The following is a 72,089-nucleotide window of genomic DNA, read 5'->3' as shown; positions in this document are numbered from 1 at the left end:
ACTACATATATGAAGTGTGAACAATATAATATGGGGAATCCAACATTGAGTAAATCAATAAATATAATAGTTTGATTCTTATACCATATTAAGAAAATGAACCTTAATCAACCCAAAAGCTAATTCATAAAACATGGACCGAACAAAATCCCATAAGAAGATAATAACAAGCTATTCATGATCGCCGATCGATACTGATCAAATAATTAACAATAATCTAAACGTGTTAGAATATTAGGCGTGCATCTTCTGTTTAATTGGTTCCAATGGCCCCACCCTCAGCTTACGCTAGAAAAAATACCACTCTAGTCACATTTTCTTTTCAAACCGAAGCATACAGTCGTTTATTTCTTTTTAATTTTTGAATAGAATGTAGACTCAACTTATCCTATTCTATATATGTCAACCTTAGTGAAGGACTAAAGGGGAGGAGTGTAAAACTGTGATTAATGTCCAAATCACTTCCAACATATAAACTGATCAAATCCATATTTCAATTTTCATCATCCATTTCTGAGTCCCTTGTCAACGTCACCTTCATTATCTTCGCCCCAGCCTAAGCACAAAAAAACATACATAGGGAGTATATATATATATATATCAACTTTATAAGAGTCAAATTAATTTGCAGGAGCAATGACATTTTTGGCTAAACAAGAGGCCAACTGCTCTCAACATCAGAATTTCTACGATAGCTACAACTTAATTACCACTAAAAATAAGAAGTAAAAGCATTTCATAGACATGGTCCAAATGCATTTTAAGGCAATCTTTGATTTCCCGAAATGATACATATATCATTGAACCACAACATTACTAATAATAGGGGGGAAATCCCATCATTAATTTTAAGTTACATAAATAGGAAGAGACTAAGAAATTAAAGCACCCGGTCTCTAGATCCCTTAGTTTTTAAGTGGAAGAAACTCAAAAAACTGGTAATGAGAACCACTAAAGTTACTATTCGAGTTAGCATCGGCCCCTGATATCTCTACTTCATCCTTCTCTGAAAGATTATTATCGTCGTTGCTGCTGCGGAGAGGAAACAATTCAAGGGTCTGAGATTCTTCCTGGCCAACATCTCCAAGATTGTTTTCGATATTTTCGTGTTTGTTATTTTCTGTTCTGAAGGGTGCTATAAAAATGTTGAGATGATCTTTGGTTTTGAAGAGTTGCTTTGGCTCCATTGTCGTTCTTGGTGTTGATGGACTACTACTGCAAATTATTGGAGTAGTAATAGTATTACTGATTGATGCAGTAGATGAGTTGATGTTCATGAGATGATGATGGGGGGTGGTGGAGGTGGGAGGTGAACAAGACAAATGCATCATCTGCCACGTGGCATTCCTTTGATCAGCTAGTAATAGGCTCCTTCTTTGTTCTCCTTCATCGAGTGGTATCCATCTTTCTGCTGCTATTCTACATTCTGCCACTCCTGCTGCTTTTGTTGTTGCCACAGTTTTCTGTAAATTTATTGCAATGCAAAAAAGAAATCATCAATTTCCTTGTTACCACTATTTCATGCAACGTTTATTATCTTTCTCGAGTGAAAAGTAACAACCCTAGTTTGACCATTGTTCATAGGCACAGCAAAATGTTTAGTTTCTCTATATATGAATATCATTACTTCCTGATTTGATAGAGCATTTTACCTACGCTATATGGAAAGTCAAATATCACTGAAGAGGGTTTGGAAATGTCTTTTCGTGATAGGATGGATCATGGGTGCCCATATCACTTGTCTAATAAAATGTAAACGCACAAAATCCCAAAACCCTAGCTATTTAGCTATTCATTCAACTAGCTACGTACGTACAGAATTGGCAGCCCCAACAGAAAGGAAGAATCACAGCTTTTGGACCCTTTTATATTTCCCAAGAAATATTGCTTTTGTTAATTTACTGCCTAGCTACGGCGTGATCAATAAATAGATCTTCCTTTTACATCTTAGACTTTTTTTTTTTTTTTTGAAAAAACAAAACAATATCTATATTTTTTCTATGATCTTGTAATCATAACAGCATAATGGCCTGTTTAAGGAATTATAATTGCTTTTTTGGTTATGAAAATGAGAATGGAGAGTCTAAGGAGAGAGAAAAAAAAAGGCAAAGTGAAAAATATATAGGGAATTAAGGACCTCTGCAAGAGTACTGCAGTTTGTTGGGGATGGCCAGTTCTTGGTCTGTTCAATTTCAAATCCTGTCCTATTTGCCCCTGCAAGATCGACGACAAACACAAAAACAAAAGAGTAAAGAAACTTTTTATATCTCAAGCAACAATCCGAATGGAAGAAGAATCATATCTCTCAAAATCCAAACACGAATGCAACTTTACATCTTAAATAACAACAAAATGCGAGTGGGGATGGATTGGAAAAGAATAAAAGAATATTTAATGTATCATCACACGCTATCAAACAAATTTCTCTTTCATGTATCATTCTCATTGCATGTCTTTTTGTTAAGTTGCATGTTGTGCACCACCCCTTCAAGATTTATAACATAATACTTGTTCTAATTTTCAAGATTTTCACATGTATAAATATTTGGAGTTTAAATAAATATTTGTGAGTTGAATAAAATCATCATGCGGCGGAGCCATGTTCATTGAAGGGGTTCAACTAAATCTCCTTCGCTAGAAAATTGTACTGAAAATCCTTATATATATATATATATATATATATATATATATATATATATATATATATATATATATATATCATTATAAATCCTTTGATAAATTTCTGATTTTGACCTGGCTTAAACTATACACAAGCAAATGGATTAACGTATACCTGATTCTTTCCTTCCGGTGTTTTCTGCGTTACAAATACTACGAGACTGATCATCGCCACCAGCAGCAGCAGCAGCAGATTCAAGTTGACGGCGTCGTTTTTGGCGTTCCCTAGCCTTGTGATTTTGAAACCAGTAAAAAACATTCTTGCCTTCAATTTTCCCATAACGTCGAAGTTGAGCAGTAATATGCTGAATCTGTTCAGCAGAAGGAGTTCTCGTGCCACGTCGATACAACTCCTCGAGGGTTTGAAGTTGTTCTGGAGTTGGATTCCAACGTGAGCTCACAACTAATTGTTGTGTATTAAAATCTCTCTTATTTTGCTCACTCATAGCTGAGGTGAAAAGAAAAATTGTAACCATTAAATTATAAATATGGCTAGTCGTTAGATCTGTTGATATATGACTTTTTTGATATACGAAGTAAGACAAAGTATCAATGTCACGCATGCAAAAAAAGGAACGGAAAGGGAAAAAAGAGAAAAGTAGAAAGACAACTCTATATAGTATATATATAATCTCTAGCATTTAATTACTTACCAAGCTGATGGTGATTAAGTGCAATAAAATTTTCGCCATGAATACTTCTTAAACAAGTTGGATTAGTAGAAATATTAGCAGTGGGAAGATGAGGGACTCTTGGCATTAGTGGACGAAGCTTTCTTCCATTGAAGGAATCCTGCATGTTGAAATCTCCCCCGTCGTTGTAACCCATCATCCACATTTTTTTTTATCTCTAATTAAATAAAAGGTTGCAAAACAAGGGCTTCTTAATTATTAAGAGATGGGGCTTATATAATTAGTTCAAGTGGTGGATGTTTTGGAGTTACTGAAAAGGAAAAGAAGGGAACTTAGAGAAAGAGAATGGAGGTGATCTTTTTAAGTTACAAGAATTAACTATTAGTGGTCAATCGGGTTTCAAAGTAAGAAAAGGCTTATATTGTAATGGTAAAAGTAAAAGAGAGAGGAATAGGGAGAATAACTAAAATGGGTGACTTTTAAGGGGGGGAGCTGAAGACAAGGAATTTGGCAAGATTCAGGAGAAAGAGACGGAACAATAGAGACAGAAAGAGAGAGAGAAGGAGAGAGACAAAGAAAGAAGATAGAATGGTGTTGGTTTAAATTGAAACAAAGTGAGCAAAAGATGAGGTTGACTAGGCTTGAATTTTACAAATAAAATTATTTTGACATGTAGCTTAGTAGTAGTATGTAAGGACTAATATAGACTAATATCTCAATTCTCAAGGCGTGAGAGAGGAGACAAATTAGACAGAGAGAAAGAGAGAAAAGGAAAGACTGGCCTGGTGAGAGAGAAATACTGTATTGAAGAAAAGCAAAATGGAAGGAAGTAAAGGAAAAGGGGAATTAAGAAGAGAGAATGAAATGAAACAAAAAGAAAGAAAGAAAGAAGAAGGCGTGGAATTCTGGGAGAGGAGAGAGTTATCGATAAATGTGAAGGAAAAACGACGTGACGATCATGAGGGTTATCATAAGCCTCATCACCACCCTTAGCTCATTTATTGCTCTTCTATTGTCCTCTCCCTTTCACACTTATTCTCAATTCGAACTGCCCCCTCTTTCTCCATAGTTCCCTCTTTTTATTTCTATTATTATGGTAAAAAAAAGAAAATCATTCGCTATGTACTTTTAATTATACTAGTTTTAGTGTACGTATATAAAAAAAAATATGAAATGTAGAATAAAAATAAATTATATGTAATAGCAGTTCAACATTTCTTTAAATTCTAATAATATAGATAGATAAACATATAAATGTCTTAAGATATTTTTAAAACTTCAATTTAAAATCTTTATGCACGTACATTACATCGTATTTTGTGCTATTACAAGATTCAAAAGTAAAATATTGAAAGATATATATGCCACATTTTAAAAGAGAATTTTTTTAATACTTTTTAATAAATAAAATTATCATGTAATCTAAAGTTTAAGTAAGATAGAAGCATATAAAAGACAATAAATTATATTTGAAATTTTTTTAGGAGTGAACTCACGACAATTTTTACGAAGGAGTAATGACGGTTCGTTTCTTTGATATACTTAGAAGTCGTATACAATATTTTCTTAAAAACATTTCTTAATATGTATTTTTGAAAATAGGCAATTATGTTGTACATAGAAGATAAGTAAGACTGAATTATGTAAAAAAAGAATTAATTAATTTTAATATTTAGAGGCAAATTCACGGCATAAAAATCTATAAGGAAATAAAGAAGATGTGTTTGGACGCTAGCACCCATGTGTTTATTTTGGATAATTTTTAGAGGTGAAAAATGTTCAAGGATTTTATTTTTTGTTTTATCTAGAATTAGACTCTGATTTAGACTATATTTATATTTTGTATAGAGTTAATCGCTTGAAATACCATATAATTCCAGAAACTCAAGAAATTTTTTTTTGATTGACTTACAAATTTAATAAATTCTATTATTAGTTAACTTCAAATTTCTAAGTATTAGTAAAGTTATACAAACTACTATCGCTTTATTCAACTTGTACATTTTTTTAGAAAATTAATTTATCATTTTAACGTAAAGTATAAACACAATCGCACAAGATATTGTGAAATGAGGTACTTCCCACAAAATTTTGGCTTTTGTTTTTTCTATCTTGAAGCATTTACAATATTGATAAAGAACCGTTTTTTTAATCTTTTAAACCTTTTTTGTTTTCAAATTGAGAAGTAAAAGTAGCACGGCTCCGCTCGTTGGAATAAACTTAAAAAATTCAAAATAAGAAAAAATATTATGTTAAATACGAAAATAATTTATATAGTTTCTTACATAATTCAAATAATAAATAATTTGTATAAGTAAAATTTTATTAATTTTGAATTCTTAAATATTAGAAGTTTTTATGTAGTTCAAATAAGAAAATATTTAATAATTAAAAGTTTTAGTTAATTTCTAAGTTTTTAATATTAGAAAAATAATAATATTATGATTTTGTCCAATGAAAATCTGTTTTTAAAGGATAATATGTATTATGACCGCATTCATTTATAAGGAAAAATACTCTTTTTATTATTTAAAAAATTCAAATAGCTATGAAAAACTTGAAAGAAGCAATTTCTCATAAGCAACCACATGCACGCATCGTACAATGAAATAAAAATTTTATTTATTAATTGAAAAAGGTCATAGAATTTAAGAAACCTCATAAAATTTAGGAGAGTAAAAGTGAAACATTCATAGTTCAATTCAAAAATCAACATATTAGCTCATTCTAAACTGAAAAAAATAATTGTAAGAGATTGATGGCAATTATCATTATATCCAACATGGAATGTAACTTTATGCTAATATATTTATTATTTAAAATCAAATTTAGTCTAAAAATGATTAATTAACTCTAGTGGCGAAAAACAAATACTAAAAGTTTGAAGAACCAAATTCTCTCACTGCATATCCCTATCATATTTAGTAAAGTAGAGTCTTCTTTTAATTAATTTTAAGGTTAAATATCTATAAAAAACTTTAAAAGAAGCAATATTATCACTACATTCCTAGAGCATACCTTAAAGTTTCCATAAATTGATATAATAATGGGATTTTCCTTTGTCACAAATTAATGTGATTTTCTTTGTTATTTTTGTTACAAATTTATTATATTGCATAGCTCAAATAAGGAAGATTTAATATAAAAAAATTAGTTGATTCTGAAATCCGAAATATTAGGAAAATAATAAATATCTATATTCCTAAATATTAGAAAAATAATTAAAAGACTATTTTGTCTAGAGTGAAATCAATTTATCAAGGGTAAAAAAGACGAGCGATATTTCGCTAATTGTCTTCGTGCTTTTAATATAATATAGATAAATTAACATATTTAAATCATAGATTAAGGTATGAGTGTGCACTATTTGACTACGGTTTAGTAATATATGATCAAGACATTAGTTGTCTACTTTTGACTTTATACTCCCTTTAAGAAAAATAAGTGAAGTATGTATTTTATAATTTTACCCATAAGAATGATAGCATTTCCAAAAGTCTTGGGAAATGATTTGAGGAATGAATAGTTAATGATAAGGGTAACACATGAAAAAAGAATTGTCTTTCTCTTGATTTAATATAGTAGACAAGTAAAAGTAAAAATATATTTTTGGTATAGTGGATAAGTAAAAATGAACTGTATGAGTAATATTTATTCATTGGATTAATATAAATAATAAGTGCGTGTAAATTTTTAATGCGTGCATCTATATATTACTCCCACTCTTGAGTACTCCTCTACTTTTTATATAACACCTTCCTCATAACCCAAAAATCAAAATTAAACACCTCTTGTAATATCCATATCTTTCCTTTTCCTTTCATAACCTTTTCTCTTAGTTTACCGCGTATCACTTTTTTTTTAATTCGTAGAATTCACTCGAGTATTATACATTGATTTCTTTTAAAATTATATCCCTTAGCTTCCTTGAGAGTTGAACCGTATATAACCAGAGCTTTATATTAGAAAGTTATAAGGAATTCTGTGGAATGAGGACGGTGTATATAAATATATAAGTTTCAATCCTGTCAAATTGCTACTACTGTACAATATTCCTCATCTTAAGTGTGAGGACGTTGGTCTATCATATTACCAGTAAAATAATAATGTGCATCAGTACGAAGAGCTCGTAAAGCATCCAATCTCTTCATATTTATCCGAACATGCATATATATGAAATTTGATTGAGAATACTTGGTTTTGGGGGGGTGGGGGGTGGGGGAAAGACGATTCGCAAATATTTATTTTTAAGGCAGTGAACTAGGAAAGAAACTTTGGTACTCGTGATTTTTTTTTATTCCCCCTAGTTTCATTTTCTTTAATGGAAATATTGCTCATTTGGTGACTCGAAGGAGATTGCTAACCATCGGAGCAACCCCTTTTTTGATACTCGTGATTGCACACATAATTAAGTCACCAAAATCATAATATTTAAATCATGAATTTTCATCTTCTCCGGAGGAGGAAATGGTGATTTTGCATGAGATCTTAGGACCCATTTGTTCATAAAAAAAATAATAATTCTTTTTCCTTTTTTTTTCCCTCCAAATATGTGTTTGTCCATGAGATTTTTCAAGTTTTTGAAAAAAAATTAATTTTTTTTCCCACTCACAAAACTGTAAATTTTTTTGTGAAATGCATGTTCAAACATAATTTTAAATTTCAAACACCATTTTTCAATTTAACTTCGAGTAGTAATTTTTTAAAGAAATTAAGTACAATTTTTATGTCCAAACTCCTACTTAATTCACAATACACGTCCAGAATAGGGTGTAACTAAAGCGGGGTAGGTTAACATGCATGTTTTAGGTGCAAATAGCAATGAAAATGACTGTCCTCAAAACGGAATCTTGTCTATACTCCCTATATAGGTCTCTAGTAGGTGTGTCCCTGTGCGTGTATGTCTGTATCTCAATTCCATCTCTACTAATTACTATATATACAGCCCACTTGACTCCAATACTGAGCCATCTGAATCCTCATTATTATGGAATGATATATCATATCCTCCATATATATTCTATTTAATTTAATAAATCTCACACACACACATATATTGTGGCAGGTATATTAATGGTGAACAGTATTCTTGAGTTTAGTGTCGTCATGAAAAATCAGTATCAACGCTACTGTTTCAGAATTTGCTTAACCATCGAATTTTTGCATGCCAAAATGGGTCAACCTCTATATTTCATGTATATATACAGGTTAAAGCTTACAGTTACAGTAATAGGCTTTACAATATATGTCTCTAGCTACTTTTTCTTCCCCTTTCCCAAAGCACATACCAATCCCCATATATATACACTGCTTCCCCATAGGCTAGCTAGCAGAGTTTCTCTTTTTTTTTTTCTTTTTTTTTTTTGTTAACAAGATGTGTAATTTTTGCTGCAACGGTTTCGTTGTCCTTGGACTAGCCATGTAAAAAAGAGGAAGGAGCTAGATTGGATTGTTGATTCACAAACAAGTTGAGACAAGACAAAGAAAGGACACTTGGAACTGTGTGAAGACTATAAACGCCTCAGGGATCCAGGTTGCAGCTACTGGTTATGGTCCCTGTATAAAATTCGATGGTGATGGAACCTACTGTTTGCTGATTCCATTATATGCCATAATGTGATTGAACACAATAATTAAGAATGTAGAGAATACTTCCAAATATTGTGGTTTAACTAAACATGTATATAACATATCAAAAGTTAATATCTTTTTAATTTTGTGGTCTTTAAGTGTATGTCATTAAGGGTGTGTTTGGTACGGACGAAAATATTTTCATGGAAAATGAGTGATTTTATCACTTATTTTTCCTTATTTGGTTGGTGAGTGAAAACCTTTTTTTCGTAAAATATTTTCTAGTGTTTGGTTAGAGAGTAAAAAATATTTTAGGAAAATAATTTTTTATGCTACTCTCTCACCCCTTCCCCCAAGTCCCTATGTTTCATGTGCTCTCCCCTCCCCCCTCCAAATACCCAACTGTTTACCAGAAAAACGGATAGAGTTGAATTTATACGTAGTTCTAAGGATACGTGGTATAACTTGGTACAAATCGGAAAAGTAAGTAGAAATATATATCGAATATTGACTGTAAAAAGGAATGAAATACAAACCAAATTGAGTAGAGAATGATTTATAAACAAGTTAGATAGAATCAATATCAAAGCTCAAAAAGGATAATCTCGGCTATATATTAGTGTAATAATCTTTGAAATGTGAGTGTATCAATGTTTGCTTCTCGATGTTCAATGTCCTTACAGAAATGATACCCATTCTTAATATAGTGGAAAAATCCTACTCTGGATATAATAAAAATACATAGTGGGGATCCCATGATATTTTAGTTAATTAGCTTTTTCTTAATTCCCGCCGAGATTCTCTCCCTAAGTGCGTCTACAACGGCTCTTTGTCTCTTATCCCGATCTTGGTCGGTCTTGGTATTAGTCGATCTCCGATCTCGAGCTCGATATTGACTTGAGCTCTATATTGACTCGGGCTCTGTATTGATCAGTTTCTGGCTCTTGAGCTCGATAACACTACTTCATATCATAGCTCGATATTGACTCGAGCTCGATATTGATCAGTCCCTAAATCTTGAGCTCGATAACTTGGCTTTATTTCTTATCTCGATTTTACAATGACGACCCTCGGTTCATCATGTTCCAATCTCGACTAATTACATGTAGGGCAAACTCGGATTTGACAGTATACAGATAGTCCCCTCGTTTCTCGGAAAGAATGTGGCGAGAAATGATATGATTTTCCAACGATATGACTAGATATACACTGACGTCTGCATCAAGCCTGACCATGACATGTGTGATAAATGTCCTGTCGGTTTAGTTACCAAGGCATTAAATGTGCGTTAGACGATGGTTGGCCACTGTTGATATTGAACCGTCATCGCCAAATCTATAAATAACTCTTCTCTTCACCACGTTTTACATTTAAATTTCCAATCTCTAAATCTACTAAGTTCTTTTCTTCATCTTTCTCGAGATCTCCAAATCACTCAGGCTGGTAGCATCTTCGACCCCAGTAAAATAATCACGGAAGGGATCTTTCCTTCCGTGGGATCCTTCGATAGAGAGGGTCTTCAAGGCCCGAGCCTCTTGAACCATCTCCTCGAAAAACGAGGAAAACATCGAGCCTTTTCAACGAAGCGCATTAAGCTTTGAATCGGGTTAGCCTTAACTCGTAACTCCCATTGTTGGTATTACCCTTGTGTTCGTTTTAATGAAAATCTTAAAAACTCATGGGCTCGATTCAGGAACGGTGGCTGATATTTCAATCTCACAACTGCAACAGAAGATCGAGATGATTGGGCAGCTCCGCAAGGAGGTCGATATGATGAAGGCGGAGACCTTGGGTTGGAAAGAAGGTATGGACCGCTTTGCTGCAGAAAAAAAGACTGCTTTATCCCAATTGTCATCGACCGAAAGTCAGCTTCGAGGCATGAAAGAGAAGAGCTCGGCTCAGGAAAAGAAAATAGGGGAGCTCGAAGCTCGGTTGGATTCCGACCTTGCGAAGGCCAAATATGAATCCGAAAAGGCTAAAGCCGAGGTAGATGCGATCGTGGCCGTTTACTGAGACAATGCTGAAGCCGCTCAAGTACAAGCGAGAGAGGCAGCCGAGACTGCTCAAACTTGAGCATATTGGATTGCTGAACTCTCCAAATGCCAATCTCGGAGGGAAACCCTCGAGGAGATCCACGCTCGGGGTTTCGATCTTGCCGACGAGATAATAAAGGCTAGAGAGCATGAAGTTGATGATTAAGAACTGGCCTCCGATGATGATGATGATGATGATGATGATGAGAGCAAGAGCGGGTCCGAGAGCGGGGAGGACCTCGATGGAGAAGAAGTTGCCTCCAAAGAAAATCAGGAACCTTAGGATTTTTCATTTTTGATCTTTTATGTAGGGTCCTGATCGGACCTTGTATATATTCTTATATATATAAAGATCACTTTCTTTTCTGAATTGCCTTTATTTCATTTTCTGCCTTGTGAAAATCTCGTTCCATTCATGCCTTATGAAAATTTTGTTCATAAGTTCGAGGCTTTAGGCAATTTGATCGAAGTTCGAATAGCGTAGTTTTATAACCGAGTGAATACTTGCTCGAACTCGAAATGGAAATAACCTTTAGGTTTTATGGTCGAGTGAGTGTTTGCTCGAACTCAAATTAAGAGTAGCCCTTAGGCTCTACGGTCGAGTGAGCATTTTCTCGAACTCGAAGTAATATAGCCCTTAGGCTGAGTGTTTAATCGAACTCGAATTAATGTAGCGTTTAGGCTTAATGGCCGAGTGAGTGTTTGCTCGAACTCAAAATGGTGTAGCCTTTATACTTTTATGATCGAGTGAGTGTTTGCTCGAACTCGAACTAATGTAGCCCTTAGGTTTTATGGTTGAGTGAATCGTTAGCTCAAACTCGAAGTAATGTAGCCTTTAGGCTTAATGGTCGAGTGAGTGTTTCCTCGAACTCGAATTAATGTAGCCCTTAGGCTTTATGGTCGAGTAGGTGTTTGCTCGAACTCGAAATGGTGTAGCCTTTAGGCTTTTATAATCGAGTGAGTGTTTGCTCGAACTCGAACTAATGTAGCCCTTAGGCTTTACGGTCGAGTGAATCGTTAGCTCGAACTCAAAGTAATGTAGCCTTTAGGCCTAATGGTCCAGTAAGTGTTTGCTCGAACTCGAATTAAGAGTATCCCTCGGGCTTTATGGCCGAGTGAGTATTTGGTCGAACTCGAAATGATGCAGTCTTTAGGCTTAATGGTCGAGTGAGTGGTTGCTCGAACTTGAAGTAAGAGTAGCCCTTAGGCTTTATGACCGAGTGAGTGTTTTCTCGAACTCGAACTGATGTAGCCTTAGGCTTTATAGTCGAGTGAGTGTTTGCTCGAACTCGAAGTAAGAGTAGCCCTTAGGCTTTATGATCGAGTGAGTGTTTGCTCGAACTCGAACTGATGTAGCCCTTAGGCTTTATGGTCGAGTAAGTGTTTTCTCGAACTCGAAGTAATGTAGCCCTTAGGCTTTATGGTCGAGTGAGTGTTTGCTCGAACTCGACTTAAGAGTAGCCCTTGGGCTTTATGATCGAGTGAGTACTTGTTCGAACTTGAACTGATGTAGCCCTTAGGCTTTATGGTCGAGTGAGTATTTGTTCGAACTCAAATTGAAAACAGCCCGAACTGAATTTTTGGTTGGCAGTCCTCGATTTATGGGGTAATTTTTCAAACTCCGGTCATGGTCGGCCCTTAGGCTTGTTTGCCTAATAGATCACGAAATAGAAGAATCTTTCTGGGATATGAGATATCGGTAAAGAAGAAATTTCTCTTTATAAGTCATTATGCATGTGTTCATGTTTTGTGCCAGGGCTCGAGCAAACTAAACGGGCATGGTTCGTTTGACCATTTTCCCCTTACAATTTTTCCTATTGAGACCCTGTTGTCATGAAGTAACTTTCTTGCATCGAACTTGATAATCTAACTACGTGATATATTCGAAAGGGTAATGCCCCCAGTATTCGAGGTTGATTGTAAAGAGGCCTCGGATACATTTGAATTGTTCTAAGTTAGCACGATCAGTGGTTGCCTCATTAAAAATCTTGCCGAAAAACCCATTTGGGATAAAATCGGTCTAAGGGAAAAAGAGTGCAACGTGTGCTTTCAGACCTGAAGGCTTCGAGTTGAATAATCCATCCCTGTTTCTGGTCGAATACCTGCAAGGGTTAATTTCGAAATACAAATGAATATGGGAGGGTTGTATTTTAGCAGTAGTATCATTTTAGGTGTGACACGTTCCAATTGCTCGGCAATTGTTTGTCGTTTACCACGCCGAGTTTGTAAGATCCTTTTCTGATGATTTCGAGAACCTGATATGGTCCTTCCAAGTTCGGACCCAGTTTTCCTTCATTCGAATTTCTGGTGTTGAGGATTACTTTCCTTAGTACAAAGTTCCCGATTTTGAAATGTCGAAGATTGGTTCTTCGATTGTAGTATCTTTCGATCCACTGTTTTTGGGCGGCCAGTCGGACTAGAGTGGCCTCTCGACTTTCGTCCAATAATTCCAGGCTCATGTTCATGGTCTCGTTATTCGACTACTTTGTTGCATATTGAAACCTAATGCTAGGTTCTACGACCTCAACCGGGATCAGAGCTTCGGCACCATAGACCAACGAGAATGGTCTTGCTCTGGTCCTGGATTTCGATGTTGTGCCCATAGGACCTCGGGTAGTATTTCTCTCCATTTTCCTTTGGCGTCGGTCAATCTCTTTTTAAGATTTTGGATGATGGTTTTGTTACTCGATTCGGCTTGCCCATTTCCGCTGGGATGGTACGGAGTTGATAGATCCTTTTGATCTTGAGAAATTTAGTTACTTTGTTGCCGATGAATTGTTTCCATTATCACATACAATCTCGAATGGCATCCCGTATCGACATATGATGTGGCCCCAAATTGTGATGACCCAAAATATCATCTTTAAATTTAATAATTATTTCTGTGTTCTAAGACCTCAAAAAGCACTATTTATCATTACTCGACTTGCGTGCGCAGTCCATAATATTTTCCGAAAAAGTGTTATGCGAAAAATGATTTAAAATGTGAATTAGAGCTTTAAAACTCAACTGAGTTGACCTTGGTCAATATTTTTAGCAAACAGACTCGGATCAGTGTTTTGACAGTTTCGGTAGGTCCGTATAGTGATTTGAGACTTGGGCATATGCCCGGAATCAAATTCCGAGGTCCCTAGCCGGAGATATGGAATTTTGAAGAAAAATTAAAAGTTTAAATTCAAATAGTGACCGGATGTCGAATTATATGCAAACGATCCCGGAATAAAACTTTGATGATTCCAACAGCTCCGTATGGTAATTTTGGATTTAGGAGCGTGATCGGAATTTTATTTGGAAGTCCGTAGTGAAATTAGGCTTGAAATGGCTAAAATAGGAATTTAAGTTTGGAAGTTTGACCGGGGAGTTGACATTTTGATATCGGGGTCAGAATCCAATTCTGAAAATTTAAATAGCTCTGTTATGTCATTTATGACTTGTGTACAAAATTTGAGGTCAATCGAACTTGATTTGATAGGTTTCGACATCGAATATAGAAGTTGGAATGTGATTTGAAGACTCGACTTAGTTCGTATGATAATTTAGGACTTGTTGGTATTTTCGGACCGGGTCCCGAGTACCCCGAGTGCGATCCGGATCGAAATCGGATCAATTTTTGGACTTAGGCAAATTCTGAAATTTTCAGCTTCTGGTGTTATCGCACCTGCGGAAGGACTGACCGCAGGTGCGAACTCGCACAAGCGAGCTGTGGCTCGCAGAAGCGGACGAAGGGCTGCCCAATTGGAGCCGCAGATGCAGCTCATGTTGCGCAGAAGCGAGAGGAAGGACGCAGGTGCGGGCAGGTCCGCATGTGCGATGGAATTTTCCGCACCTGCGGAGGCGTAAATGCGGTGCAAAGCTCGCAGAAGCGAAGGCAGCTGGGCTGAGCAATTTCCACAGATGCGGGACCGCAGGTGTGAGAATTTTGTCCGCAGGTGCGAAAGCACTGACCAGATTACAAAAACAGAAGGGTTCCGATATTTTTCTCATTTGGACATTTTCAACACGGTTTTGGACGATTTTTCAGAGAGAATTCATGGGAAAACTTGAGGTAAGTCACATGTGATTATTGTTAGTCAATTATATTGGATTGTTATTGAATATTTCGAATAGATTACATGTTTTTGAGGTAAAATTAGAGGATTTGGGCCTAGGGATTTTAAAATGAGAATTTGAGATTTGGAGGTCAAGTTGATGTCGGATTTTTGTAAAACTGGTATGGTTGGACTCATAGTTGAATGGGCGTTCATATTTTGCAACTTTCGCCGGATTCCAAGACGTGGGCCCCTCGGACTATTTTTGAGTTAATTTCAGATTTTATTGAAAAATATAGTATTTTCTTATGGAATTGATTCTATAATTTTTGTTGACTGTATCGAATTAATTATGACTAGATACGAGTCGATCGGAATCAGAAAATCGAGGAAAAAGCATACTACTTGGTTAAATTGGAGCAAGTCGAGGTAAGTGACTTGTCTAACCTTGTGTGGGGGAAATTTTCCCTAGAATTGATATTAATATAATTATTAAAATGTGTTAAAAGTCGTGTACACAAGGTGACGAGTATGTACACTGGCTAAATGTGAAAGATTATATTTTTTAAATTGTGTATATCATTGTTGCACATTTATTAAATTATTTTATCTTGTTATATTTTTCATCAATGAACTGAGATATATACCTTAAATTTGTTTGACCTTTTTCTGCTAATTGTTATACTTGTTTAGTTGAAACTTGATTTCTTTTATTCTGTGCATTATTTGAAGGGTGATTTTCTTTAAATTAAACATTATTAATATGAAGTATTTGACATTTTAAATTTGATATTGAAGCAACGTATTAAAGATTTTGAAATATTATTTTCTTGAATTATTTATTCTTGAATATTTTGTAAGATTTTTGTACTCATTGTGATGGAGCCGTGAATTCTTTATTGTGGAAAAATATTATTGATGATTTATTTTGGCATGAGCCGTGAGATCTTTATTGTGGAAAAATATTGTTGTTGAATTATTTTGGCAAGTTATATTATTTGAGCACTTGAGGTGCAAATTGTGATATATTGTGATATTGATACGCATGCAGTGATATAAGGTCTGGGTATTGAAATGCATGCGGTGAGATAAGGGTGGCTTGATACACGTGGCTAGTAGGGGGGAACTACTAGAAGTCATGCGGTGTGATAAGGATGGATAAAACGCGAGATGCTATTTCGGGAAAAATATTTTCTTTCAAATAAATTGTGAAGGCTCCCGCGGTGATATAAGGAAATGAGATATTGTGAATTTATTTATGATTTGGGACTACGAGGCGGTACCTCGGGAGTGCCCTTGTTGATATTGATTTATGGCCGTAGTTGCCTTTGATTATTATTGTGATTTTCATAAAGTTGAAGGAAATTCTGTTTTGATTTCCACGAGATATTATTTGCAATTATTTGGTGTCATTAAATGTGACATACTATTTGATTCATTTTCAATGTCATTTTATTTTACTACATTGATAAACATTTTACCATGCCATTATTATATTCCAGTAGGGCCTCACCTGACCTCGTCACTACTCTACCGAGGTTAGGCTTGGCACTTACTGGGTACCGCTGTGGTGTACTCATACTACGCTTCTGCACATCTTTTTGTGCAGATCCAGGTACATCTTACCAGCCTAGACGTCAGTGAGTTACCTGCGTAAGGAGACTTTGAGGTATATCTGTCAGCGTCTACAGACTCCGTAGTCCCTATCTATTATTTTTATGTTGCTTCCTTATTTTTCTTTAGACCTTGATATATAGAGACATTGAGAATAAATTCTTAGAAGCTTGTGACTTATTTCTACCGGGTTTTGGGAGTTGAAATTGTTTGAATTATAGTTTATTTATTTCATATATTTATTATTATTCCGCATTGATAGGCTTACCTAGTCTTAGAAACTAGGTGCCATCACGACATCCTATGGAGGGAATTTGGGGTCATGACAAGTTGGTATCAAAGCACTAGGTTCATAGGTGTTATGAGTCACAAGCAAGTTTAGTAGAGTCTTGCGGATCGGTACGGAGACGTCTGTACTTATCTTCGAGAGGCTATGGAATTGTTAGAAAATATTCATTTCTTTGATTCCTTATCGTGCGCCTTTGTTGATTTCAAAGTTCTAAACAATTGCCTTTCTATTCTCTCACAGATGGTGAGGACACGCACAACTGGATCTGATGATCAAACACCCGCGCCCCCTGTTGGAGCCGCAAGAGGCCGGGGACGGGGCAGAGGCCGAGTCAGAGGCCGAGAAAGACCACGTGGTGCAGCCAGAGCACCTGCATGAGCTGCTGCACCAGAGCCACCAGTAGTTCCAGTTGGAGAGCAGGCACCTGAGACGCCTGTTACTACTCCTGCACTTCAGGAGACTCTTGCCCACTTTTAAGCATGTTTGGCACTTTAGCTCAGGCAGGATTAATTCCACTTGCTCCTGCCACATCTCAGGCTGGGGGAGGAGCGCAGACTCCTACCGCTCGTACTCCAGATACACGGGCCCAAGTTGACCATGCCCCAGAGGTTATACCAGTGCAGCCAGTTGTCCCAGTTCGACCTGAGATTAGGACAGCAGTTTCAGAGGGGGAGCAACTCAGGCTCGAGAGGTATAAGAAGTACCACCCTCCTACTTTCAGCGGTTTAGCTTCAAAGGATACTCAGGGTTTTCTGGAGGAATGTCACTGTATCCTTCGTACTATGGGTATTGTGGATTACAGTGGGGTTTCTTTCACGGCATTCCAGTTTAGAGAAGTAGCCTACCAGTGGTGGCGGGCATATGAGTTGGATAGTCCGGCTGAGGCAGCTTCACTTACTTGGACTCAATTTTCAGATATGTTCTTAGGGGAGTATATTCCTCAGAGTCTTAGAGATGCATGTGGCACAGAATTTGAGCAGCTGCGCCATGGTTCTATGACCATGTCAGAATATGCGGTCCGATTTAGTGATTTGGCTAGGCATGCACCAGCCTTCGTTGTTATTGTTCGAGAGCAGGTTCACAGATTTATCGAGGGTCTCCACCCTAGTATCAGATACAGTATAGCCCGATAGCTAGAGATGGATATCACATACCAACAGGTGGTGTCAATTGCTAGGAGATTGGAAGGTATGCGGACTCGGGAGAGGGAAGAGAGAGAAGCTAAGGGACCCCGAGATTCTGGCACATATAATAATTCTCGTGCCCCAGTTGCAGCCCGTCATGGTAGAGTTTATGTGACCCGTCCTATTCATTCAGCATTTCCAGCTTCCAGTGATATTCCGGCTACTCCCAGACCTCAGGTTCCATATTAAGCACCGCCAGTGTCTTCTATACCTCCGGTACGGGGTATTTTCAGCGGGAAGTCTAGTCGATCAGGCCCGAGCCAGTCCCAGCAGCCACGTACTCCGAGGGCTTATTTTGAGTGTGGTGACACTCGACATATCATGAGGGATTGCCCCAGACTTAGGAGGGGTGCACCTCCACGGATTTCTCAGGCCTCACCTATTCCACAGGTCCTCAGGCTTCTTTGGCCATGATTACTACACCAGTTGTCACTCCACCTGTACAGCCAGCTAGAGGTGGAGGTCAGGCAGGTAGAGGTCGCCCTATAGGGAGAGGCCAGACCAGATATTATGCCATTCCTACTAGGACAGATGCCGTTGCATATGATTCTATTATCACAGGTATTATTCCAGTCTGTCATAGAGATGCATCAGTATTATTTGATCCAGGCTCCACTTACTCTTATGTGTCATCTTATTTTGCCCCGTATTTGGGCGTATCACGTGATTACTTGAGTTCTTATGTTTATATATCTACACCCATGGGTGAATATATTATTGTGGACCGTATGTATCAGTCGTGTTTAATTGTTATCAATGGTTTTGAGACCAGAGATGATTTATTATTGTTCAGTATGGTGGATTTCGATATTATTTTGGGCATGGACTGGTTGTCGCCCTATCACGCTATTCTTTATTATTACGCCAAGACGGTGACGTTGGCTATGCCAGGTCTACCATGGCTAGAGTGGAGAGGTATCTCGGATCATGTTCCTAGTAGGGTTGTTTCATTTCTTAAAGCTCAACGAATAGTTGAGAAGGGGTGTGATGCGTATCTAGCCTATGTAAGAGATGTTAGTATTGATACTTCTACCGTGGAGTCAGTTCCTATAGTAAGGGATTTTCCCGATGTATTTCAAGCGGATCTTCCGTGTATGCCACCCGACAGGGATATTGATTTTGGCATTGATTTGTTACCGGGCACTCAGCCCATTTCTATTCCACCATACCGTATGACCCCAACAGAGTTGAAATAATTAAAAGAACAGTTACAGGAATTGCATGATAAGGGTTTCATTCAGCCTAGTGTATCGCTTTAGGGTGCTCCTGTCTTATTTGTGAAGAAGAAGGATGGTTTTATGCTGATGTGTATTGATTACCGCCAGCTGAACAAGGTTACCGTGAAGAACAGGTATCCATTGCCACGTATTGATGACCTATTTGATCAGCTTCGGGGTGTTAGAGTATTCTCTAAGATCGACTTACGTTCAGGCTATCATCAATTGAATATTCGGGAGCCAGATATCCCGAAGACTGCTTTCAGGACTCGGTATAGTCATTACGAGTTCCTTGTGATGTCTTTTGGGCTGACCAACGCCCTAACATCATTTATGCACTTAATGAATAGTGTATTTCAGCCCTATCTTGATTATTTCGTCATTGTGTTTATTGACGACATTCTGGTGTATTCCCGGAGTCGGGAAGATCATGAACAACACCTAAGGGCTGCGCTTTAGATTTTGAGAGAAAAGAAGTTATACAAAACACCTAGTGTGAATTCTGGCTTGATTCAGTGGGATTTTTGGGTCATATAGTTTCATGCGAGGTGATCAAGGTAGATCCGAAGAAGATCGAATCAATGCAGAATTGGTCCAGACCGTCCACAGTTACAAAAATCCGGAGTTTTCTTGGTTTAGCAGGGTATTATCGCCGATTTGTAAATGGTTTCTCTTCTATTGCTGCATCTATGACTAAATTAACCTAGAAGGGTGCTCCGTTCAGGTGGACCGAGGAATGTAAGGAGAGCTTTCAAAAGCTCAAGACAGCTTTGACTACAACCCAGTATTGGTATTACCTACAGGTACATGGTCTTATATTGTGTATTGTGACGCGTCGCGTATTCGTCTCAGCACAGTGTTGATGCAATATGGTAGGGTGATTGCCTATGTGTCGAGACAGTTAAAGGTGCATGAGAAGAATTATCCGGTACATGACCTGGAGTTAGCAGCTATTGTTCATGCCTTAAAGGTTTGGAGGCATTATTTGTACGATGTCTATTGTGAGGTCTACACCGATCACCGGAGTCTACAACATCTGTTTAAACAGAAGGATCTTAATTTGCGGCAGCGGAGATGGTTGGAGTTGCTTAAGAATTATGATATCACCATTCTCTATTATCCTGGGAAGGCCAATGTAGTGGCCGATGCTTTGAGTCGTAAGGCGGAGAGTTTGGGCAGCTTAGCATATTTACCGGTAACAGAGAGGCATTTAGCCTTAGATGTTCAGGCCTTAGCCAACCAGTTTGTCAAGTTGGATGTTTCCGAGCCGAGCCGAGTTTTGGCTTGTGTGGTTTATCAGTATTTTCTTTATGAACGTCTCAGGAGCGTCAGTATGATGACCCTAATTTGCTTGTCCTTAAGGATACAGTTCAGCACAGTGATGCCAAGGAAGTCACTATTGGAGATGATGGTGTACTACGGATGTAGGGCAGGCTATGTGTACCCAATGTAGATGGCTTGCGTGAGTTGATGCTCCAAAAGGCTCACAATTTGCGGTACTCCATTCATCCGAGTGCTGCAAAGTTGTATCAGGACTTGAGACAGCACTATTGGTGGAGGGGGATGAAGAAAGACATAGTGGAGTATGTATCTCGGTGTCTAAATTGTCAACAGGTGAAATATGAGCATCAGCGACCGGGTGGATTACTTCAGAAGTTAGAGATTCCAGAATGGAAATGGGAGCAGATCACTATGGATTTCATTGTTGGGCTCCCACGGACTCAGCGAAAGTTTGATGCAGTGAGTGATTGTGGATAGGCTGACCAAATCAGCTCATTTCATTCTTGTGATTACTACTTACTCTTCAAAGCAGCTGGCTCAGTTATATATTCATGAGATTGTCAGACTTCACGGTGTACCGGTATCTATCATCTCTGACTAGGGTACACAGTTTACCTTATGGTTTTGGAGGGCAGTACATTGTGAGTTGGGTACTCTGGTAGAGTTGAGTACAACATTTCACCCTCAGACGGACGGGCAGTCCGAACGCACTATTCAGATACTGGAGGATATGCTTCGTGCGTGTGTGATAGATTTTGGGGGTGCTTGGGATCAGTTCTTACCACTTGCGAAGTTTGCTTACAATAACAGTTACCACTCAAGCATTCAGATGGCTCCGTATGAGGCCTTGTATGGTAGGCAGTGCCGATCTCTAGTGGGTTGGTTCGAACCAGACGAGGCTAGACTATTGGGTACAGACTTGGTTCAGGATGCCTTGGAAAAGGTTAAGTTGATTCAGGATCGACTTCGTACAGCCCAATCTAGACGGAAGAGTTATGCGGATCGGAAGGTTCGTGATGTTGCATTCATGGTTGGTGAGCGGGTATTGCTCCGGGTTTCGCCTATGAAGGGTGTGATGAGGTTCGGGAAGAAGGGCAAGTTGAGCTCTATGTATATTGGGCCTTTTGAGATTCTTGAGAGAGTTAGAGAGGTGGCTTACAAACTTGCACTACCACCTAGTCTCTCTGCGGTTCATCCGGTATTCCATGTTTCCATGCTTCGGAAATATCACGGCGATCTGTCTCATGTGTTAGACTTCAGTTCGATTCAGTTGGACAAGGATCTATCTTATGTTGACGAACCAGTGGCTATTTTGGATAGGCAGGTTCGAAAGCTGAGGTCAAAGAACATTGCTTCCGTGAAGGTTCAGTGGAAGGGTTATCCGGTCGAAGAGGCGACTTGGGAGACCGAGCATGATATGTGCAGCTGTTATCCACACTTATTCACCAGCTCAGGTATTTCTTCTAACTCCGTTCGAGGATGAACGTTTATTTTAGAGGTGGAGAATGTGATGATCCAAAATATCATCTTTAAATTTAATAATTAATTCTATGTTCTAAGACCTCGAAAAGTACTATTTATCATTAATCGACTTGCGTGCGCAATCCGTAAAATTTTCCGGAAAGTTTTTATGCGAAAAATGAATTAAAATGTGAATTAGAGCTTTAAAACTCAACTGAGTTGATATTGGTCAATATTTTTAGCAAATGAACTCAGATCAGTATTTTGACAGTTTCGGTAGGTCCGTATAGTGATTTGGGACTTGGGCATATGCCCGGAATCAAATTCCGAGGTCCCTAGCCGGAGATATGGAATTTTGAATAAAAATTAAAAGTTTAAATTCAAATAGTGACCGGATGTCGAATTATGTGCAAACGACCCCGGAATAAAATTTTGATGATTCCTACAGCTCCGTATGGTAATTTTGAACTTAGGAGCGTGATCGAAATTTTATTTGGAAGTACGTAGTGAAATTAAGCTTGAAATGGCTAAAATAGGAATTTAAGTTTGGAAGTTTGACCGGGGAGTTGAATTTTTGATATCGGGGTCGGAATCCAGTTCTGAAAATTTTAACAGCTCTGTTATATCATTTATGACTTGTGTACAAAATTTGAGGTCAATCGGACTTGATTTGATAGGTTTCGACATCGAATGTAGAAGTTGGAAATTCTTAAGATTTATTAGGCTTGAATCTATGTGTGATTCATGTTTTTAGTATTGTTGGATGTGATTTGAAGGCTCGACTAAGTTCGTATGATGATTTAGGACTTGTTAGTATTTTCGGACCGGGTCCCGAGTACCCCGAGTGCGATCCGGATCGAAATTGGATCAATTTTTGGACTTAGGCAAATTCTAAAATTTGCAGCTTCTGGTGCTATCGCACATGCAGAGGGACTGACCGCAGGTGCGGACTCGCACAAGCGAGCTGTGGCTCGCAGAAGCGGACGAAGGGCTGCCCAGTTGGAGCTGCAGATGCGGCTCATGTTGCGCAGAAGCGAGACGAAGGGCGCAGGTGCAGGCAGGTCCGCAGGTGCGATGGAATTTTTCGCACCTGCGAAGGCGCAGATGCGGTCCAAAGCTCGCAGAAGCGAAGGCAGTTGGGCTGAGCAATTTCCGTAGATGCGGGACCTCAGGTGCGAGAATTGTGTCCGCAGGTGCGAAAGCACTCACCAGATTACAAAAACAGAAGGGTTCCGATATTTTTGTCATTCGGACATTTTCAGCACGGTTTTGGGCGATTTTTCAGAGAAAATTCACGGAAAAACTTGAGGTAAGTTACATGTGATCATTGTTAATCAATTATATTGCATTGTCATTGAATATTTCGAATAGATTACATGTTTTTGAGGTGAAATTAGAGGATTTGGGCCTAGAGATTTAAAAATAAAAATTTGAGATTTGGAGGTCAAGTTGATGTCGGATTTTTGTAAAAATGGTATGGTTTGACTCATAGTTGAATGGGCGTTCATATTTCGTAACTTTTCCCGGATTCCGAAACGTGGGTCCCACGGGTCATTGTTGAGTTAATTTCGGATTTTGTTGAAAAATATAGTATTTTCTTATGGAATTGATTCTATAATTTTTGTTGACTGTATCGAATTTATTATGACTAAATACGAGTCGATCGGAATCGAAAAATCGAGAAAAAAGCATACTACTTGGTTAAATTGGAGCAAATCGAGGTAAGTGACTTGTCTAACCTTGTGTGGGAAAATTTTCCCTAGAATTGATATTAATGTGATTATTGAAATATGTTGAAAGTCGTGTACACGAGGTGACGAGTGTGTACATGGGCTAAATGTGAAAGATTATATTTTTAAATTGTGTAGATCATTGTTGCGCATTTATTAAATTATTTTATCTTGTTATATTTTTCATCATTGATCTGAGATATATACCTTAAATTTGTTTGACCTTTTTCTTCTAATTGTTATACATGTTTAGTTGAAACTTGGTTTCTTTTATTCTGTGCATTATTTGAAAGGTGATTTTCTTTAAATTAAACATTATTAATATGAAGTATTTGATATTTTAAATTTGATATTGAAGCAACGTATTAAAGATTTTGAAATATTATTTTCCTGAATTATTTATTCTTGAATATTTTGTAAGATTTTTGTACTCATTGTGATGGAGCCGTAAACTCTTTATTGTGAAAAAATATTATTGATGATTTATTTTGGCATGAGCCGTGAGATCTTTATTGTGAAAAATTATTGTTGTTGAATTATTTTGGAAAGTTATATTATTTGAGCACTTGAGGTGCAAATTGTGATATATTGTGATATTGATACGCATGCAGTGATATAAGATCTGGGTATTGAAATGCATACGGTGAGATAAGGGTGGCTTGATACACGTGGCTAGTAGGGGGAACTACTAGAAGTTATGCGGTGTGATAAGGATGGATAAAACGCGAGATGCTATTTCGGGAAAAATATTTTCTTTCAAATAAATTGTGAAGGCTCCCGTGGTGAGATAAGAAAATGAGATATTGTGAATTTGTTTATGATTGGGACTACGAGGCGGTACCTCGAGAGTGCCCTTGTTGATATTGATTTATGGCCGCAGTTGCCTTGATTATTTGTTGTGATTTTCTTAAAGTTGAAAGGAAATTTGGTTTTGTTTTCACGAGATATTATTTACTATTATTTTGATTAATTAAATGGTGACACACTACTTAATTCATTTTCAATGTCATTTTATTTTACTATATTGTTATACATTTTACCATGCCATTATTATATTCCAGTAGGGCCTCACCTGACCTCGTCACTACTCTGCCGAGGTTAGGCTTGGCACTTACTGGGTACCGCTGTGGTGTACTCATACTACGCTTCTGCACATCTTTTTATGCAGATCCAGGTACATCTTACCATCCCAGACGTCAGTGAGTTACCTGTGTACGGAGACTTCGAGGTATATCTGTCAGCGTCTGCAGACTCTGTAGTCCCCTTCTATTATTTTTTTGTTGCTTCCTTATTTTTCTTTAGACCTTGATATATAGAGACATTGAGAATAAATTCTTAAAAGCTTGTGACTTATTTCTACCGAGTTTTGGGAGTTGAAATCGTTTGAATTGTAGTTTATTTATTTCATATATTTATTATCATTCCGCATTGATAGGCTTACCTAGTCTTATAAACTAGGTACCATCACGACATCCTATGGAAGGAATTTGGGGTTGTGACACAAATGAAGTCTATCACTTCTTTTTCTCTGACTTTCTCGAAAGCATGTGCTTTATCCCATTTAGAGAAATAATCAATTATAAACAAAATAAACTGAGCTTTACCTGAGGCCGATGGGAGGGGGCCGACGATGTCCATTCCCCATTTCATGAAAGGCCTTGGGGATAAGACCGAGTGGAGTAGCTCCCCGGGTTGATGAATCATGGGCGCATGTCTTTGGAATTTGTCGCATTTTCAAACGAACTCCCTCGCATCTTTGCCCATATCGATCCAATAATACCCTGCTCTGATTGCTTTGCGAACCAACGAATCGGCACCAGAATGGTTTCCACTAGTGCCCTCGTGAATTTCTCGTAGGATATAATCGGTATCTCCCGGTCCCAAACATATTTCCAATGGCCCATCGAATGTCCTTCTAAACAGCGTTCCGTCTTCGGACATGGTGAACCGTGCTGCCTTTATGCGCAAAGCTCTCGATTCCTTTGGATCTGAAGGAAGCTTCTCGTTCTTGAAGTACTCTATATACTTGTTTCTCCAATCCCAGGTTATACTTGTGGAGTTTATCTCGGCATGACCTTCTTCGATCACTGATCTTATGAGTTGTACGACAACCCCCGAGTTGAGTTCATCATCTTCGACCGACGAGCCTAAGTTTGCAAGGGCGTCGGCCTCGCTGTTCTGTTCTCGGGGTATATGCTACAAAGTCCATTTCTTAAATCGATGTAGAGTCACCTGTAATTTATCCAAGTACCTATGCATTCGATTTTTTCGGACTTCGAAAGTCCCGTTAACTTGGTTGACCACGAGGAGAGAATCACACTTAGCCTCTACAAACTCAGCTCCCAATCTTCTTGCTAGTTCAAGACATGCAATCATGGCCTCATACTCGGCCTCATTGTTAGTCAATTTTGCAGTTCTGATAAACTGTCTAACTACATTATCTGTGGGCAATTTTAGTACGATGCCTAGTCTGGACCCCTTATCGTTCGAGGCACCTTCCGTAAAGAGGGTCCAGATTCCCGAGGAGGTACTCAATTTTATCAGTAGTTCTTTTTCAATCTCGGGTACGAGAGCCGGCGTAAAGTCATCCATGAAGTCCGCCAAGATTTGGGATAAAATAGCGGTTTAGGGCCGATACTCAATATCATACCCGCCGACTTCTATGGCCCATTTGGCCAATCGACCAGAAAGCTTGGGTTTGCACAAAATGTTTTGAAGAGGATAAATTGTTACAACATGTATTGGATGAGATTGGAAATATGATTTTAATTTCCTAGAGGCGCTTATTAAAGCAAGCGCTAATTGTTCTAAGTGTGGATATCTAGTTTCGGCCTCGTCTAAGGTCCAACTGACATAATAAATAGGGAATTTCGTACCTCGTTCTTCTCGAACTAGGACTCCACTTACCGCTATCTCCGAGACAGCTAAGTATAAGTAAAGTTGTTCGTCCACTTTCAGGGTATGAAGCAGAGGCGGACTCGATAAATACCGCTTTAGTTCTTCCAGAGCCTGCTGGCATTCTGGAGTCCATGCGAAGTTTCTTTTCTTCTTAAGCAGTGAGAAAAATCGATGGCTCCTATCTGAGGATCTCGAAATGAATCGTCCCAGGGCGGCTATCCTCCCTATTAACCTTTGCACGACCTTCATATTATCTACTACCGTGATGTCCTCGATAGCTTTGATTTTATCGGGGTTGATCTCGATTTCTCGGTTGGACACCATGAAACCAAGAAACTTGCCCGAGCCAACCCCGGTTGCACATTTTTTGGGGTTGAGCTTCATATTATACTTTTTTAGTGCGTCAAAAGTTTCCTACAAGTGCTTTAAATGGTCCTCTGCTTGCATGGACTTAACTAACATGTCATCAATATAAACTTTCATTGATTTTTCTATTTGTTTTTCGAACATTCGATTTACTAGGCGTTGATAAGTTGCACCCGTATTTTTAGACCGAATGGCATTACGTTATAATAGTAGGTACCGTACTTAGTGATAAACGAGGTCTTTTCCTGATCTTTCGGGTTCATCTATATCTGGGTGTATCCAGAGTAGGCATCGAGTAAACTGAGAGTCTCGTGGCCGGCTGAGGCATCGATCATACGATCGATGCTAGGCAATGGAAAAGAGTCCTTAGGGCATGCTTTGTTCAGGTCTTTATGATCTATGCACATTCTAAGTCTGTTTTCCTTTTTAGGGACTACCACTACATTTGTTAGCCATTCGGAGTATTTTACTTCTCGAATTGATCCTATTTTAAGAAGTTTGGTTACCTCGTCCTTGATGAAGGCATGTTTGACCTCGAACTGGGGCCTTCTTCTTTGCTTTACCGGATGGAATTTTGGATCCAAGCTCAGTCTATGAGTGGTTATTTCCGGTGGGATCCCTTTTATGTCAATATGGGACCAAGCGAAACAGTTCATGTTAGCTATAAGAAATTGAATAAGCTTTTTCCTGAGCTCGGGATCTAACCCCGTGCTCAGGTATACCTTTCGCTCGGGCAGATATTCGATTAGCGTGATTTGCTCCAGTTCTTCGACTGCTGATTGGGTGGCGTCGAAATCATCGGGGACCACAAAAGATCGAGCGACCCCAAAGTCATCGTCTTCGTGAGTCTTCCGACTCTCTAGTCGGGTCGAAGCTGACGTTTGTGATTGCTATTTGGTATCTTGTTCCTCCCTCAAATCTGATCCCTTTGTCGATGATAGTGAGGATGTCAAAATCACTTCATCGATGGCAAACATTTCTTTTGCGGCTGGTTGCTCCCCATAGACCATTTTGATTCCTTCCAATATTGGGAATTTCAAAACCTGGTGAAGGGTCGAGGGCACTGCTCTCATATTGTGGATCCATGGTCTTCCGAACAGGGCATTATATATCATATCGCCTTCGATTACGTGGAACTTTATTTCTTGGATGATCCCGGCCACGTTTACTGGCAAGATTATCTCGCCCTTAATAGTTTCACATGCCATATTAAACCCGTTCAGTACCAGGGTAGCGGGTACGACCTGATCCTGTAGAATGAGTTGCTCTACGACCCTTGATCAAATGATGTTGGCCGAACTACCTGGATCAATTAACACACGTTTAACTTGAGTTTTATTCATAAGTACAGATATTACCAATGCATCGTTATGTGGTTGCATGATTCCTTCCGCGTCTTCGTTACTAAAGGACAAGGTTCCTTTAGGTGTGTAATCTTGAATCCGAGATCGCTTCTCTCTTACAATAGATGTCTTAGTGCCTTTAAGCACCGGTCCCTGGGGGACATCGATCCCTCCGATGATCATGTTGATGATGTATTGTGGCACTTCTTGTTCGTTTTGTCTATTGTAATCTCTGTTTTTGAAATGGTTTTTGGCCCGGTCACTTAAAAATTCTCGAAGGTGCCCCTCATTGAATAAACGGGTTACCTCCTCTCTTAACTGCCTGCAGTCTTCGGTTCTGTGGCCATGGGTGCCATGATATTTGCACATTTGATTGGGATTTCTCTGGGCTGGATCGGACTATAGAGGTCGAGGCCACTTAGTATCTTTGATGCGTCCGATAGCCGATTGATACCGATTATGTACATCGTCCCAGGTAACAGTTGGGTACTCGATCAGGTTCTGCTTCAACTGTCATAAATAAACTATGGTGCTTACTTAGGTCCGATAACTGTGGTGCTTACTTAGGTCCGATATGCCTGTCGAACCCATTCTTGTTCATCAACCCCCGAGACCCTTGGCCTTGATCACTTCTCCTTTCGCCTCGTACGGAGTTGCATGTAGGTTCGCTGCCCTTGCGATCTCCGTTATACGGCCGATATCGGTCCTTGTTCGACCTTGGTTCTCGATCGATGTCCCTTTTAATAACGGACCCAGAACCCAGCTGGTCGTCTTCAACTCTGATCTTCGATTGATACCGATTGTGTACATTATCCCAGGTAACAATTGGGTACTCGATCAGGTTCTGCTTCAACTGTCATGAAGCCATCGAGCTTCGTTCGTTTAGACCTTGAGTGAAAGCTTGAACATCCCAATCGTCTGTGACTGGCGGTATATCCATTCGTTCCATTTGGAAACGAGATATGAATTCCCTTAATATCTCATTATCTTTTTGTCTTACCTTGAAAAGGTCCGACTTCCTGGTCTTGACCTTTGTGGCTCCAGCGTGTGCTTTTACGAAAGAATCTGCAAGCATAGCAAAAGAATCGATAGAGTTAGACAGTAAATTATGATACCATATTGTTGCTCTCTTTGACAGGGTTTCACCGAATTTTTTCATAATACAGATTCTATCTCGTCGCCCTCTAGATCATTCCCTTTAATAGAACATGTGTAAGAGGTAACGTGTTCGTTGGGATCGGTCATTCCATTATATTTAGGAATTTCGGGCATGCGAAACTTCTTGGGGATCAGTTTCGGAGCTGCGCTCGGGGGGAAGATTTTTGTACGAATATTTTGGAATCCAAGCCTTTCAATATCGGTGGTGCACCCGGGATCTGATCAACCCTGGAGTTATACGTTTCCAATTTTTTGTCATTTGCTTCAATCCTTCTTTCTCTTGACTCTATTCGTTTTGTCAGTTCCTCGAGCATCTTAACAATTTCGGGATTAGTCGCCGATTCTTGCTCATTTGACCTTACTACAGTTGGCCCCGTTTTGTGGGTGACTTCTTGGGGTGGACTGGGCTTGAGCCTGGTCGGTGCCTGGGTTTGGCTCTGCAACTGGGCTATTGCTGCTTGTTGAGCTTGCAACATTTCAAAAATCATACGCAAGCTGATTCTGTTTTCCTTAGCGTTTTGGGTATTTCGAGCTGCAGATCGAGTTTCACCATGAATGCTATTTTCAGGGTTGGAACGTTGGTTTGCTTCGATGGCCACATGTGAATTAACGTCTATTGGCTCTTTGACCCGAGGTCCAACGGGATCGACGAGTGGCCTTTCACCCCCGGGCGTTAAGTTGTTATTCTCATCTTGAAAGCCAGCTTCGTTGTCGATAGGTAGGGCCATTAATTGTGAATTCGTCGTTTTTAGCCTGAAATCAAAGACACTTCCAAGAGCAAGTGTAAAATAGTGTGTTTTACAGAGATTCGTACCAAATAACCACTATTATCCTTAGCCCCACGGTGGGCACCAAACAGTTTGCCCGAAAAACGGATAGAGTTGAATTTATACGTAGTTCTAAGGATACGTGGTATAACTTGGTACAAATCGGAAAAGTAAGTAGAAATATATATCGAATATTGACTGTAAAAAAGGAATGAAATACAAACCAAATTGAGTAGAGAACTCCCTTACAGAAATAATACCAATTCTTAATATAGTGAAAAAAATCCTACTTTGGATATAATAAAAAATAGATAGTAGAAATCTCATGATAGATTAGTTAATTAGATTTTTCTTAATTTCCGTCGAGATTCTCTCCCAAAGTGCGGCTACAACGACTCTTTGTCTCTTAGCCCGATCTTGGTCGGTCTTGGTATTAGTCGATCTCCGGATCTCGAGCTCGATATTGACTCGAGCTCTATATTGACTCGGGCTCTGTATTGATCGATTTCTGACTCTTGAGCTCGATAACACTACTTCATATCATAGCTCGATATTGATTCGAGCTCGATATTGATCGGTCCCTGAATCTTGAGCTCGATAACCTGGCTTTATTTCTTATCTCTATTTTACAATGACGACCATCGGTTCATCATGTTCTAATCTCGACTAATTACACGTAGGGCAAACTCGAATTTGACCGTATACACCAACATTTTCATGACTCAATTTTCTTCAAGAATTTAATTATTCTTCTAAAATTCACACAAACCCAAAGGAACTAATGTGTTGCTTTACTTTTTTACGCAAAAAATAATGTTAAAATTTGTGCTCCATAACTAAAAAAATACTCTTTTTTTTGGTTGAAAAAGAAAGTGCTATTTTCCATGAAAATAAAGTACTCAATTTGTTGAAATGAAAGAAAATATCTTTTCTACATCATGAAAAGAAAATATTCTTTTTGTCGCAATAAAAGAAAATACTCTTTTACTATATCAGTTTGTTGAAATGAAAGAAAATATTTTTTCTACATCATAAAAAAGAAAGTACTTTTTTGGTTAAAATAATATATTTTTATATCGTGAAAAGAAAATACTCATTTGTTGAAATGAAACAAAAATATTTTATCTATAACATGAAAAGAAAAGTACTATTAATAATATTTCTATTTAGGGTGAGGGTGGGGTGATTTGGGGTTGGGGTAGGTGGAGTTGGGGTGGGTTGGTAGAGGTTGGTGGGGATGGGGAAAGTTTAAAAAATATTTTCCCCTTCTCTTGATAGGGAAAATATTTTTCTCCAGTTGAAGGAAAATAAATTCATGAGAAAAATATTTTTAAAAATATTTAAACCAACCAAACATGGAAAAATTGAAAAATATTTTCCGAAATTTTTTTTCTTTCATACCAAACACACCCTAAGGGTAAAATAAGAAAGTAAGAATTTAATGAACCAGTTGGTTATGGGCTCATTCGAACCGCCATTTTCAAAAATTTCAGATTTGAGTAAAAGTTTTACTAAAATTTCAGATATATACTTGATTAATAATGAAAAATTTCAGATATATAACAATAATTTTTAGAAACAAAAATCCAAAACAATAATAAGATTTTTTTTATATTACTATAGATTATCCGGAAAAAAAATTAACTTGGAATTTACCAAGCTATAACGATTCAAAATTTTAATTTGGGAAATATGGGGCAATAACATACAAATTTATCCAACAAACTTTTATCTTGAGATATTTGCGATACCAACGGCAAATACTTCATCAATCTCAATATAAAATCAACCTCATGGGTAAAACTGTCATGAGATGGAAGATGGATCTTTAAAGGCAAAATACATCGACAGACCTTAAAATTGTCTTCACTTTTCACTTAAACACTTCATATTAAGTATATATATGTTCCATTTGAACACTTTATCCAGACTTTTATTGTGTCATTTAGACAAAAAAAGCTAACATGTCATGGTAAGTATTTCTCACATTTTTTATGCGCACGAAATGATTCGAAAAACAAATTCTTCATACTTCTTGCCGGAAAATAAATAACTTTTGCCAGAAAAATGTTACTCGGCAATTCAAAAGGAGGCAGAGATTAGGAAAAAGGTGCACTGTCCCATACCATTTCATGTTTCAAGGTCATTGAGCTTCATGTCATCAACGATTCAGCCTCAAATGTGTTCCAGATTCAATCCTCCATCAAAATAAAATAATACCCACTTTGTAAGTATTCAAAAAACATAAATCTTGTAAGTATTCAAAAAACATAAATCTGAATTAACCCAACTCCTTTGACGGTTGACAATGGTGCTTCATTTCTAAACAACTTAATATACAATCAAAACACCTCAAACTGCACGAGTAAGTTCATATTGATGTTAAAAGCAAATCACAATATTCATTTAGCCAAAATATCAACAAATCGAGGGTTTCAAATTTTGATCCTAGTTTCAAATTCTTCCAATTTTCAATGGTAAATCTCCAGATTAAGTCACGATTTCGCCGTCATCATTTTTATCGGTGCATTGTTATCACTTTCGATGGAACGGCGGCGGCATCCACTTTTATGGGCCAAGCTTCATCATCAAGAGGTGGGGTTCGAAAGGGGCGCAATTCGCAGAGGTTGCCGGTGGAACGACGACAGAATGCGCGGTTGTTTATTTTTATTGCCCATGTGGGCTCATGAACCTCCTTGTGCTAAATAAGTATAATTTGTCGGCGGTAATTTGCTTGAAATTGCCAACATCAGCTGATGAAAAAAGGACTTTTGGTGTGATGTGAAGAATGGAGCTTTCTTGTAATTTTTTTTTCTTTTTTTAGATGTTTCTTTTTCATTTATTTTTTTAAAGTTAAATCCACGTGTTCTCATTTTATTCGTCACTTTGGCGTATGAATTGCACGCATATTTTATGTTTGGTTGCCTATCAATTTATGTGTCTAAATGACACAGTAAAATTTGGTCAAAGTGTTAAAATGAATCAGACTTGAGATGGAGTGTTTAAGTGAAAAAAAGTGTGAATAACTTTAAGGGGTTGTTAGTGTATTTTGCCATCTTTAAAAGTAGAGGGAGAGTGAGGTAAGATCAAGTTAATTGACCAAAAAATAGAAGGATTAACCTAAATAGTTGCTCATCGTAAGCTAAAAATAATCGACGGATATATAATATATGTATAACCCATATAATAATATGTGTATAACTATAAACAATTAGTGTATAACTTATGTACTATATCGGCTAGAAAAATAAACAATAAAATTTTACGGTTATATTGTAAAGCTCCCAAAAAATATTCCTAAGAGCTTGGTTTACAGACAAGCAGACACAGCAACTTGGGACCTCACTTCTCAATGGTCTTGTTCCAATTTTGGGGGTGAAATTAAAATCTAGCCAGTTTTACAAATGATAATTGAAAAATAGCCACACTTTTAAAAGTAATCGAAATTTAGCCATTTTTAAAACACTGTTCAAAATCCAAAAAATATTCCAGCATAATATACTGGAGTTCTAGTATAATATACCGGACTTCCAACATAATATACTGGTATCACAACTCGAAATTTCCACCTTCAGGAACGTGATGGCGCCTAACATTTCAATTGCTAGGCAAGCCAACGTTAAAATAATCTTAACTATTTTTAAGAAAATTAAATTAAATAGAAGTCAATTACTGAAATAAAGTGCGGAAGACCAAAACTACTGAATCATCACAATACATCCTCGAATCTGGTGTCACAAGTGCACGAGCTACTAGAATAATACAAATAAAGGTACGAATAAAATTCAAGATGTTTGAAAGATAATACACAACTAAGATAAGATAGAAGGAGTCTTAAGAACTACGAACGTTGTGCAGTTATACCTCAAGTCTCCTCTGAGTAGCTGAATCCGAGCACGTCTATGGTATGGCACTGGGACCAACTCCAAAATCTGCACAAGAAGTGCAGAGTGTAGTATGAGTACAACCGACCCCATGTACTCTGTAAGTGTCGAGCCTAACCTCGATGAATTAATGACAAAGCTATGATAAGACATGTACGTAAACAACATGTACAAGTATATATAAATACGAAGCAACAATAATACAATAAATAATAATTTATAAATTGAGAGGGGACATGCAAAAGGGAATGATATAATAATTTCAGCAGGAGAAGTATCACTTAGCAGCCAATTAATTCATCAACAATAAAATGAGCAACTGATAATATGAAAATGGCACGGCACCACTCTTCATGCTTTTACTCTCATTCCTCCCATAAACTGATAAATAATAATAATAATAATAATAATAATAATAATAATAATAATAATAATAATAATAATAATAATAATAATAATAATAATAATTGGCATGGCATCACCTTTCGTGCTTTAACTCTCTTTTGGCACGACATCAACCTTCGTGCTTTTACACTCAAAAATGACACAGCAACACCCTTCGTGCTTTTACACTCTTTCTCATCATGACAATGATAATATAAATAATAAAAATGGCACTGCATCACCCTTCATGCTTTTACACTCTTTCTCACCATATTCAACAATAATTAAATCAATAAAGATTTCATGAATAATGGTCAAATAATCAATAATAAACTTAAACAGGAATATCTTAATTAAATAAGCAATTATTCAAAAAAAAAAAAATTTCTCCAGCATGCTTTGACCCAACCACAACGCATAAGTACTTATCACCTCACATATACGTTGTACCCGCACATTAAATCACGTAGCAAATAGACAAATAAATCCTACTCCCTTAAGTCAAGGTTAACCACGACACTTACCTCGCTTTGCAACCAAATTCAAGATTCCAATAAACCTTGGCCTCATGAATTCGTGTCTGAAATCCTCAAATCTAGTCATAAACAATTCAATATACTCAATACAAATCGTAGGAATTAATTCCATATGAATTTATTAATTTTTCGAATTAAAATCCGAAATTCATCTCAAAAATTGACAGTGGGGCTCACGTCTCGAATCTCGAAAAACTTATGAAATTCGAACAACCATTCCGAGATGAGTTTAACCATACAAAAATTACCAAATTCCGATGGAAAATGGACCTTCAAATCTTAAATTTTCGTTTTTGAAAAGTTTTACAAAAATTCAAATTTCTTCCATCTAAATACGAAATAAATTATAAATATATACATGAATTTATGAAATATAATCACTTTTAGTTATAGAATACTTATCCAATTCAAAGTCGTGAAAAATCCCTTCAAATCACCGAGAAACCGAAGTTTTAACACCCAAATGATATGAAGTAAAATGGCCATTTTCGACCCCTTAATGTTCTGCCCAGTCTCGCATTTGCGAGAAAAAATGTCGCATCTGCGGCCTCGCATTTGCGAGACAAGGGCCGCATTTGCGAAGGCAAGCAGCCAAGCGAGTGCTGCACCTTTGCAAGGAGTGTCGCACCTGCGACATCGCAGAAGCGACGAACTGACTGCAGAAGCAGTCTTCTACCGCAGAAGCGGTCCTCTCTTCGCAGAAGCGAATGCTCATTTGCGCAACAGTATTTCGCAGAAGCGAAGTTTCATTTCGGTGCTCAAGTCGCAGAAGCGACAAATTCCATGCAAAAGCGAGTTCGCACCTGCGCTCCAAGCATCGCAGGTGTGACGCACCAGAACCAGAACTGGCAGTTTTTGCAAAAATGATCTAAAACATGTCCAAAACTCACCCAAGCCATTCGGGACCTCGTCCAATTATACCAATCAGTCCCGTAACATAATACTAACTTACTCGGGGTCTCAAATCACATCAAACAATATCGAAATTATAATTCACACCTCGATTCGAACTTTGACTTTTCAAATCCTTTTTATTTACAAAACTCATGCCGAAATGTATTAAATGAATCCGGAATGACTTCAAATTTGGCACACAAGTCATAAATGACATAACAGGGCTATTTCAAATTTTCAGAATCTCAATCCGAGTCCGATATCAATAAAGTCAACTCTGCGGTCAAACTTTGGAAATCTTTAGCCTTTAAATTTTTAGTTTATGTTAAATGGTCATAACTTGATCTAGGGACCTTCAAATTAAATTCCGAATATATGCCCAAGTCCCAAATCACGATACAGATCTACTGAAATTTTAAAGCTCTATTTTATATTTTAATTTATTTTTCACATAAAAAGTTTTTGGAAAATTATACGAACTGCGCACGCAAGTCGAGGAGTGATGAATAGTGATTTTTGAGGTCTTATAACACAGAAATGAATGTTTAAATTAAAGATGACATTTTGACTCATCACATTCTCCACCCCTAAAATAAATGTTCGTCCTCGAACGGAATTAGAAAAAAGTACCTGGGTTGGTAAAAAGGTGTGGATATCTACTCTGCATGTCCGACTCGGACTCCCAGGTAGATACTTCTACCGGCTGACATCTCTATTATACTCGAACTGATGGATAACTCTTAGACCTCAGTTGTCGGACCTTCCGGGCTAGAATAGCTACCGGCTCCTCCTCATAAGTCAAATCCTTGTCTAATTGGAGTGAGCTGAAATCTAACATATGGGACGGATCACCATGATATTTCTGGAGCATAGACACATGGAACACCGGATGAACCGCTAATAAACTAGGTGGTAATGCAAGCATGTAGGCTACTTCGCCCACCCTTTCAAGAATTCTGAAGGGTCCTATATACCTAGGGCTCAACTTGCCCTTCTTTCTGAACCTCATTACACCTTTCATAGGTGAAACCCGGAGCAATACTATTTCTCCAACCATGAATGCAATATCACAAACTTTACGGTCGGCATAACGCTTTTTCCTAGACTGAGCTGTGCGAAGTCGATCCTGGATAATTTTGACCTTATCCAAGGCATCCTGTACCAAATCGGTACCCAATAACCGAGCCTCTACCGGTTCAAATCAGTCAACTGGCGAACGACACCGCCTTCCGTATACTGCCTCATATGGAGCCATCTGAATGCTTGACTAGTATCTATTATTATAGGCAAACTCCGCAAGTGGTAAGAACTGATCCCAAGAACCTCCAAAGTCTATAACACAAGCGCGAAGAATATCTTCCATTATCTAAATAATGCGCTCTGATTGTCCGTCTGTATGTGGATGAAATATTATACTCAACTCAACCCGCGTGCCTAATTCATGCTGTACAGCCCTCCAGAAGTGTGAGGTAAACTGCGTACCTCGATCTGAAATAATAGACACGGGCACATTGTGAAGGCGGATAATCTCACAAATATAAATTTCAGCTAACCATTCTGAAGAATAAGTAACTGCCACTGGAACGAAATGTGCTGACTTGGTCAACCTGTCCATAATAACCCATACTGCGTCAAACTTTCTCTGAGTCCGTGGGAGTCCAACAACAAAATCCATAGTGATACGCTCCCACTTCCACTCAGGAATTTCTAACTTCTGAAGCAAACCACCAGGTCTCTGATGCTCGTACTTGATTTGTTGACAATTTAGATATCGAGCTACATATGTAACTATATCCTTCTTCATTCTCCTCCACCAATAATGTCGCCATAAATCTTGATACATTTCGCACCTGGATGAATAGAATACCTGGAACTGTGTGCCTTCTCTAGAATTAATTCATGAAGCCCATCCGCATTAGGCACACAGATACAATCCTACATCCGTAGAACACCATCTTCCCTTACAACAACCTGTTTGGCACCACCGTGCCGTACTGTGTTCTTAAGGACAAGCAAATGAGGATCATCATAATGTCGCTCTCTAATACGCTCATATAAAGAAGACCGAGCGACTGTGCAAGCTAGAACCCGATTGGGTTCTGAAACACCTAACCTCACGAACTGATTAGCCAATGTCTGAACATATGCAGCTAACGGTCTCTTACCAACCGGAATATGCGCAAGACTTCCCATACTTACAGGCTTTCTACTCAAAGAATCGGCCACCACATTTGCCTTTAAGGGGTGATACAAAATGGTGATATCATAGTCTTTCAACAACTCCAACCATCTTCTCTGCCTCAAATTGATATCTTTTTGCCTAAACAGATACGGTAGGCTACGATGATCAGTGAATACCTCACACAAGACACCGTAAAAGTAATGCCTCCAAATCTTTAATGCATGGACAATGGCTGCCAATTCTAAGTCATAGACACGATAATTCTTCTCGTGAATTTTCAACTGCCGTGACGCATATGCAATCACCCTGCTATCTTGCATCAATATTGCACCAAGCCCAGTACGAGATGCATCACAATATACCATATAAGATCCTGAACCTGTGGGTAATACCAACACTGGCGCTGTAGTCAAAGCGGTCTTAAGCTTCTGAAAGCTCAACTCACACTCATTTGACCATCTGAATGGGCACCCTTCTGGGTCAATTTGGTCAGTGGGGATGCTATTGATGAAAACCCCTCCACAAACCTGCGATAATAACATGCCAAAACTAGGAAACTCTGAATCTCTGTAGCTGAAGTAGGTCTAAGCCAATTCTGAACTACCTCAATCTTCTTAGGATCCACTTTTATGCCTTCAGCCGATACTACATGCCCCAAAAAGGCAACTGAGTCTAATTAAAATTCACATTTTGAAAATTTGGCATATAATTGATTATTCTTCAAAGTCTGAAGCACAATCCGAAGATGTTGCTCATGCTCCTCTCGACTGCTAGAGTAAATCAAGATATCATCAATGAATACAACCACAAAAGAATCCAAATAGGGTTTGAACACCCGATTCATCAAATCCATAAATGTTGCTGGGGCATTTGTCAACCCAAATGACATCACTAGGAATTCGTAATGTCCATACCGAGTCAGAAAGGCTATCTTAGGGACATTGGATACCTTAATCTTCAACTGATGGTAACCAGACCTCAAATCAATCTTTGAAAACACCTTGGCACCCTGAAGCTGATAGAATAAGTCATCAATTCTTGGCAACGGATACTTGTTCTTGATAGTGACCTTGTTCAACTGTCGATAATCTATACACATCCGCATTGAACCATCTTTCTTCTTTACAAATAATACTGGTGCACCCCAGGGCGAGACACCAGCTTAATAAATCCCTGATCAATCAAGTCTTGTAACAACTCCTTCAATTCTTTCAACTCCGGCGGGGCCATACGGTATGGTGGAATAGAAATAGGCAGAGTGTCCGGAGTTAAATCAATACATAAGTCAATATTTCTGTCGGGTGGCATTCCCGGTAGATCTGCAGGAAATACATCTGGAAATTCAAGGACAACTGGAACTGAATCCATAGAAGGAACTTCCGCGCTGGGATCTCGAATATAAGCCAAATAAGCTAGACACCCCTTCTCGACCATACGCCGAGCTTTCACAAAAGAGATAACCTTGCCGATAGAATGGCCAAGAGTCCCTTTCCACTCTAGTCTAGGTAACCTCGGCATGGCTAAGGTCACCGTTTTGGCGTGACAATCTAATATACCATGTTAAGGTGACTGCCAATCCATATCCAAGATGACATCAAAATCTACCATGTCAAGTAGTAGAAGATCCACGCTAGTCTCGAGACTCCCAATAGTAACCACATGAACGATATACATGATCTATCGCAACAGAATCTCCCACCGGTGTGGACACACACAGAAGCACTCAGAGAATCACGAGGCACAACCATATATGAAGCAAAATAGGAGGACACATAGGAATAAGTAGATCCTGGATCAAACAGAATTGAAGCATCTCTATGGCAAACTGGAACAATACATGTGATCACTACATCGGATGACTCGGCCTCAGGCCTAGCTGGAAAAGCATAAAATCGGGGTTGGGTCCCACCACTCTGAACCGCATCCCTGGGATGGCCTCTAACTGGCTGGCCTCTACCTTTAACGGCTTGACCTCCACCTCTAGTTGTCTGACCCCTGAACCTAGCTGGTTGGGCGGGTGGCGGAACAGGTGGTGCAGGAATCATAGCACGGGAACCCTGCTGCTGTGAACTGCCCGATGGCCGATGCCCGAGGGAAAAATCTAGTAATGTGTCTCAGATCACCACAAGTATAACAAGTCTTCGGTTGTTGTGACTGTTGACCCTTGAACTGGCCATGGCGACCTGGATAACCACTTTGATCACCCCGGATCGGAGGTGCATTAATAGGAACTGGTGGTGCACTGTAAGCTAGCTGGTCAGAATGAGACATGTAATGGCCGTGACCACCTGAAGCACTGTGGGATGCCTGGAGCGCTGAATGAAACGGCCTGGGAGGATGGACTCTACCAAAATTACCCCTGCCTCCAGACGAGGAACCACTGAACCTACCGAACTGATGAGGCTTCTTATCATACCCCTGCCCTCTCTCTTGTGCAAGAACCATCTCGATCCTCCTCGCAACATTAGCAGCCGCCTGAAAGGAAATATCACTTCCGGTATCCTTAGCCATCTGAAGCCTGATAGGGTGAGTGGGTTCCTTAATAAACCTCCTCACTCTCTCTCCCTCAGTAGGTAGTAAAAGGAGAGTATGGCGGGCTAAATCCATAAAACGGGTCTCGTACTGAGTAACAGTCATACTGCCCTGCTGTAGACGCTCAAATTGCATGCGGTAATCCTCTCTCAATGTGATAGGGAGGAACTTCTCTAGAAAAAGCCGTGAGAACTGCTCCCAGGTCAATGTAGGCGATACAACTACTCTGGTCAATGTATAATCTCTCCACCACTTCTTGGCGGAACCCGTCATCTGAAATGCAGCAAAGTCGACCCCATTGGTCTCAATTATACCTATGTTCCGCAATACTTAATGGCAGTGGTCAAGATAATCCGGTGGGTCCTCAGAAGGTGTACCACTGAAGTGAACTAGAAAGAGCTTAGAAAACTTGTCCAACCTCAATAAATCCTCAGAAGACATGGCGGGCCTATCACCGGCCTGCACCGCAATAACTGGCTGAACTACCCCAACTGGCGGGGCTGCTAGAGCTTGATACTTGGGGAGCCATCTGCTCCAGAGCGGTAGTAGTGGGAGTTTGTGCTCCTCCCCCAGCCTGTGAGACGGCTGGTGCCACTGGAAATGTACCATTCTGGGCCACACACTCCATAAAGCTCACCAAACGGACTAGAGCGTCCTGAAGTACTGGAGTAGCTATGAATCCTTCTGGGACCTGGACTGGTATAACATATACGGGCTGAGCTGGAACCTCTGCTTTCAAATCCACCTGAGGTTCTACAACAGGTGCTGCTGCTCGAGCTCTAGACTGAGCTTTACCTCTTACTCCGCCTCGACCTCTAGTGCGACCTCGGCCTCAACCTCTACCCCTGGTCATAGTTGCCACCGGGGGCTCTGGTCCCTATCCATCGGTAGATGTATTACGTGTTCTTACCATTTGTGAGAGAATAAGAATAGAAGGATTCAATCATTGATGATAGAATAAGATCACATGACAGAATAAGGAAGAAGTGATATTGTTTCTAAACTTGATAGCCTCTGAAAGATAAGTACATACGTCTCTGTACCGATCCTTCAGACTCTACTAAGCTTGCTCGTAACTCGTGAGACCTAAGTAATCTAGTGTTTTGATACCAACAGTCACAACCCGAAATTTTTACCTTCAGGACCGTGATGGCGCCTAACATTTCTCTTGCTAGGCAAGCCAACTTTAAAATAATCTTAACTATTTTTAAGCAAATTAAATTAAATAGAAGTCAATTACTGAAATAAAGTGCGGAAGACCATAACTACCGAATCATCACAATACATCCCCGAATCTGGTGTCACAGGTGCACGAGCTATTAGAATAATACAAATAAAGGTCTGAATAAAATTTAAGTTGTTTGAAAGATAATACACAACTAAGATAAGATAGAAGGGGACTTCGGAACTGCGAACATTGTGCAGTTATACCTCAAGTCTCCTCTGAGTAGCTGAATCCAAGCACGACTATGGTATGCCGCTGGGACCAACTCTAAAATCTGCACAAGAAGTGCAGAGTATACTATGAGTACAACCGATCCCATGTACTCCGCAAGTGTCGAGCCTAACCTCGACGAAATAGTAACGAGACTATGACAAGACACGTACGTATACAACCTGTACAAGTATATACAAATACAAAGCAACAATAATACAATAAATAATAATTTATAAATTAGGAGGGGGCATGCGAAGGGGAATGATATAATAATTTCAGCAGGAGAAGTATCACTTATTAGCCAATTAATTCATCAACAATAAAATGAGCAACTGACAATATGAAAATGGCACGGCACCACCCTTCGTGCTTTTACTCTCATTCCTCCCATAAATTGATAAATAAATAATAATAATAATTGGCACGGCATTACCCTTCTTGCTTTAACACTTTTTTGGCACAACATCACCCTTCGTGCTTTTACACTCAAAAATGATACGGCAACACCCTTCGTGCTTTTATACTCTTTCTCACTATGACAATGATAATATAAATAATAAAAATGGTACGGCATCACCCTTAGCGCTTTTACACTCTTTCTCACTGTATTCAACAATAATTAAATCAATACAAATTTCATGAATAATAGTCAAATAATCAATAATAAACTTAAACAAGAATATCTTAATTAAATAAGCAATTATTCAAAATGAAATAAATTCCTCCAGCATGCTTTGACCCAACCACAACGCACAAGTATTCGTCACCTCACATATACGTTGTATCCGCACATTAAATCACGTAGCAAATAGACAAATAAATCCTACTCCATCAAGTCAAGGTTAATCACGACACTTACCGCGCTTTGCAACCAAATTTAAGATTCCAATAAACTTTTGCCTCGCGAATTCGTGTCCAAAATATTCAAATCTAGTCATAAACAATTCAATATACTCAATATAAATTGTAAAAATTAATTCCATATGAATTTACTAATTTTTCGGATTAAAGTCCGAAATTCATCTCAAAAATCGATAGTGGGGTCCACTTCTCGAATCTCGGAAAAAAATTATGAAATTCAAAAACCCGTTCCGAGACGAGTCCAACCATACAAAAATTACCAAATTCCGATGTCAAATGGACCTTCAAATCTTAATTTTTTATTTTTGAAAAGTTTTACAAAAATTCCAATTTCTTCCATCTAAATCCGAAATAAATGATGAATATAGACATGGATTTATGAAATATAATTACTTTTAGTAATAGAACACTTACCCAATTCAAAGTCGTGAAAAATCCCTTCAAATCACCCAGAAATCGAAGTTTCAACACCCAAACGAAATGAAGAAAAATGGCCATTTTCGACCCCTTAATGCTCTGCCCAGTCTCGCATTTGCGAGAAAAAATGTCGCATTTGAGGCCTCATATTTGCGAAACAAGGGTCGCATTTGCGAAGCCAAGCAGCCAGGCGAGTACCGCACCTGCTCAAGGAGTGTCGCACCTGCGACATCGCAGAGGCGACGAACTGATTGCAGAAGCAGTCTTCTACCACATAAGCGGTCCTCTCTTCGCAGAAGCGAATGCGCATTTGTGCAACAGTACTCCGCAGAAGCGTACTTTCATATCGATGCTCAAGTTGCAGAAGCGACAAATTCCATGCTGAAGCGGGTTCGCACCTGCGCTCCAAGCTTCGCAGGTGTGACGCACCAGAACCAGAACTAGCAGTTTTTGCAGAAATGATCTGAAACATGTCCAAACTCACCCGAGCCACTCGGGACCTCGTCCAATTATACCAACCAGGCCCGTAACATAATTCGGACTTACTCAGGGTCTCAAATCACATCAAACAACATCGAAATTATAATTCACACCTCGATTCGAACTTTGAGTTTACAAATCCTTTCCATTTACAAAACTCGTGCTGAAATGTATTAGATGAATCCGGAATGACTTCAAATTTGGCACACAAGTCATAAATAACATAACAGAGCTATTTTAAAATTTCAGAATCTCAATCCGAGTCTGATATCAATAAAGTCAACTCAGCGGTCAAACTTTGAAAATTTTCAGCCTTTAAATTTCTAGTTTCTGTTAAATGGCCATAACTTGAGCTAGGGGCCTCCAAATTAAATTTCGGTATATGCCCAAGTCCCAAATCACAATATGGACCTACCGAAACTGTCAAAATACTGATCCGGGTCTGTTTGCTCAAAGTATTGATCAAAGTCAACTCAGTTGAATTTCAATGCTCTATTTCACATTTTAATCCATTTTTCACATTAAAACATTCCGAAAAATTATACGGACTACACACGCAAGTCGAGGAGTGATGAATAGTGCTTTTCAAGGTCTTATAATGCAGAAATGAATGTTTAAATTAAAGATGGCATTTTGGGTCATCACAACTGGATTTCCAGCATAATATACTGGACTTCCAGTATAGTATACTGGACTTCCAGCATAATATACTGGAGTTTCATTATAATATATTGGTCCAGCATAATATGCTGGAAGTTCATACACAGGTGCTCCAATCTCCAGTATATTATGCTGGAACTTTCCGTGTGTTGGAGTTACAGCATAATATGCTGGAAGTTCATACACAGGTGCAACAATCTCCAGTAAAATAGTGGCTATTTTTCAATGACTTTGCAAACGCTTGCTATTTTTCAATTACCAATCCAAAAATTAGCTAGCTCGTGTTATTTTGACCAATTTTTGTGAATTGAACGCACGACCCAGTCCAGCTAGCTAGATGCTTCATCATTTTGCACAGAGAACACATCAGAGAAGGCTTTCGCAGATGAAATAGTTGTTTAAGTTGGGCCAGCAAACTCTCAGGCCCGGAAAGATTCATTATTTATTTTGCTTAGTCGGTATGCATAGATTATATACGGTTATACGTATCATATTTGAACTGTATATATATTATATATTTGCTGTTTATTTTTATTTGAAGTGGTTGGTTAGGGGTCTAATTGGGTTAATTCTCCAAACGTGGCATTAAGGGGTCGTTTCATTCACTTACAAGCAAGAATAGTTCATGCGGTGATTAATAATGACGAGATCGTTATGTAGTAATTAATAACAAAATAGTTATATACGAATTACTTAATTTTAAAAAAAAAATTGTCCTGCTAATATATATATATATATTTCACATTCTATCATGTGTACATAAATTCCCTTATTACTTAATATGAGTATTCTTATTTCACATTTTATCCTCATTTATCGTGTTCCTCCAAATGAAATGAGAATCACTAGTTAAGTTATCCGCGCTTCGCGCGGTCACGAGAGAAAATAATAAATATACAGAAATAAACTAGGAAAAGACTTCTCCGACAAAAATAAATAAAGGAACTCACAGGTCACTAAAACCAAATTACCCAAGTAATTAATTCGTTAAGCAAAAAACCTTGCTTTGCTGCTGCAATATTACCCTCATGGATCAACTGGCTCATTCATTGAGCAATGGATTTTTTATTTTTTGGGGGGGCTGCGGATGACAAAGAATATTACCTAAATAGAGTTCCAAGAATAGAGTTAAAGAGTCAGTTTCAATTAATGATAAAAGAATGAAGCTGCATATCAACTTTACCTAATATTTGACATAATTAAATCACCCAAAACAAATAAATTAAAGTTTCATTTCAGAAATATAAAGAAGTTGACTAAAATTAACATTTCATAAGGACGGCACATCTTTAAGAGAGTCACAATTGGCAAATTTTGCTCGCGAGAGGCCACCCACAAAATATCCATTAGCTATATTTCAACAGGACGGACACTTTTAAACCGTTGGATCAAACCTACGGAAATATAATCCTCACTCTCTATCTTCAGTTTTAAGCTATATACACAGTTAATGTAAGGAACTTTTATATTATAATGTCACTGTTGTAGAAGATAGTTTTTCTTATTTTCAAAATTACAAATCGCACGTTTGAAGGAGTCTTACCTGTAGATACTTTTTAGTTGACCTGATAATGTAAAAAAATTCTTGCACTAACGTCTAACGGTGTATGTAACTTAAACTGTTATCTAACTCCAGCCCAGTACTATTTCACATCATCATTACTTGTATATAAACCTTACAAATCCTCAGCAATCAACTCAAGCCCTTGGGAGAGTTACTAAAAAGAGTTGGAAAAAAAACTTGTACTAAAAGTTTCTTAGCCAAAAAAATCTTGAAAAATGCGTGAGATTCTTCATATTCAAGCAGGACAATGTGGGAATCAAATTGGATCAAAATTCTGGGAAGTAGTATGTGATGAACATGGGATTGATCCTATTGGAAAATACTGTGGGGATTCTGATTTACAGCTTGAAAGAGTGAATGTATATTATAATGAAACTGGAAATGGGCGTTATGTGCCACGGGCTGTGCTCATGGACCTTGAACCTGGCACTATGGACAGCATTAAAACTGGTCCTTATGGTCACATTTTTCGCCCCGACAACTATGTTTTCGGACAGTCTGGTGCTGGAAATAATTGGGCTAAAGGCCATTACACTGAGGGTGCTGAACTTATTGACTCTGTTCTTGATGTTGTCCGAAAAGAAGTTGAAAACTCCGACTGCTTACAAGGTTAGTACTATTACTGTATTTTAACATGTGATAACAGGTTAGTTAGTAATTAATGCTTATCATTAAGAATTAATTGTAATTATCTAATATATGACCTGATTGTCGGTAAAACGCCCGGAACTAGTTTTTAGCCTGAAAAAAAAAAGTGTGTTAGACGAATTTTTCGTGCAAGTTGGACGGATAAAGTCTGTGGAACCAGCCACTAATGCTTGCATTAGGTTAGACTGTCTACGTCATACCCCTTGGGGTGCGGTCCTTTCTCTGACCCTGCGTGAATACGGGATGCTTTGTACACCGAGCAGCCCTTTTTGGTTTTTTGGACGGATAAACCATTTATTAAACTTAGTTGATAAAAAAACCAGGTAGCTGTTTTAGAGGAATATGTTATTTGTATCTCAAAGCAAAATATGTGAATACAGGATTTCAGGTGTGTCATTCTCTTGGGGGAGGGACAGGATCAGGAATGGGGACACTGTTGATATCAAAGATCAGGGAAGAGTATCCAGATAGAATGATGCTTACTTTCTCTGTATTCCCATCTCCAAAAGTTTCAGACACTGTAGTGGAGCCTTATAATGCAACACTTTCAGTTCATCAACTGGTGGAAAATGCTGATGAGTGTATGGTTCTTGACAATGAAGCTCTCTATGACATCTGCTTCAGGACTCTCAAACTCTCCACTCCAAGTTGTAAGTATTAATACATAAAATAAATCAAGCAGTTATAATTATTCTTTTTTCTAATAGCTTATGTTTTTAGATTATGTTATCACAATTCTACATTTATCAAAGCAGGCAGAGGTCTTGGGTTCAAATTTTGTAGCCACCCAAAAAACAAAAAATATTCCATGTGTTTGGCATGTGTTTCGTCACGAAAGGATCAGGCTTAGACGTGAGGGGTGTGTGTTGAGACATAATATAGGAAAATTTTGCTCTCTCTAACCGTTTAATCTTTAAGATGAGGCGGTAAAAACTGAGAAAAGGCCTAATTAGTTTATAAGCGTGATCAATCTTTAGTCATAATTCGATTCAAGATCTAATATATCTGCTTTGTTGTTGTCAATCAGTTGGAGACCTGAATCATCTCATCTCAGCAACAATGAGTGGGGTGACTTGTTGCCTGCGTTTCCCCGGCCAGCTGAATTCTGATCTTCGAAAACTAGCTGTGAACCTAATTCCTTTCCCGCGACTTCACTTTTTCATGGTGGGATTTGCGCCTCTAACATCAAGAGGATCTCAGCAATATCGAGCACTTACAGTCCCTGAACTGACACAACAAATGTGGGATTCAAAGAACATGATGTGTGCTGCTGATCCTCGACACGGTCGTTACCTCACAGCCTCAGCATTGTTTAGAGGCAAAATGAGCACAAAAGAAGTAGATGAACAAATGATGAATGTGCAAAACAAGAACTCTTCATATTTTGTGGAATGGATTCCAAATAATGTTAAGTCCAGTGTTTGTGACATACCACCTAAAGGGCTTTCGATGTCTTCGACGTTTGTTGGGAATTCAACTTCAATTCAAGAAATGTTTAGGAGAGTGAGTGAGCAGTTTACTGTTATGTTTAGGAGAAAGGCTTTCTTGCATTGGTACACTGGAGAAGGAATGGATGAAATGGAATTTACTGAAGCAGAGAGCAATATGAATGATCTTGTGGCAGAATATCAGCAGTACCAAGATGCAACGGTTGAAGAAAATAGTGATTATGAAGATGAAGCTGCAGAAGATTAAAGGTGTTCGATAAATTTGCTATTACGTGTGTTACTTGCTGCAATGAACCTCCATTAGATTTATGTTCCTCAGCCATATTTGTACTGCGTTTATCTTTTATGTAATACTTACTGTTTTCTGCAAAATTTTCTTTGTGATGCTCAGCCTAGCATGTTGTATCATGTCCTGAGGTATACCACTACTCATTTACAAGGTTAAACGGCAAGAGCATAAAAATCTTCTATTTTCCTGACTTTGTACTCAAAAAAGAAAATCTTTCTATTCCGTTAGTAGAATTTAAATGCAAATTTACGTAACGAATGTTGAAGATACTTCTTATGATTGTGAGATCATGAATCTCACTCGTGGATGTTAACCAAAATTAACAGCAAGATAACTTTCAGTAAAATTTATGTGAAAGTATGATATTAAATTACTTGGGTTCTGGAGAAAATTACCTCGTAACTCAGTACTACAAGTTTTAAATTACTTGGGTTCTGGAGAAAATTACCTCGTAACTCAGTACTACAAGTTTTCAGCATCATAACTTCACCCTGTAGATAGATAAGTACATTCCTTCTATATTTAGCCAAATTATAACTGCAGAGGCTGACCATGGGATTTTCCCAAAACACGCAATATCTAGCTAAATGAGGTTAAACGAAATTCCAATATAGTTTAACCCAAACGGGAAGGGGGAAGCGAATCAGTATGCTAATTCTTCTACCATTTTCCTAATACACATTACGAAGGATCCTTAACAATAAAATTCAAGAGAGACCCTTATACAATGTGCATTCTTCTTCTCATCCAATTAGAATCCTCTTATACGCACAAATTGAACATGACTACTTTAGGAGTAGCATCTATTGGCAAGATTCTGAACTTTAAATTTCAGGAGAAGCTTATAAGTACAATCAATTGGGGCCATTCAGTGCGTTGACACACAGCAGGAAAAGTGAAAATGAGGATGATCTGCTCATGACTTACGACGAGATAAGACTTCGTTTTCATCAGTGGTGAAAGATAAAAAGCAGATTATGATGGAGATAATTGAAAGTTAAAAATCACGAGCGGCTCAATCAAAGAAGAGGTTTAAACTAAGTGACAAGGCAGACGCAGATAAAAAGCTACCCAATTCCAAAATCACAACTACACTCATTTGCGTCAAAAGATGCCTGGGTGAGTAACACAAGGAAATATAGAACTCAATATGAATGAGATATGCATCAAAGTCTAGGGTAGAATGGCAGCTGAATGAAGAACAAATTCCTCCAACATTAGGGAAGCAGTATAATAATTTTATCCCGAACACAAGCAAACAACCCGATTATTATTTGGGAGACCAAACATAACATAAAATTACTGCAAGGCATGTTCATCTTCAAGTGCATAAAATGGGACCGGATCCACCACACATTTGGATAATTCAGTTCTTATTGGCAATGAACAAACCCCACCTCTGCTCACCAGAAGAACTCCTGATTAGCTTGGCCTTCCAACCTCCAACTATTTCATTATAGTCTTGCTGTGATATTAAAATCAGAAACAAAAGTGAGGAAATTATTCTGTAAGAAACAAAAGATAAAGAGCATCAAATGATGAAGCACTCACTTCAGAGAACTCGTGGATAAATGACTTTCTTTCCTTCTCCACAGTATCTAACTCCTTTTGGAGAACTCCAACGAACTGCAATGCAAGTACAGACATATAGGTTGTATCAATATCTTCATCACCTCGCCTTGCACACAAGATTAAACAAGATTTGTAAAACACATACCTGTTCAGTACGATCCTCGGCCACAACTTCATTAAAACCCGCATCTCTGAGCATCTATATGGTTAGCACACCCCAAAAGAAAAGCTGCGTCAAACGATAAACAGGCAAATAATAGGAGGGGAACAATTACATGGAATGGATCTATACCTGCCCATATGCTTCAACATCATGTAAATCATAACCCCTTTGTTTAATATAACCAGCAAATTCTTCTGATGCTGTTCCTGCTTTTTTGCAGTAATCACTTATGAGGACTTTGCCTCCTGGTTTCAGCCACTTGTAGAAAGATCTGAACAATGCAGGTTTGTCCTGGCACCACACCATTAAAACAACAAATAAATAAACAATGAAAATCAGGCATTAGAAATAAATTGACTTCAACAGTGAATGAAAGAAAGTACAAAAGTGACAGATAATTTGGTGGTGCTAGGCTCTTCATCATTAAAGATAAAAACAAATTAGCAAAATACATTGACTTGAGAGTTGTAAAATGACCGAGAAAATGAGATGAGATGGATGTGTTCCTAAGTTTGCTACAGAAGAATATATATGCAGTGAGACAGAGAGGCATGGTGCTAATCAATTATCACTCATCTGTCACTACATAAAATAAAATTAACTACAGATAAAACAATTGACGAAGGAACCAAAAGGAAGATAAGATAAATATAAATGAAGAATATTAGTCAATAAAGATTTTGAAGCTCCACACAAGTGAAATTACCTGGATGTGAAGGATAGTATCCCGACTGTATATCACATCAAATGCACCATCAGGATATGTTTTCTTAGTGCAATCAGCAACCTCAAATTCAACAGCACATTTGAGACCAATAGCACGCTCAAGAGCAAAAGAGATCATGTTGATAGACAGGTCGATGCCAACAACGTGAACATCATACTTGTCAGCCATGTAGAAGTCACCTCCTCCAATGCCACAGCCAACATCAAGGACTTTTTGGCCAGGCTGAAGATTCAACATGGCTACAAATTCTTTTGTAGTTTCTGCTCAAGAACAAGTACTGCATCAGATACTAAATAATTGGAAAAGAATATTATTGGATTACATTAAGCCAAAGAGACACTCGCAAGCAGATATCTGCGCAGAACCAAGTACACATATGTACAAGTCCTCACCACAATTACACGTCAAACAAAAGAAACTTAGTCATTATAAACTTTCAGGTCTGAGGACGTAATTGGAGAACCTACACATTGTAAGGAGAGACATTCATGGAGCCAATGGACAACACTTAAAGAGGTTATTGGGTTCTCCGATTCAACACAAGTGTTTTGCAATATGAGTAGTTATGTCAATGGGCATCTATGGAAACAAATGTTTGTCCTGTACCAAACGCATGGTTGATTTATAGTCATAAATTTAATCTCTAGTATTATTGATGAATATATATATCTATGATGAATGAGATAACCAACTTGTATTATATCAGTTGGTAACCCCAAAGGCTGAAAACTCATATTAATAATCCCTCTATATTACACAAGACTAGAGTAAGACGTGCAATCTGAGAGGCATACCAATTCCTCCCGTGCTCACAAAACCTTGTCCAAAGACACGTTCATAGCGAAGAATACCACTACACTTGTACTGAACAGTGTCCAAGAACCGCTGAAATCCCCTGTCATCCTCAGAACTAACCTTTTGCCATGTCCAGCAAATCTGCAATGTGCAAGTAGCAAAAAATATTGATTGGATTGTCAGTTAACATTAACTAACAAAAGGGTCAATGAGGAAAGCATAATTCTACCTGATTTTGATTCTTTTTGTTCCTCACATAAGCTCCGATGCACTTGCAACCAACGAGAGAAAGTTCAAATGATTCTCCATTACCAGCATTTACATGGCATTCCTTGAAAACCTGCGCTTGACAGCTATTTTTTCAGCTCTTCTTACTATGCTTTCCGCGTAACAATTAAGAGAGGACCAGAAAATGAGATCCATGTAGAGTAAGTAAGAAGAGGCAAACCTAAATGATCCTCTTTATGTGTAAAGTAAGGATTTGGGTAAAATTGTTTAATATAAACAGTGTAATTTAATGTCCACAATAAAGTTTCAAAGCACTTTATGATAAAGCTGCAATTCCAGGAAAACATGAAAAGTTGCAAAGAAAAGAAAATGCGCTATCTAAGATTTACTAAAGAGGATCATTTAATGGTGAAGAGAAAAGACAACAATATACACATAGAAGCACGATAAAAAAATTTACTACATGGAGCCAAATGGTTGGTCAATGCAATAACATACTTCAGCCACTTTGTTGAGTTGAATGCCAAGGAAATAACAAATGTTCTTAAACAACAATGCATTTTTCTCATAATATCATGTTGGACAAGAAAGCAGTTGAAAGCAAAGCTAAGACCTTTGTGTAAAACCTAGGTTCCCGATAGTGGGTAGGGTTATTCTTTCGCTTGTGGTCTCCTGACTGATGGAAGCATGACTCTCTGAAAAATATGTAACCACCAACTTTCAACCATTTAACCATTCTCTCAACAAGATACTGAACCTGCAAGCAAGGGTAGAAACGGCTTCAAATATTAAAGTGACGACTAGTTAAACAGCAAATCAAGTCAGACAAAGGTATGATGAGTGAGGAAGATCACAAACACAGTAGTAAATAAATCATATAAACTAGGTTTGTCGAGAAGCTACAGTAGCATATCTTATAAAATAGGTTTGTCAAAGAAAGTGCTCACATTGTAAATTGCCATATAGTGCTGACTGCAATACTTTCAACCTAAAACCATTTTCCAATTCTCTAAAGGAACGGTCGGTGGAAATAAAGGTTAAATGTGCATGGGATTAAATTCTTATTTTCAGCTATTTGCACTATAAAAGCATGTTTAGCAAAGAAACACTCCGTTTTATTGAGGATCGTGGCATGTCACTTGTTGGAGAGAGATACTGACCCAGAGAGATTGGAATTGACTTCTTTTTGTAAAATCATAGTATTAGTTTAAATATGTGTAACTAACAATGTGCCTGTATACTTCAAGATTTCCCTAAGCATGACCTCCATACAATGGGCCTGTATACTTCAAGATTTGTGTAACCATGACCTCCATACACCACCATTAAGGTGGATATTTAGTATTAAAAAAAGCATTAAATGCTAAAGAGTGACCAACCAGTGTGTTGAATATTAGCTAATCTTTATTAACTGAATCACAGCCCTTTGTCCAGCGTAATTTGACGCAATTAACTGTTCGTCCATTTTTATATAAAGGCAACTCCAGTGATTTTCTATGTGGAAGATAAGGCAAAAGATAGAAAAGAAACTTACCTCTCCATCAGAAAGATACATCAATAGCCAGTTAGAAAATATCAAGTCCACTGATTCAGGTGAAAAGTTCAAATCTGGAGAAGTCACATCAGCACACATGAACTTGACATTCTTATGGTGCCCGTTTATGCTTTCATTCTGCAAGGAAGCAAATTAGAAGGATAAGGATATACAGAAACCTATTAAGTATATCATCACTTAAAAAGCATGAAGAAGTGACAAGTAAATCTTCTAAACCAACTCTTATTTTCTCTTAATTCTGATAAGTATCTTATAAACCCTCCTGATGCACAGCGCAGAGACAGAAAATGCAAATATCTGAAGGCAAACAGCCACAAACCTTCTTAATTGCACCTTCAATAAAGTCCAATGCTATAAGCTGTCCAGCTTTCTTGGCTAATTCGCCGGTGAAACGGCCAATACCAGCACCCAATTCCAGCACAGATTTCCCTTCATATGGCGGAAGGAGAGACAACACCTACATGACCAGCCAAAAGTTTCAAAATTCGGGGAAATATTTAAATTGTCATATACGTAATCATGTCCACTCACAAACAAACCAAATAGAATGTGTGGTTCTGAAACAAACCTAAGGACAAAAAATTTGCTAGTTTCCTCTCAAAGCAGGAAATAGAATAACCTTCTTTATAGGGCGACATTAGTAAAGACGACTCAATGATCTCAAAGATGTTGGAACTCAAAAGAGCTCCAGGCTGTATGGAATCAGTCTAAATTGTGAACAGAAACCCGTCAATTGACCTTTGTCCATGTAAAGGGTATTAGGTCAAAATCTTACCCCTAGTTACTGAAGTTCAAAACCGATTAAATTGCATACTGAATTAGACTTCATTGAGGACAATTATATACCTGGGAAATGCTGGGAAATTAAAAGTTGAAGACAAGTACAGGGGAAGAAACAATAAATTTTTCAAAAATTTATCCTATATGTCAGCCCCAGCTTCATCAGTCACTAGGAACCAATGACAGCACTTGTCATGATTAATTATTTTTTGTGACTGTAAGAAAGCATTTGGGAATCAAATAGAAATTCTCATACAGGGAATTTCAAAGGTACTGTTACTGGCATGATGAACCACGTCTAATAAGGTATAGGTACTAATTACCAATTACACATCCTAATATATCATCCCAGACAAAATTAAGCACTATACCACTTTTTTTCCTTTTGGCAAAGGTAAAGGGTACGTTCCAAAAAGGAAATCAGTGAAAATGACTCGGAGAAACAGTACTCCCAATCAACACAGTTTTTATAAATAATTACTATGGTAATTTCTACCCAACCAAGATAAAGCTAACAAAGTAACGGAACCAACTGTATGATACGGCATATTAAAATTGGATATCAACGGATCATACAAGGAAGCAGAAAGTTAGTATATATACCTCAGGCCTCTCTTCTTTGTCAAGATCCGCTGCTTTCGAGTCGAGCATCATCGCCTCCACAGTAAGTTCGGCAGTGTGCTCCATCCAATAACTCTTTTGAACCTCACGCTCTTGTCCTACACATACACACACACACACACCCCACATTCACAATCAAAACCTTAACAACAGTCCAATAAAGAAAATAATTGACAACTCAAGTAACAGACCTGAAGTAGCAGCCATTGTTGTGTGATGATATCCGAATCCGATCTGATGATTTGGATCGTTGAAGGCAATGTAGGTGATGTGGATTGGGTATTAGGGTGGGAGAAAAATGTTAAAAACCCTCAATAGCAAGGCGAGATCTAGAGAAGCTCCTGGATCTACGGTTATTGTTTCTACCTTTCTGCTGCATCAGCTAGACGTAAAATGTTTTGTGAATTGTGATGGGTTATGGCTATCAATGGACTTGACTTGTCTATTTATAGGAAACGAACTTGCAATGGCATTGAAAATGGGAAAACAGGCTACGTATCTCTGATGATAGTTTTGGGTTTATGTGTAACAGAGAGAGAGGGTGAGAGGGTTTTAGAATAATAGGAAGGTGAATGGCGAAAAGAGAGAATCGGCGAGATGATAGAGAAACGTTAATTTTGTTTTAAAAATAGTATTTGGTGAAGATTAATATGATATCAACAGTAATGGGCCTTTGCCACGTGAAATTACTGAAGATTCAGGACAGCTGCATCTTATATCGGATTGATTATATCGGACTGATAATTCAAAAATAGTAACGTTTGCAAAGTTATTAAAAAATAGTTATTATTTTGCTGTAATACGAATCGGTCCAGCATAATATACTGGAAATTGATGCATCTATGTATTCACTTCCAGCATATTATGCTGGAACTCCAACACGCAGAAAGTTCCAGCATAATATACTGGAGATTAGAGCACCTGTGTATAAATTTCTACCATATTATGCTGGGTCGGTATATTATACTGAAACTCTAGTATATTATGTTGGAATATTTTTCGGATTTTGAACAGTGTTTTTGTTCAGATTTATCTTTATATGAAAAGTGGCTAAATTTCGATTACTTTTGAAACGGTGACTATTTTTCAATTAACACTTGTAAATCTAACTATTTTTGAATTTCTCCCCTCCATCTTACGCTCCCTCTGAATCAATTTTATCCTCAGGGCCCGAAAAATTTAGTAAGTCACAGACTCACAGCGTGTGTTTGGTACAAAGTAAAATGTTTTCTAATTTTGTCATGTTTGATTGGTTTAAATATTTTGGAAAATATTTTTACTCGTGAACTTGGAATATATTTTCCAAAACTCCTTCTCAACCTTTCCTATCATATTCCACATCCCCGCCAACCTACCCCATACCCACACACCCACACACCCAATCCCAACCCCGCCCTGCCCCACCTACCCACCCACCCCCCACCCCATCCTAAATAAAAATATTAATAAGAGTATTTTCTTTTCATGTTATAGATAGATTTTTTTTTATTTCAACAAACGAGTAATTTTTTTCATGATATAAAAAATTTTCTTTTTTTATTTTAACAAAAAAAGTACTTTCTTTTCATAATGTAAAAAATATAGTATTTTTTTCATTTCAACAAAATAAGTATTTTCTTTTTATGATGTAGAAAAAGTATTTTTTTTTATTTTAATAAAATAAGTACTTTATTTTCATGTTGTAGAAAGAGTACTCTCTTTTTCAACCAAAAAAAGTATTTTTTTTTAGTTATGGAGCACAAATTCCAATATTATTTTTGTCTAAAAATAAGCAGCACACTAGTTCCTTTGGGTTTATGTAAATTTTAAAAAGAATAATTAAATTCTTGAAAAAAATAGAGTCTTGAAAACATTGGATATTTGGGGGATGGGAGGAAGAGTAAGGAAACATGGGGACTCGGGGAAGGGGGAGGGAGATGAGGAGAGTAGCATAACAAAAATATTTTCCTAAAAAAATATCTTTTACTCTCTAACCAAATATAAAAAAATATTTTTCAGAAAAAGTTTACCACTCACCAACCAAACAAGGAAAACTAAGTGATACAACCACTCATTTTCCATTATAACATAATTTTCCTACATACCAAACACACCCACAAATAGGGTTAATTGTTCAATATTAACCATTAACTCATGCTATCAAAAATAGCTATAAAAATTAAAGAATTAATCCAAATAGCCGTCCACCCTACCACTTAAATTAAAAATAATCGGTGAATATATAATATATATACATAACTTATGTATTACATATGTATAATTATTTACAATCAATGTATAATCTATGTAGGGGTGTACAAATTGAACCGTAAAACCGCACCAAACCGAAAAGTTAAACCAAATCTATTAAAAAATTCGACTAGGTTTTGTTTGATTTGGCTTGGTATTGAGTAAAAAAAAATCGAACCAAACTGACATATAACTATATAATTTTTTTATATACTTTTAAGACTTTATATAGAATTTTCTTTACAAAAATTCTAGAAATATTTGGGATTCTCTTATGGGATGTAATATTTAATAGAATATGAAGTACTCCATTTTTATTAAACTTAAGTAATGGGTTATATTGTCACGACCCAACTCCATGTCAGGCCGTGATGGCGTCCAACACCATTGATGGACAAGCCAACAGTGAACAACTTAGTGATTTTTTATTTTTGTTTATTAAGCAATTCCAACATTTAGCTTTACTTACATTTAAAGCATTTGATAAATAACGAATTTTTAAGGCAAACAAACGGAAATATCTAAAAGCAGTTATAACTATTGAATTACAACCCGAAAATCAAAGTCTACTAATACGTGCCAAGATCTAGTGTCACAAGTGTGTGGGCAACTACTAGAATATACAAAAGATGACTATCCTACTGTCTGAAACAGAATAGACAGATTAAAACAAAAGAGAAACTTCGGCATGCTGCTGAACAGCTCAGAAGGGGGGTAGCTCACCGTGAAGTCTCGGTCCAAGATCAGGTATGCGCGCCGGTCGGGTAACTAGATGCACTAGCCTCAAATCCTATACAATTAAGTACAAAAGCGTAGTATGAGTACATAAACAATATGTACCCCAATAAGTATCCCGCCTAATCTCGAAGAAGTAGTGACGAGGGGTGGACTTGACACTTACTAGGGCCAATAATAATGTAATTAAAGTGTTATGCTAAGTACAGATATCATGAATAATTCTGACAGTTCAATAACGGGAAGAGATAAGTACTTCTTTCATAAATTTAAAATTTCAATTTCGATCATATCATTTAACCACTTACATTTCAAGGCATTTAAGTAGTATAAATCACAGAGAGTTCCAGATAATTAACATGCGCAATTATGCCGAGGTCGTACGGCCCGATCCAATATAATATTAAATTGTGCATTATCGGAGGGTCGAACGTCGCGAACCATAGATGCATCTATTTACTACCGAGGCGCTCTGCCCGATCCACAAATAACAATTATTTTCAAGAAAATACAGGTTGCTCATTTACAATCAAGTATCTCATACCAACCTTCAAGTAAGTGAATTTAACCTTATATAATTCTTTTATCAATTTTTATCATGACTTAAGTGATTATATTAGCAAGTAAGGGCACAAACATTCCAAGTATAGCATGATACGGGTCCTAAACTACCCGGACAATAGCATAATAATAGCTACGTACGGACTCTCGTCATTTCGTACGTACATAGCCCCCACAATTAGGTACAAACATTTATTTAATTCACCTATGGGGTTAATTCCCTCTTACAAGGTTAGAAAGGAGACTTACCTCGTCCCGAAGCCTACTTCCTAATTCATAAACGCGCTCAAACCTCCAAATTTGATGACAAATGACTCGAAACTAGTCAAACATTACATAAACTAGTCAATCTATGCTCAAAAGTTCATATTTCCACTATTAAGGTGATCACCCAACCCAAATTGCAAGATTCCTAAAATTCACCCCCCGGGCCCACGTGCTGGGATTCTAAAAATTTTCGAAGAAAGTTTTTTCCCATAACCTTAGGAACATGAATATATGATTTCTACTAAATTCTATAACAAATCCCGTGGTTAAATCTCATTTTTATCAAAAGCCTAGGTTTTTACCTAAACCCATGATTTTCACTAATTTATATGTTATAATCTACCCATAAACTATGTATTTAACTCACATTGTGTAGAAATTACTTACCTCAAAGTGCTAAGTGAAATCCCCTCTCTAAGAGCTCCAAGAATCGCCCAACAATGGAAGAAATGAGCTAAAATAGCCTAAGTCCCGTATTTAAAAAGTTTCTGCCCAAGTCTGCCTTCTTCGCGATCGCGGAAGAGGCCTCGCGATCGCGAAGGCAAACGGCCCAGGCCCAGGAAAATTTTACCCATCGCGAACGTGACAGGAGCAACGCGAACGCGGAGGCTCGCTTGGCCTACCCTACGCGAACGTGAGGGCTTCCTCTTCTATGCGAACGCGGGCCAGGTCATGCGAACGCGAAGGCTAGAGGGCCCAGACCTCCGCGAACGCGGTCCTGCTCACGCGAACACGAAGGGCAAAAGCTCCCCAGCCCACAGTACCCCAAATCCTTCATCGCAAACGCGAGGGTCTGACCGCGTTCGCGAAGAAGGAAACCAGAAGCAGAAATCTGGTATGTTTCAACTCAACTCCGGGTGGTCTGAAATGCACCCGAGCCCCTCGGGACCCTGTCCAACTACTCCAACAAGTCTATAAATATAATACGGACTTGCTCGAACTCTCAAAATGCATAAAACAACAACAAAACCAAGAATCACACCCCAAAACCAAATTGAATCAAACTTTGAACTTCAAGTTTCTAAATTGTTCCGAACGCGTTGAATCATACTTAGAATACTCGGATTGACACCAAATTTTGTGTGCAAGGCTTAAATGACATTATGGAACTATTTCCAGTATCGGAATTCCATTCGGACCTCGATATCACCAAAACCTACTCCAAATCAAATTTAAAGAACTTCAAGAACCTTTAAGAACCAACTTTCACTATTAGGCACCGAAACGCACTCGGGTCACCTAAAAACTGATACGAACGTACGTCCAAGTCCGAAATCATCATACAAACCTATTGGAACCGTCAAATCCCGATTCCGAGGTCGTTTACTAAAAATGTTGACCAAAGTTAAACTTGGTCTTTCAAGCCAACCTTAAGGAACTAAGTGTTCCAATTTCAACCCAAATTCTTCTAAATCCCAAACCAACCATCCCCGCAAGTCATAAATTAGTAAAAGCAAGTACGGGAAGTCTTATTTAGGAGAACAGGGTTTTAGCAAGTAAAACGACCGGTCGGGTTGTTACATTCTCCACCTCTTAAACAAATGTTCGTCCTCAAGCGAATTTAGATTCATACCTGAAGTGCTGAATAAGTGTGCATATCTGCTCCGCATGTCCTCCTCGGACTCCCAGGTCACCTCCTCAACTGGTTGGCCCCTCCACTGAACCTTTACCGCGGAAATCCTCTTGGACCTCAACTGGCAATCCTGTCTAGCAACAATAGCAACTGGCTCCTCCTCATACCCCAAGCTCTTATCTATCTGAATAGTACTGACGTCTAACACATGAGACAAGTCGGCGTGATACCTCCGGAGAATAGACACGTAAAAAACTGGATGAACCCCTGATAGGCTGGGAGGTAAAGCAAGCTCATAAGCAACCTCCCCAACTCGCCTCAACACCTCAAATGGGCCTATAAATCTTGAGCTCAACTTGCCCTTCTTTCCGAATCTCATAATACCCTTCATCGGCAAGACTTTCAAGAGAACCTTCTCGCCGACCATAAATGATACATCGCGCGCCTTCTGATCCGCATAACTCTTATGTCTAGATTGTGCTATGCGAAGTCGCTCCTGAATCAACTTTATCTTTTCCAAGGCATCCTTTACCAAATCAGTACCATATAACCTAGCCTCGTTGGGCTCAAACTACCTGATGGGAGAACAACATCACCGACCATATAATGCCTCAAATGGAGCCATCTCGATGCTGGACTGATAACTGTTGTTGTAAGCAAACTCGGCCAAAGGCAAGAACTGATCCCACTGTCCCCCAAAGTTAATCACACATTAGCATGTCCTCCAATATCTGAACTGTCCGCTCTGACTGGCCGTCGGTCTGTAGATGGAATGTTGTGCTGAGCTCTACACGGGTCCCCAACTCACTCTGTATGGCCCTCCAAAAATGTGAGGTGAACTGAGGGCCTCTATCTGATATGATGGAAACAGGCACACCATGCAACCGAACTGTCTCCCGAATATAAATCTGGGCCAACTTCTCTGAAGTATATGTAGTCACAACCGGAATGAAGTGTGGCGACTTAGTCAACCTGTCGACAATGACCCAAACTGCATCAAACTTCCGCAAGGTCCATGGTAACCCAACTATGAAGTCCATGGTAATGCGCTCCCATTTTCACTCAGGTATAGTCATCTGTTGAAGTAGGCCACCTGGCCTCTGGTGCTCATACTTGACCTGCTGGCAATTTAGGCACCTAGCCACATACTCAACTATGTCTTTCTTCATCCGTCGCCACCAATAATGCTGTCTCAGGTCACGATACATCTTCGTAGCACCTAGATGAATAGAATGCCGAGAACTGTGTGCCTCCTCTAGGATCTTCTCCCTCAAGCCATCGACATTAGGAACACATAGATGACCCTGGAGTCGCAGAACACCATCCTCGCCCATAGAAACCTCCTTAGCACCACCCTGTAGTACCATCTCCCTGAGGACTGCCAAGTGCAAATCAACAAACTGTCGAGCCTTGATCTGCTCCAATAGTGAAGACTGGGCAACAACACATGTAAGAACTCGGCTGGGCTTTGAAATATCCAACCTCACAAGTCTGTTAGCCAAGGACTGAGTGTCCAAAGCTAGTGGCCTCTCCTCCACTGAAATAAATGCCAAGCTACCCATACTCTCTGCCTTCATGCTTAAGGCATCCGTGATCACATTTGCCTTTCCCGGATGATAAAGAATGGTGATGTCCTAATCCTTCAGTAACTCGAGCCATCTATGCTGCCTCAAATTAAGATCCTTTTTCTTGAACAAATGCTGTAAGCTGCGATGATCGGTATAAACCTCACATGACTCCCCATACAGATAATGCCTCCATATCTTAAGAGCATGAACAATCGAGGCTAACTCTAGATCGTGCACAGGGTAATTCTTCTCATGAATCTTCAGGTGACGCGAAGCATATGCAATAACTCGCCCCTCCTGCATCAATACATAACCCAAGCCAACGCGTGAAGCGTCGCAATATACCATATACATCCCCGAGCCGGAAGGCAACACTAGAACCGGTGTTGTAGTCAAAGTTGTCTTGAGCTTCTGGAAGCTCGCCTCACAATCATCGGACCAACGGAACGGAGCACCATTTTAGGTCAATATAGTCAGAGGTGCTACAATGGATGAGAAACCCTGCACAAACTGGCGATAATAACCTGCCAACCCCAGGAAACTCCTGATCTCAATCGCCGAAGTGGGACGAGGCCAACTCTGAACTACCTCAATCTTCCTGGGATCCACCTTCATACCTTCTCCTGATACAACATGCCCCAAGAATGCCACAGATTCTAAGCCAAAACTCACACTTGGAGAACTTAGCATATAGCTTCTATTCTCGCAACGTCTAAAGTACCACTCTCAAATCTTACTCGTGCTCCCCCAGGCTACGTGAGTAAATCAAGATGTCATCAATGAAGACAATAACGAAGGAATCATTATAAGGCCTGAACACCCGGTTCATCAAATCCATAAACGTCGTTGGGGCATTAGTCAAGCCGAAGGACATCACTAGAAACTCATAATGACTATATCTGGTACGAAAGGCAGTCTTCGGAACATCTGAGTCCCGAATCTTCAACTGATAGTACCCTGATCTCAAGTCGATCTTAGAAAATACCCTAGCACCCTGCAACTGGTCAAACAAATCATCGATACGCAGCAACAAGTACTTGTGCTTGATGGTAACCTTGTTCAACTGGCAGTAATCAATGCTCATCCGCATAGTCCCATCTTTCTTCTTCATAAATAACACTGGTGCACCCTAAGATGATACACTTGGTCTCACAAACCCTTTGCTAACAAATCCTCAAGCTGCTCCTTCAACTCCTTCAATTCTTTCGGAGCCATGCGATATGGTGTGATGGATATAGGCTGGGTGCCTGGAGCCAAATCAATACAAAAATCAATATCACGATCTGGCGGCATGCCTGGAAGGTCATAAGGAAACACATCGGCAAACTCCTGGACTACTGGCACTGAATCAATCGTCAGAGACTCTGCGATGGTGTCCCGAACATAAGCTAGATAAGCCAAACAACCCTTCTCGACCATATGTCGAGCCTTCAGAAAAGAGATGACTCGACTAGCTGTACTAACTGAGGAACCCTTCAACTCCAATCTCGGTAATTCTGGCATCGCTAAGGTAATAGTCTTGGCATGACAATCAAGGATGACGTGATATGGAGATAACCAGTCCATGCCCAGGACCTCAAAGTCGATCATATCAAGTAGCAGAAGGTTCGCTCTAGTCTCATAACCATAGAATGTGACCACACAAGACCGGTAGATCCGATCTATAACCACAGAATCGCCCACATGAGTGGACACATAAACAGAAGTACTCAAGGACTGACGAGGAATATCCAGAAAATGAGCAAATAGAGATGACACATATGAATAGGTAGACCCTGGATCAAATAATACCGAAGCATCCCTACCGCATACAGAAATAATACATGTGATCACGACATCTAAGGCCAATACATCTGGTCTGGCCGAAAAAGCATAGAATCTAGCTAAAGTGTCGACGGACTGGCCCCGACCTAACTAAACAGTAGCTGCCTGGCCTCCCCCTGCCTGGCCTCCACCTCTAGGACGGCCCCTACCAGACTACCCTCCGCCTCTGGGCGGCCAGACAAGCGGTGCTGAAATCATGGACTGCTGGCCCTGCTGCACTGCCTTGCCCTGAAGCCTAGGGCAGAATCTCCTCATGTGACCGAGATCTCCGCACTCGAAACAGCCCCTCGGTGTGGCGATTTGCTGCCCTAATGTCTGACCCTGATGGCCTGTCGACCCACTGGAAGAAGCCTGAATAGTCGGTGGGCGGTATGAACTCTCCGGCATGACGCTAAAATATGGGCGCACTTGAGCACCTCGAGGAGGTGGTGGTGATGAATATGGGAGCCTGCTAGGCTAACCCTCCCAAACTGACCTCTGCCCCTAGTCGGGGCACCTCTAAACTCTCTAGAGAAATGGGCCCTCTTGTCCTGCTGCATCTGCTCTCTCCCCCTCTGACGGTAGCCCTCAATCCTCCAAGCAATCTCCACTACAAGTTGATAAGAAGTCCACATCTCAACCTCTCGGGTCATATTGGCCCTAATACCGGAGTGCAGCCCCGCAACAAACCTCCGCACTCTCTCTACGTCCGTAGGAAGTATCATAAGTGCATGGCGAGACAACTCAGAAAACCTCGCCTCATAGTCGGTCACTGACATCTGACCCTGCTCAAGCTACTCAAACTGATACCGCAACTCTTCCCTCTCAGAGGGTGGAATATACCTATCCAGAAAAAGCTGTATGAGCTGGCTCCAAGTCATGGGAGGAGAACCCGCTGGTCTGCCAAGAAGATAAGACTACCACCATCTACGGGCCCTGCCTTCCAGCTGGAAAGTAGTGAAGTCAACCCCATTAGACTTCAATATCCTCATGTTGTGCAGTCTGTCCCTACACCTATCAATGAAATCCTGGGCATCCTCATGACGCTCGCCTCCGAAGATAGGAGGGTATAACCTAGTCCATCTGTCCAATAACTTATGTGAATCGCCGTCCGCAGTCGGTCTAGGCTCAGGTGCAGCCCCCGTAACTGGCTGGGCTCCGCCAACGGGTAGTGCACCCGGAGTTTGATATACCGCAGCTGCGTGCCCGGGAGCCTGAGCAGTAGGGGTCTGTGCTCCCCCTCCTACCTGAGATATGGCTGGGTTCGCTGGAAATAAACCAGCCTAAGTCATGGTGTCCATGAACCGCATCATACGGCCCATGACTTCCTGAAAGCCCAGTGCCATCATGAAATCTACCGTGGTTGGCTCTGCGGCAGGCACCTCGCCCTGCTCCTCAATAATGGGATCCTCTACTGGATTCACTGGTGGTGCTACTGGGGCAACTCTGGGATGCCCTCGTCCCCTACCTCGGGCTCGTGCCCTCCACCGGCTTTTGCCTTGGCCTCTAGCAACGGGGGGAGCAACTCCTCCCGGGTCTAGAACGTCCGTCGTATGCATCCTCACCATCTGTGAGAGAATATAAGAAAGAAACTTAGTGTACCAACAATTGCACGATAGGAGATGAATAAAGAGTAGTTTCCTAACATCATATAGCCTCTTGAAGATAAGTACGGACATCTCCGCACCGATCCGCGAGACTCTACTAGGCCTGCCATAACTTGTGAGACCTACGTGAACCTAGTGCTCTGATACCATATTGTCACGACCCAACTCCATATCAAGCCGTGATGGCGTCCAGCACCGTTGCTGGACAAGCCAACAATGAACGACTTAGTGATTTCCCATTTTTGTTTATTAAGCAATTCCAACATTTAGCTTTACTTAACTTGTGAAGCATTTGATAAATAACAGATTTTTAAGGCAAACAAACGGAAATATCTAAAAGCAGTTATAACTATTGAATTACAACCCGAAAATCAAAGTCTACTAATACATGCCAAGATCTAGTGTCACAAGTGTGTGGGCAACTAGTAGAATATACAAAGATGACTATCCTACTGTCTGAAACAGAATAGACAGATAAAAACAAAAGAGAAACTTCGGCATGCTGCTGAACGACTCAGAAGGGAGGGGGGGGGGCAGCTCACCGTGAAGTCTCGGTCCAAGATCAGGTATGCGCGCCGGGCGGGTAACTAGATGCACCATCCTCAGATCCTATACAATTAAGTACAGAAGCGTAGTATGAGTACATAAATAATATGTACCCAGTAAGTATCCCGCCCAACCTCGAAGAAGTAGTGATGAGGGGTCGACTTGACACTTACTAGGGCCAATAATAATGTAATTAAAGTGTTATGCTAAGTACAGATATCATGAATAATTCTGACAGTTCAATAACGGGAAGAGACAAGTACTTCTTTCATAAATTTAAAATTTCAATTTCGATCATATCATTTAACCACTTACATTTCAAGGCATTTAAGTAGTATAAATCATAGAGAGTTCCAGATAATTAACATGCGCAATTATGCCAAGGTCGTACGGCCCGATCCAACATAATATTAAATTGTGCACTGCCGGAGGGTCGAACGACGCGAACCATAGATGCATCTATTTACTACCGAGGCGCTCGGCCCGATCCACAAATAACAATTATTTTCAAGAAAACACAGGTTGCTCATTTATAGTCAAGTATCTCATACCAACTTTCAAGTAAGTGAATTTAACCTTATACAATTCTTTTATCAATTTCTATCATGACTTAAGTGATTATATTAGCAAGTAAGGGCACAAACATTCCAAGTATGGCATGATACAGGTCCTAAACTACCCGGACAATAGCATAATAGTAGCTGCGTACGGACTCTCATCACTTCGTACGTACGTAGCCCCCACAATTAGGTACAAATATTTATTTTATTCATCTATGGGATTAATTCCCTCTTACAAGGTTAGAAAGGAGACTTACCTCGTCCCGAAGCCTACTTCCCAATTTAAGAACGCGCTCAAACCTCCAAATTTGACGCCAAACGACTCGAAACTAGTCAAATATTACATAAACTAGTCAATCTATGCTTAAAAGTTCATATTTCCATTATTAAGGTGATTACCCAACTCAAATTTCAAGATTCCTAAAATTCACCCCCGGGCCCACGTGCTGGGATTCCGAAAACTTTCGAAGAAAGTTGTTTCCCATAACCTTAGGAACATGAATATATGATTTCTACTAAATTTCATAACAAATCCCGTGGTTAAATCTCATTTTTATCAAAAGCCTAGGTTTTTACCTAAACCCATGATTTTCACTAATTTACATGTTATAATCTACCCATAAACTATGTATTTAACTCACATTGTGTAGAAATTACTTACCTCAAAGTGCTAAGTGAAACCCCCTCTCTAAGAGCTCCAAGAATCGCCCAACAATGGAAGAAATGAGCTAAAACAGCCTAAGTCCCGTATTTAAAAAGTTTCTGCCCAAGTCTGCCTTCTTCGCGATCGCGAAGGCAAACGGCCCAGGCCCAGGAAAATTTTACCCATCGCGAACGCGACAGGAGCAACGCGAACGCGGAGGCTCGCTTGGCCTACCCTACGCGAACGTGAGGGCTTCTTCGCGAATGCGAAGAACGAACAACGGCCACCCAGCTCAGCATCTTCTACGCGAATGCGGGCCAGGTCATGCGAACGCGAAGGCTAGAGGGACCAGACCTCCGCGAATGCGGTCCTGCTCATGAGAACGCGAAGGGAAAAAGCTCCCCAGCCCACCGTACTCCAAATCCTTCATCGCGAACGCGAGGGTCTGACCACGTTCGCGAAGAAGGAAACCAGAAGCAGAAATCTGGTATGTTTCAACTCAACTTCGGGCGGTCCGAAACGCACCCGAGCCCCTCGAGACCCCATCCAACTACTCCAACAAGTCTATAAACATAATACGGACTTGCTCGAACTCTCGAAACACGTAAAACAACAACAAAACCAAGAATCACACCCCAAAACCAAATTGAATCAAACTTTGAACTTCAAGTTTCTAAATCGCTCCGAACGCGTTGAATCATACTTAGACTACTCAGATTGACACCAAATTTTGCGTGTAAGTCTTAAATGACATTACGGAACTATTCTCGATCTCGAAATTTCATTCGGACCTCGATATCACCAAAACCTACTCCAAACTAAATTTAAAGAACTTCAAAAACCTTCAAGAACCAACTTTCACTATTAGGCGCCGAAACGCTCCCGGGTCACCCAAAACCCTATACGAACATACGCCCAAGTTCGAAATCATCATACGAATCTATTGGAACCGTCAAATCCCGATTCTAAGGTCGTTTACTAAAAATGTTGACCAAAGTCAAACTTGGCCTTTCAAGCCAGGCTTAAGGAACTAAGTGTTCCGATTTCAACCCAAACTCCTCTAAATCCTGAACCAACCATCCCCGCAAGTCATAAATCAGTAAAAACAAGTACGGAAAGTCTTATTTAGGGGAACGAGGTTCTAGCAAGTAAAACGACCGGTCCGGTTGTTACATATATGATCACTTTATTATCAAGTGTTACTGAAATACGTCAATCTCTTTGTTCTTCCATGTTCATACGTCAAGATTTATTAAATTCTTATATATTTTTTGAATTTAAAGTGATATTTCGACAATCTAAAATTAAATAGAACATATCATTAATTAGGTATTATATTGTTTTTTATGTTTAATTAGTAAATTCATCTAACCTTGAAAGTATACATCAACGAAAAATTATTGTCAAACAACTAAAAAATTAACTATCATGTGTTATTAACAAAATTCTTCCATAAAATATTTTTAATAGATCATATGTTTGTTAATATTTTCAATTTTTACTAAACATGTATTTACTTATAAGAAAATTAACAAAGTAAGATTGAAATAATATTCATGTAACAAAAAAATCCGAAAACCCCGAGAATATCGAATCAATCCAAACCGATATAGTTGGTTTGGTGGTTTAATAAAAATCGAACCAACCCGGTCCATGTACACCCTAAATCTATTTATACGACTAGAAAAGTGAACAATTAATATGAACGATTATTTGTGTAAAGATCCCATAAGAATTTCCTTTCATATACAACATTAAAAATAATTAGTTATAATGATTACAATTCACTGAAAACACATAGATGAGACAATAAATAAAATTTGAGGAAACTTAGAGGTAATTTGGAGTAAAAAATTGTTATAATGTTGTACATTGTTCAAAAATCTATAGGCATAAAAGATTATTTTAATAGGTATGCTTGAAACTTATTGAAACACATAGATGGGCCAATATACAAAATTTAAGAAAACAAATATAGGTGATCTAGAGTCAAAATACATAGTTGATATCTAACTTAAAAATTCTCTGCGACACATGTATCTAATATGTATCTTATACACAGTATACATGGATACACTAGGAATACAAAAAGAATACATGTTTGATAGATATCGGATATGCAAATGGGCTATGGAATAAAATTAAACAGGTTCCTTGTATTTATATGGTGGGTTATGGATTATAGGTTAATTAAAAGAAAATGGGTACTTTAATTAATCCAGTGGGTCGGGGTTCCATTGGGGTTGAGGTAATTTTAAAAACGTTGTTAATAGCATTGGTAAATTCGACCAAATAGTATAACAAAGGTTAAATATAGACAATATCCGAAAGTAGAAGCGTAAATATGGCCCTTTCCCCTAAATAAAATAGAGATTTTTACCTTCCTATATACTATTTGAAACTTTATTACCCTTCCTACTCAAGTTTCAATTTAATTACATAGGCATATATAATTTACCAATTATATACATTTTAGGAATTTAATGAGAATCAATTTACTCCTATAATCTCGCTAACGTACATAACCCATTCCCCCCACGTTTTTCCGTCCATACCCCCATGATTATGTACTCTCTCCCTCCATTAATGCTCTCTTCCATTTTGTTCAAAAATCTTTTATAATCTCTCTCAATCTTTCTGAATTCTCTCTCAAAATCCTACGAAATCAGTAACAACTTAAAGTTTTCCTTCCCTTACAATGAAGAAGAAAGGAGTTCCGAAGAATAGCCCCCAAAAAACTAATGTTAGTGATATTCCTACTTTTGATTTGGGTGTTTTCTCACATGATTCATCCAAAAAAATAGTAAAATCGACACATGCAAAACCAGAGACAAAGTCCAAGCTTTCCCCTCGTAAGGCTAGGGCTGAAGCTCAAACAAAGCTCAAACATAACAGGGATGCTGGTGAAGCTTCGACATCTGCTAAATCAGTAAAGCGGAAGGACAAAGAAATTGCTCGTGATGATGATTTCATCGAAGAAGAAGTTATCCCGAAACCTGCAAAAAAAAAAAATCAAAGTTTCTCCTACTGTCAAACCTTCAAAAAAGAAGAAGGTTCAAAAATCTCCTAAAACCATACCCCAACAGTCATTGGAGAAGGTAAAATTTTAGTAGTTACAATTTTGGTTCTTTTTTTAGTTACAAAACATGTTCTCATTCTCATGACTATACCTATTTTTTGTTTTTTCTGTATTTATAAAATTTTTGTCTACATTGTGTATATTTGTTGTTGGTTATCAACTTTTCTACATTTTCCTAAAAATTGTAGATTTCTTATATATTATTCGAAATAATTTTGTTAGGGAATGTACTACATGATTTAGTTGGTTTTATTGGTTATTATTTGCTCTATTTGTAGATGTTAGTTTCATTTTCTATAAATAAATTGTATATATTATGTCTAGTTATTAGTTTCTAATTTCTTGCTCTAAACATAATTTTATCAGTGCATTTGTAGCTTCAATGTAGTCAGTTGTTATATATGTTTACTAATTTTGTAAATTACTTGTATGCAATATATTAATGTCTTTCTGATTATAGCTAAAGTGTAGTATAATTATGATTATTTTGTTTTTTGGTCTTTAAACAAGTTTCATTAACTTACTATTTCTTTTGATGCAGAATCGAACTTTTTTTGCACCACATGATGTTGATTATGGCATCACTAGGTTCCAGACATTATCCGACCCTGCTTTTCCTGGCCAAATCAAGGTATTATTGTCTAAAAATGGGTTAAAGTTGTTTAAGAAGACATGTTTTGGGCACTTTCTTTCTCTGCCCAAAATATGTATCCAAAATTAGGCAATTCACCTTCTCATGAAGTATGAATTGAACGCATCCGGTTCTCAATTTTTTACAGCATAGATAAAGGGTGAGAGTGTGAACTTTGGGTTGAGGGAGTTTGCCCTTATCACTGGCCTTATATATTTTACAGAAGTAGCGAACTTTGATTACACAACTAAGTATGACAGTAAAATAATGAGGAGTTATTTTCCGAACAAGGAAAAAGTTGAGAAGTCGTACTTGAAACAAATTGTAACCATCTGTAGTTAGGTGAATGATGAGGATGCAATCAAGTTGTGTATTCTCTTTATCTGATAGAATTCTTCATCTGTCCTTCAGAGAAAGATAATGGTTTGATAGACCATTTTAGGTTCTATTTGGTGGACTCGGGGTAGTATGCGAATTTCGTATGGGGTATCGAAACTTATACACAATTGCTTCAGTCTGTTAGGCATAAGCTGAACCCTTTTATGCATTTTTATCTCATTCAAGATTTTCCACTCGCTATGCAAATCTGATTGTATGAGTGTTGCTCTGCAGTCAACACTGATATAGCTACAAGGGTTGATAATTCAAACCCCTGCATACTTAACTAGACGGCTAGTAAGGACAAGATATGGATTTCTACATTGGAAGAGAGGATGATCAAACCATCATGGATCAAGGTACGTGTTTTTCAATTCTGGACAGATAATATAATTCAAATTATCTACATATTTTATACATATGATGACTAGGTTCCTCACATTTTGTTTTTCATTCAGTTCACCAACATGCTTGAAGCCCTAGAAGAGCTTTCTAGAATGACTTTTCCAGACAAAGTTGAATACATCCTTGAAGAAGCTGCAACAAAGGTCGAGCATCCGACAAATGCTCCATTTCCATCTGGACATAAGTAGGCAATGGGAATAGATGGCAAGAAAGATATTGTGAAACAACTAAAAAAATTAAGAAAAGATGTTGATAAGGTAATATCTTAAGATAATCCTAGCTGATTTCTTTAATTTATGTTATGCAAATTATTTATTTAACTCTTTCTATTTTAATACGCAGGTCGGTTCAGACCTTGGATTGTTCAAGAAAGAGGTAAACCTAATTCTTGATTTTTAGTCTTCTTTATATACCTGTAAGCCTCTAATTGTCAGATACATTATAACCATTTTTTGTTCTTTAGGTTTTTCAAGAATTAGGTAGCATTCAACTTCTACTCAATGATTCTATCAAGTCTATGTTACGGGCAATAAAAAGTCAACATGATACTAACATTGATGCTAAGGTTTCATTCGAAATATATTCATTTTGGACA

General features: G+C 38.6%; 5 protein-coding genes across 5 annotated transcripts; 1 reads left to right on the top strand and 4 right to left on the bottom strand.

The window, feature by feature from the left end:
* Nucleotides 1-800: 800 nt before the first annotated feature.
* LOC104085327 (WUSCHEL-related homeobox 1) lies at nt 801-4,302 on the bottom strand. Its single transcript, XM_009589333.4, has 4 exons — nt 3,333-4,302; nt 2,795-3,127; nt 2,138-2,214; nt 801-1,463 (listed from the first exon to the last, which is right to left on the bottom strand). The coding sequence occupies exons 1-4, from the start codon at nt 3,514-3,516 to the stop codon at nt 906-908; spliced, it is 1,152 nt and encodes a 383-aa protein (XP_009587628.1). The 5' UTR covers nt 3,517-4,302; the 3' UTR covers nt 801-905.
* Nucleotides 4,303-40,132: 35,830 nt separating this feature from the next.
* On the bottom strand, nt 40,133-40,936 carry LOC138908553 (uncharacterized). The gene has a single exon (XM_070199231.1). It carries the CDS (start codon nt 40,934-40,936, stop codon nt 40,133-40,135), a length of 804 nt encoding a protein of 267 aa, XP_070055332.1.
* A 5,283-nt stretch (nt 40,937-46,219) lies between these two features.
* On the top strand, nt 46,220-48,679 carry LOC104109075 (tubulin beta-5 chain-like). The gene is made up of 3 exons (XM_009618300.4): nt 46,220-46,692; nt 47,112-47,381; nt 47,759-48,679. The coding sequence occupies exons 1-3, from the start codon at nt 46,299-46,301 to the stop codon at nt 48,424-48,426; spliced, it is 1,332 nt and encodes a 443-aa protein (XP_009616595.1). The 5' UTR covers nt 46,220-46,298; the 3' UTR covers nt 48,427-48,679.
* A 980-nt stretch (nt 48,680-49,659) lies between these two features.
* Nucleotides 49,660-55,527, bottom strand: LOC104109150 (phosphoethanolamine N-methyltransferase 1). The gene is made up of 12 exons (XM_009618399.4): nt 55,101-55,527; nt 54,892-55,007; nt 53,828-53,965; nt 53,488-53,625; nt 52,567-52,710; nt 51,955-52,065; nt 51,725-51,866; nt 50,910-51,190; nt 50,333-50,494; nt 50,186-50,239; nt 50,020-50,094; nt 49,660-49,933 (listed from the first exon to the last, which is right to left on the bottom strand). The coding sequence occupies exons 1-12, from the start codon at nt 55,114-55,116 to the stop codon at nt 49,835-49,837; spliced, it is 1,476 nt and encodes a 491-aa protein (XP_009616694.1). The 5' UTR covers nt 55,117-55,527; the 3' UTR covers nt 49,660-49,834.
* Nucleotides 55,528-62,991: 7,464 nt separating this feature from the next.
* LOC138908552 (uncharacterized) lies at nt 62,992-64,053 on the bottom strand. Its single transcript, XM_070199230.1, has 2 exons — nt 63,824-64,053; nt 62,992-63,643 (listed from the first exon to the last, which is right to left on the bottom strand). Exons 1-2 carry the CDS (start codon nt 64,051-64,053, stop codon nt 62,992-62,994), a joined length of 882 nt encoding a protein of 293 aa, XP_070055331.1.
* Nucleotides 64,054-72,089: the final 8,036 nt, after the last annotated feature.

Source organism: Nicotiana tomentosiformis, chromosome 3 (assembly GCF_000390325.3).
Source record: "Nicotiana tomentosiformis chromosome 3, ASM39032v3, whole genome shotgun sequence".
Taxonomy (NCBI): Eukaryota; Viridiplantae; Streptophyta; class Magnoliopsida; order Solanales; family Solanaceae; genus Nicotiana; species Nicotiana tomentosiformis.
The sequence above is the reverse complement of the archived record's forward strand: the minus strand, read 5'-3'. Positions and strand labels throughout refer to the sequence as shown.

What these genes read in the sequence shown, in the direction of transcription:
- LOC104109075 (XM_009618300.4), top strand. Translation starts at nt 46,299, where the DNA reads ATGCGTGAGATTCTTCATATTCAAGCAGGACAATGTGGGAATCAAATT. An exon ending in AAACTCCGACTGCTTACAAG is followed by an intron (nt 46,693 to 47,111) that starts GTTAGTACTATT and finishes ATGTGAATACAG; the next exon opens with GATTTCAGGTGTGTCATTCT. An exon ending in CAAACTCTCCACTCCAAGTT is followed by an intron (nt 47,382 to 47,758) that starts GTAAGTATTAAT and finishes GTTGTCAATCAG; the next exon opens with TTGGAGACCTGAATCATCTC.
- LOC138908552 (XM_070199230.1), bottom strand. Translation starts at nt 64,053, where the DNA reads ATGCCGGAGAGTTCATACCGCCCACCGACTATTCAGGCTTCTTCCAGT. An exon ending in TGGCCGCCCAGAGGCGGAGG is followed by an intron (nt 63,644 to 63,823) that starts GTAGTCTGGTAG and finishes TGTATGCGGTAG; the next exon opens with GGATGCTTCGGTATTATTTG.
- LOC104085327 (XM_009589333.4), bottom strand. Translation starts at nt 3,516, where the DNA reads ATGTGGATGATGGGTTACAACGACGGGGGAGATTTCAACATGCAGGAT. An exon ending in ACTTAATCACCATCAGCTTG is followed by an intron (nt 3,128 to 3,332) that starts GTAAGTAATTAA and finishes TTTTCACCTCAG; the next exon opens with CTATGAGTGAGCAAAATAAG. An exon ending in ACTGCAGTACTCTTGCAGAG is followed by an intron (nt 1,464 to 2,137) that starts GTCCTTAATTCC and finishes ATAAATTTACAG; the next exon opens with AAAACTGTGGCAACAACAAA.
- LOC104109150 (XM_009618399.4), bottom strand. An exon ending in ACAAAGAAGAGAGGCCTGAG is followed by an intron (nt 53,966 to 54,891) that starts GTATATATACTA and finishes CTGGTCATGTAG; the next exon opens with GTGTTGTCTCTCCTTCCGCC. An exon ending in ACAAAAAGAATCAAAATCAG is followed by an intron (nt 51,867 to 51,954) that starts GTAGAATTATGC and finishes TGCACATTGCAG; the next exon opens with ATTTGCTGGACATGGCAAAA.
- LOC138908553 (XM_070199231.1), bottom strand. Translation starts at nt 40,936, where the DNA reads ATGACGGGTTCCGCCAAGAAGTGGTGGAGAGATTATACATTGACCAGA.